The 70700-nt window shown below is 33.8% G+C and overlaps 8 protein-coding genes and 1 non-coding gene across 10 annotated transcripts in view; 5 read left to right on the plus strand and 4 right to left on the minus strand.

The window, feature by feature from the left end:
* Positions 1 to 4575: 4575 nt before the first annotated feature.
* LOC126672698 (uncharacterized) lies at positions 4576 to 12654 on the minus strand. The gene is made up of 6 exons (XM_050366655.1): positions 9780 to 12654; positions 7321 to 9305; positions 7147 to 7164; positions 6854 to 7082; positions 6347 to 6502; positions 4576 to 5819 (listed from the first exon to the last, which is right to left on the minus strand). The coding sequence occupies exons 1-6, from the start codon at positions 12652 to 12654 to the stop codon at positions 4576 to 4578; spliced, it is 6507 nt and encodes a 2168-aa protein (XP_050222612.1).
* LOC126676018 (small nucleolar RNA R71) lies at positions 12047 to 12152 on the plus strand. Its single transcript, XR_007640196.1, has one exon. It is a non-coding gene; the product is annotated as a small nucleolar RNA R71 (small nucleolar RNA).
* A 5217-nt stretch (positions 12655 to 17871) lies between the features above and the next one.
* On the minus strand, positions 17872 to 20859 carry LOC126673455 (pentatricopeptide repeat-containing protein At4g20770). Its single transcript, XM_050367607.1, has 2 exons — positions 18188 to 20859; positions 17872 to 18085 (listed from the first exon to the last, which is right to left on the minus strand). Exon 1 carries the CDS (start codon positions 20857 to 20859, stop codon positions 18490 to 18492), a length of 2370 nt encoding a protein of 789 aa, XP_050223564.1. The 3' UTR covers positions 17872 to 18085; positions 18188 to 18489.
* A 72-nt stretch (positions 20860 to 20931) lies between these two features.
* On the plus strand, positions 20932 to 25857 carry LOC126673459 (alpha N-terminal protein methyltransferase 1). Its single transcript, XM_050367612.1, has 8 exons — positions 20932 to 21180; positions 21491 to 21635; positions 22129 to 22187; positions 22515 to 22634; positions 23945 to 24046; positions 24146 to 24200; positions 24521 to 24618; positions 25510 to 25857. The coding sequence occupies exons 1-8, from the start codon at positions 20932 to 20934 to the stop codon at positions 25633 to 25635; spliced, it is 954 nt and encodes a 317-aa protein (XP_050223569.1). The 3' UTR covers positions 25636 to 25857.
* Positions 25625 to 27837, minus strand: LOC126673457 (LRR receptor-like serine/threonine-protein kinase FLS2). Its single transcript, XM_050367610.2, has 2 exons — positions 26324 to 27837; positions 25625 to 26230 (listed from the first exon to the last, which is right to left on the minus strand). Exons 1-2 carry the CDS (start codon positions 27570 to 27572, stop codon positions 25872 to 25874), a joined length of 1608 nt encoding a protein of 535 aa, XP_050223567.1. The 5' UTR covers positions 27573 to 27837; the 3' UTR covers positions 25625 to 25871.
* Positions 27838 to 30017: 2180 nt separating this feature from the next.
* Positions 30018 to 31764, minus strand: LOC126673460 (transcription factor bHLH52-like). 2 transcript variants are annotated; one of them, XM_050367614.2, is made up of 3 exons: positions 31423 to 31507; positions 30605 to 31328; positions 30018 to 30407 (listed from the first exon to the last, which is right to left on the minus strand). In XM_050367614.2, the coding sequence occupies exons 2-3, from the start codon at positions 31310 to 31312 to the stop codon at positions 30207 to 30209; spliced, it is 909 nt and encodes a 302-aa protein (XP_050223571.1). In that variant the 5' UTR covers positions 31313 to 31328; positions 31423 to 31507; the 3' UTR covers positions 30018 to 30206. The 2 variants fall into 2 exon arrangements, with proteins under 2 accessions (XP_050223571.1, XP_050223570.1); XM_050367613.2 differs by lacking the exon at positions 31423 to 31507 and adding an exon at positions 31607 to 31764 and having other exon boundaries at positions 30019 to 30407.
* A 12941-nt stretch (positions 31765 to 44705) lies between these two features.
* Positions 44706 to 51434, plus strand: LOC126673458 (primase homolog protein). The gene is made up of 13 exons (XM_050367611.2): positions 44706 to 44888; positions 44972 to 45093; positions 45748 to 45803; positions 45906 to 45957; positions 46040 to 46150; positions 46419 to 46499; positions 48243 to 48323; positions 49372 to 49437; positions 49532 to 49648; positions 49960 to 50007; positions 50091 to 50176; positions 50891 to 50951; positions 51138 to 51434. The coding sequence occupies exons 1-13, from the start codon at positions 44744 to 44746 to the stop codon at positions 51225 to 51227; spliced, it is 1116 nt and encodes a 371-aa protein (XP_050223568.1). The 5' UTR covers positions 44706 to 44743; the 3' UTR covers positions 51228 to 51434.
* Positions 51435 to 56792: 5358 nt separating this feature from the next.
* Positions 56793 to 59084, plus strand: LOC126672699 (pyruvate decarboxylase 1-like). The gene is made up of 5 exons (XM_050366656.2): positions 56793 to 57375; positions 57685 to 57848; positions 57929 to 58582; positions 58663 to 58780; positions 58861 to 59084. Exons 1-5 carry the CDS (start codon positions 56800 to 56802, stop codon positions 59077 to 59079), a joined length of 1731 nt encoding a protein of 576 aa, XP_050222613.2. The 5' UTR covers positions 56793 to 56799; the 3' UTR covers positions 59080 to 59084.
* A 4660-nt stretch (positions 59085 to 63744) lies between these two features.
* LOC126673456 (twinkle homolog protein, chloroplastic/mitochondrial) overlaps positions 63745 to 70700 on the plus strand; it is a 15713-nt gene continuing 8757 nt past the window's right edge. The window contains exons 1-9 of the mRNA XM_050367609.2: positions 63745 to 64097; positions 64169 to 64287; positions 64854 to 64909; positions 64999 to 65056; positions 65142 to 65252; positions 66372 to 66455; positions 66911 to 66991; positions 69504 to 69578; positions 69678 to 69794. Of these exons, the coding sequence (XP_050223566.1) occupies positions 63833 to 64097; positions 64169 to 64287; positions 64854 to 64909; positions 64999 to 65056; positions 65142 to 65252; positions 66372 to 66455; positions 66911 to 66991; positions 69504 to 69578; positions 69678 to 69794 (966 nt within the window). The 5' untranslated portion in view covers positions 63745 to 63832. The remainder of the gene's footprint in view (positions 64098 to 64168; positions 64288 to 64853; positions 64910 to 64998; positions 65057 to 65141; positions 65253 to 66371; positions 66456 to 66910; positions 66992 to 69503; positions 69579 to 69677; positions 69795 to 70700) is intronic.

Here is a 70700-nt window from a genome sequence, read left to right on the forward strand (position 1 = left end):
ATTCTTGCATGTGAATAAGTCGACTCGTAGATTTAACAGTAAAAGAAGCCATAATCCCTGGACAACCTCGCACTCTTTTTAATGTATGAAGTTGTGTTTCATCAACAACACCACACCTAAGACACAACTTCGACACAGATGAAATTCTCATAGATATACATTGCCAGAATCATGACTTATCTTCCATAAAAAAATGACAAACCTTATGCTGAATTGGAAATCTCCAGATCTTAGTCCACAACCCATTTCTTGCAGTATTTGACGACGAAGAAGCGTGATTTCTCTCCATCATTTTGCGCACTTGATAATATCTAGTCTCAACTGAGTAGAAACAACTCCTGTTGGGATACCATAAACACTTATCCAGAGGTAATCTTCTACTAATATGGATTCAAAGAATATTTATAACGTCATCCGAAAGAAAACCCAAATTGAGTTTATCCACATCTCATTTGCCTTGGTTATCAATAAAATAACTAACCTTTCAGCCCTCTAGAACATTTAAATTCCTAGCAGGTTTCATATAATTGGCATAAATGATTTAATTATCTTCCAACTCATCTTTTTCCCGTTGCCAGTCCTCCATGAAAGACAGAGTCAAGAACCCTTTTCCCATCCATGATTCTTTGCAAAATGAAGCTAGAACCACGCTGTAGTCTAGCCTGCAAGAAATCAGTTCTCGTATAATACCTAACACATAAAGAACTCGAAGTTTTAAGCAGCTTCCACGCTTGTTTCACAAGCATTGTGAGATTGAAGGCACGAAGGTTCCAAATGCCTAAGCCACCCTCCTTTTTTGACGTGCACATAGAACTCTAGCTCACCTAAGGAATTTTCTTTCTATCATCAGTGCCGCTCCACCAGAATTTAGAAATAATGCTTCGCATTGAAAGCTCGTAGCGGATAGTGCAGGTTTAGGATCGTATTTTTCAATTCAAAATCAAAATACACAATCTAAGTGTTGATCACATCAACACGATCATGTAGGATCAGCGTACCATCTACTTTTAATAACAAGCATATAGGAATCAAAGAAGAATACCTATGTCGACTTTCCAATAATTCTTCTAGTCCCGAAAGTACGGAGACGACCTCAAACTCGTCCACACGAGTATGCTCCTGATTGAATCCTCACTCGAATTTATCCGCTCAAGTACTATATTGAGAGACCTGATCGCAACTCTCGCTACGATCACCTCTTTGCTCGAATGCTTGAACACTTCTCCAAGTTTTTAGTGATTGATGAACTTTTTGCTTGAACACCTTAAGCAACCTTAAACTTTCTCAAAACTTCCACTTGAACTCCTTTAAGTGAATACTCTCAATATCTACCAAATTTTTTTAGCAACTCTTGCATTTAGCTCTAGTTAAACTACTTAACTTCTTTCAAGTATAAGCTTATGTTAAGAGAAATTTTTGAAATGAATTGTACTGATGAAAGTAAATTTATCTTTTTTATATAGGCAAGAGCTCTTGCTCTCATTAAGATATTTTTAGGTTAAGTGTCACACAATTAGCCAGAATTATGCCACCATAAGACATATATCATGTATATGTGTAGCCATATAAAAAAACATATGTACATAAACTAACATTTAGTCCAAGTTAATTTGTATAATGCACTTAGCCTAATCCTACATGGATTATTCCACTAACTTTTAATTAGTGATAAAAGTGATTAATTTCACTAATTAATCACTCTTAAGCCACTAACCAATTAAACTTGGTTAAAGTACAATTACGTTCCTACTAATTTATAACTCTTACAAATTAGTCCCTAATTGAACTCCGAGATTAGCTAATATCTATTTCTTTTTCGATCTCTCGCAAAACAATCGGTTGCACACCTTATTATGTATAACTAACTAGGTTCACTTTTATATGACAACAAAAGATATAAGAAACGACTTTCTCATCTTTGATAATTAAAATCTCATTGAATTATTAACCCTTTGATAGCTAAAAATGCAACTCCTGCAAGTATACAGAATGTAATCGTAGCAAACAAGGTCGTATCCACAGAGACAACGGATTAACTATTATTTGTATTAATTATAGCTAAAACAATTATAAATTTGAATTGAATTTGTTTAACTAATTAACTAAAGTAAATAGAACGACAAATATTAAGATGTAAATATAAATTAATGGCGAAGAACACTAGAGTTTCGGGGTTCACTTAATTATAAGATACATTGTTAACTATGGAATGAATGTGATTCAATGACGGTATTCAAAATTACTTTAATATTCTCTCGAATCAAGAAAGCCTATTCAATTAAAGTGAGTTTAATTTCTCAATCCAAACCCTAATTTAATCGAATGATGAAAGATTACAACCTATATGTCATACACAAATCCGTAGGTATATCTCTATCCTACGGTAGTTATGTGAATTAATTCTAGATCAGAATTTATGTTTCATCTCTCAATACTTCACATAAATTCTAGATAAAGTTCAATTGATGGCCAAACAATCAAACAACGATAAACACAAGAATTAATTACTGAAAACACGATATTAAACAATCTCTTGCTAATATAAAACTTCAATCCATAAAATAACAATGAATCTCATAATTAAACTACATCCCCAGCTCTAATGTAAAAGTTTAGCTACACATAATCTGAGATTGGAAAGCAAAAACAGAATTAAAAGAGTTCATTGAGTAGAGAATAAGGAAAAACTCTTTGATTCCAGGTTAGATCAATCGTCAGTTGATTCCCTCCTTCGATCGTTAAGAATCCTTGATCCAATCGCCAATTCGGTCTTTTTCCTCCTTGTGGTTGCTTACAAAGTCTCTGAGTTGTGTAAAAATCGAACCCTAACTCAGCTCCTCTTTTTGCCTTTTATAGTCTCCAAGTCTCAATAGAAAACCTTCAAAAACGGACTAAAACACGCTGACAACCGGACCTGCTGACCGGATCTACTGGGCAGGTCAGGCTACAGGTCCGGCTGAGTTTCTGTCCCGGCAGTAAGTTGACCGGACCTCCAGCCGGTTCTACTGGGCAGGTCCGGCTGGTAGGTCCGGCTGGGTCCTCAAAATTGCCTCCTTGGCCGGTTCTGCAAGTCAGGTCCGGCCGGTAGGTAAAGTCGACTCTGAAATGACGAATTCTACTGCAATTTCGATTCATTCGGCTCTCCATTATTCAATTGCTTGTTCCTAAAGAAAGTTAATAAACTCAACGAATCAAGGTATAATTAAACCATAATTTACGTAATCGCATAACAATTAAATCAAAATATTCTTAACAAACACGTAAAATCATGGTTTATCAAATTCCCCCACACTTGAGCTTTTGCTTGTCCTCAAGCAAACTGAATTCAGCCCGTGCTATAATGCATCAATACACCCATGAATCATATCAAGAGATTTAGTAACCAAAATACACTAAAAGAAAAGTTAACAACACCAACCAAATTACAAAATTCATTCACTACATACGATGATTAGATGACCTACAAAAACAGTATAGAAAATATCTCAAGCCTTTATTTATACGAATAATTAAACTAAGCAAATCTAGTAAACTGAAATATGAACCAAAATCGAAAATTCATGAGTAAAAGTATGAAGAAAGTTGCTTGCTCTATTTTTTTTCTTTGAGTGCGTTTTACGCTCCATCTCTTTAGTGGGTGCGTTTTACGCTCCATCCCACTCTTATTTTCTTTTGAATTGAACACTCTATCTACTTGAAACGTCATCTAGCTTCTCCACCAAAAATACATCAACTAGAAAACATCAACGGTGTACTTTGCCAAATCACAATTTCAAGTGGCTTTAAGCCCTATTCATAATCTTGACCACTAAAAATATAAACATTCATGTTCATAGAGTCAAAATTAGCGGAATAGTAATTTCTTTTAGTTCCGAGTGATCAAAAAGAATTTTTTTTTTCTTTCTCTGGTGAGTGCGTTTTACGCTCTATCTCACCTCTTTGAAGCAACTATAATTCATACCAACACTCATTCTCATCTACTTCCGGTTCACATTAAAGTTTAAAAGATTTACAAAGGTTAATTAAATAAATAAACTTTTAGCTTTCAATACGCACTAAAAATGTCATTAAATCATCGCACAAGCTATAATCATAAAAAAAATAACCTAAGTTGATGAATGTCAAACAATTCAGTAAGTGCTATTTGGTCACTTGACTCTAGTGATAATTCAAAGGTAATCAACTCATCACAGAACTTACAGCTAAAACGGCTCGAAGGACAAGCTAAAAACTAACTAAAAAGATTAAACAAAAGAATAATGCCAAAATTACTCTTCCCCCACACTTAATTGCAGATTGCCCTCAAAATGCCCATACGAAAAATTAAATTCAAGCAACTAGAAAACAGAAAACTCCCCTGACTTGGCGTCTTAACGGCGAGAGTTTCTGAATGCGGCAACTAAATAAAGGAAGAAGAAGTCCACCAATGTCATAAACAAAAATCGCACAAACAGAGTGAATACGTCAGACTATTACAGACCACAGGATAGAAGTCAAAAACAAAATAAAATAAAAACTAACTAATGAACCAAAAATAAAAATAAAGAAGGAAAAGAAAAACAAACAGTAGCCGAATCAAGTAGAGGTAGAGGGCTGCTCCTGAGTTGGGCGGGCATCTTGTGCCTCAAGTCGAGCTCGAATTAGTGCAACATCGGAATTGGTCTTCTCGATGGTTTCAGTGTTCCGCTGAAGCTGTTCCTTGATGGACGCTACATCCTTTTCGACATTCCTACAAATCCGCAAAATCTTCTGTAGTAAGGATCGCTTAGGACGAGAAGAAGTGGCTGCGGGCGCTGGAATATTAGATGGTGGAAGCACAGTGTGAGCCGCTTCATCTTGATTTCCCGGGGCAGCCGGTTCATCGCCTTCCAAACAACTAACTCTTTTGGGGTCTGGCTGCGCTCCTTGTGGAAGCGGGTTGAGCTGTAAATTCCTCCAAACGCCTTCATGTCTTCGAAAGCCCATGTAGTACAAGGATTCACAATTTAGCTGTGGTACCGCGATGAATTGCACTCCCGCAGGAAAAACTTCCATGTAATAAGCAATAATCATGCTAATGATAACAGGAAACACAAAGGCCTTATCTTGCTTATCAGAGCGGAGAACATCACGGATGCCTTGAATTATCAATTGTCCAAGCTGAACTCCCGATAAATTTCCTAACCCATTGATCATTTTATCCATAAAATAGACATCAGTGTGTCTAACCTCATTGTACCCTCCAGCTCGCGGCATGACATTGAAACTCAGTAAGTAGGCGATCAATCGCTGCCGAATGGTCAAATACTTAGCATAAAGTAGTGATTTCCCTCTCGCGGATTTCCATTGCAAACCTAGCCGATCCACGGCCTCATTAACTGACCAAGCTGTCTCACATTCCACAGTGTGATGAAGAACAGAAAATACCTCTCCATGCTCAGGAATGCCCAAAATCTCAGAAATGTGAGCAGCTTCTATGTCGATTTCCACTCCGCGAACCTCAGTAAAGATCCTAGTATTGCTACTTGACTCTTTATCCGTGGTGTTGGCATAAAACTCTTTAACCAAAGCCGGGCAGCAAGGATGTTGCAACTGAACCAATTTCTCCCAACCAAGAACTCCGAAAGCGTCAGATATGTGGAATAATCTATCCACGTGCGGTGATATGGCTTTCTCCATCACGAGATTGTTCTCCTTCCTCTGATCATACCACTTTGCGTTGTCAGCTAAAGTGAACTTTGACTGATCGTAAGATGCGGTAGCTGCTGTACGGACACGGCGTTTTGTAGCTCCGGCGCGTGAGACCGCTGCACTACGCTTGCTTCTAGCACCGCTCATAGCTGCCAACATAAAGTAAAACAATACTCTAAAATTAGCATCTATATGAAACAAACAGACACCAAAAATTCAGCAGCCCTTAAGTTCAAAATTAACCGTATAAGCAACTAAAAATAAGCCAACACAATTAGGTACAACACAACTTACACTACCATCACAACTTCTCAACTAAATGAATTTTAAATGGTAATTACTCAAATGCAATAAAGCTCCTGCAATTGTTTAAGCTGAAAAACAAATGTCTCATGGAAAAGTCTTAAACAAATGCACCAAATTAGGTAGTTAACCAAAATCATTCAATAGTTACTCCTAGAGGTTAAAACATAATTGAGCAAAATTATATTATTCTAATTAACAACAACAATTGCAATTGAATAAAATAGATTAAAACAACCAATTCCAACATCTCTAATTACCCATTAATCATGCAATTTAATTAAATTGATACATTACTTAATACTAAGAAATAAGTAAAATAAACAAATTTCATACTCAAGGCACAACAATTTCAAGATTAATCCTAACCAACAATCATTCAATCTATAAATCATCAAAAATAGCCTAAGCATCCAAAATAATTCATTAATTGCATGAACAACCAAGTTATAGAAGCAATATACACAATTAAGAGCAATAATCACCAACCCATGAAAAGCAACATACCTTAAAAGAAAAAGAACTCCACCTAAACCAAGATACAAGAACAATAAAGCTCCAAATTTGAGAAAAAATTCTCAAATTTTCGGATTTATGTGGCTAGGGTTTAGGGTTTGCAATTTGGGGAAAGGTAGAGATAGGATGAATGGAGGTGATTGTAGGTAAAATTGGTAAGTGTATTGGTGTTCTTTAGGGAATTTGGATAGATTAAGAGCTATTATGTGAAAATGAATGGAGGTTAGAGGGTGAGGGAAGAAGATGAGTGTTTATGGAAGAAAAGAGGAAAAGTTTAGGAGGAAAATTGAAGGAATTTTCGGGCTGCTCTTGTTTTAAACAATTAACTCGTTTTTTTTTCTTTTCTTTACATGACCGGATCTACCGGCTGGACCTACTGGGTAGGTCCGGCTGGAGATCCGGCCGACCTGCTGGGCAGGCAGAAGCTGGGCCGGACCTATGGCCGGATCTGCTGGGCAGGTCCGGTCACAGGTCCGGTTTTCTCCCTGGACCCTTCTGCGAACCAGCCGGTCCTGTGGCCTGATCTGCTGGGCAGGTCCGGTCACAGGTCCGGTCAAAGGGGGGAAAAAATCAGAATAATAAAAAAAAACGAGCTAAATTCCCCCACACTTACAGTTAACTGAATTAAAACACAAAGGGGAGCAATACGCTACTTACCTGTGGTCGGCTACGACACTGCAAAAGAAAAACAACTAAACAAAAGAAATTTATTAAACAAAATAAAAAAAAATCAAAACATAAAACAAAAGCAATTGTAAATTTTCTGGGTTGCCTCCCAATTAGCGCTATGTTTAACGTCTTTAGCTAGACTCAGTGAGATGTCTATCAAACATCAAAAAGCACAGAAAACGCTTTTTCAATTTGCCCACTTTCAAGATAAGGTTTAAGTCGTTGACCATTTACCTTAATGAGCTGGTTATCCTTACCTTCAATCTCGATTGCACCATGAGGGAATACTCGAGTGACAATGAACGGTCCGGACCATCTTGATTTCAACTTTCCTGGAAAAAACTTAAAGCGAGAGTTAAATAAAAGAACCTTTTGCCCGCTTTTAAATTCTTTCCGAATGATATGCTTGTCATGCCACGCTTTAGTTCGCTCTTTATAAATTCGTGCATTCTCAAAAGAATCACGTCTAATCTCATCAAGCTCACTAAGTTGCAGCAAACGCTTTTCTCCGGCAGTTTTCAAGTCATATATAAGCTTTTTTACAGCCCAATAAGCACGGTGCTCTAACTCTACCGGGAGATGACAAGGTTTACCGAACAGTAGCCTATATGGTGACATTCCTAGAGGTGTCTTAAACGCTGTTCGGTACGCCCATAGTGCATCGTCAAGCTTAAGAGACCAATCTTTCCTAGAAGCACTAACAGTTTTCTCAAGAATTAACTTAAGTTCCCTATTAGATATTTCTACTTGCCCACTAGTTTGTGGGTGATAAGGGGTACTAGTCTTGTGTTGGCATCCATATTTATTCATAAGACTTCTGAATTGATGATTCTGAAAATGGACACCGTTATCGCTAATCATGACTCTAGGAACCCCATAATTGGAAAAGATGTGTTTCTTAATGAACTTGACTACACTACTAGCAGTATTATCTTTTAGTGCAACAGCTACAACCCATTTTGAAACATAATCGACTGCGACGAGAATGTATTGATTTCCAAAAGATGGTGGGAAGGGACCCATAAAATCAATACCCCATACATCAAAAATTTCTACCTCAAGGATGCCTGTCTGAGGCATCTCGTTTCTCCGGCCAATGTTTCCAGTCCTCTGACATTTATCACACGCCAATACGAAGCTCCTTCCATCCTTAAAGAGTGTTGGCCAATAAAATCCACTTTGTAGCACTTTCGCCGACGTTTTAAGTCCGCTATGATGTCCGCCATCAGGAGAAGAATGACATTCCTGCAGAATTGGGATCATCTCTTCCTCTGGTATACATCGTCGTATGATTCCGTCAGCACATCTTCGAAAAAGTAACGGTTCCTCCCATATGTAGTATTTCACCTCAGATAGAAACCGTTTCTTTTGATGGTAGGAGAACTCCTGTGGAACAATGTTAGATACCAAATAATTCACAATATCAGCAAACCATGGTACCTCAAGTTCCTGGGCTGCCCATAACTGTTCATCCGGAAAGTCATCATTAACCGTTTCCTCCTTACTAAGCTTCCCATTTTCCAATCTAGAGAGATGGTCAGCTACAACATTCTCGGAGCCCTTCTTATCCCGGATTTTGAAATTAAATTCCTGCAAAAGAAGAACCCATCGAATCAATCGTGGCTTAGCATCTTGTTTATAAATGAGATACTTAATTGCGGAGTGATCCGTGTACACTATCACCTTTGAACCTACAAGATAAGAACGAAACTTGTCAAATGCATAAACCACAGCTAAAAATTCCTTCTCAGTAGTGGCATAATTTATCTGAGCACTATCGAGAACCTTGCTCGCATAGTATATTACATGTGACTTTTTATCCTTCCTCTGACCTAAAACAGCGCCAATAGCAAAGTCACTTGCATCACACATTAGTTCAAAAGGGAGTGACCAGTCAGGGGAAACAATAATGGGGGCAGAAATAAGAGCTTTCTTTAATGTGTTATAAGCAATAAGACAACTTTTATTAAAGTGAAAAGTAACATCTTTGATCAGCAAATCACAAAGAGGTTTAGCAATTTTTGAAAAGTCTTTAATGAACCGTCTGTAAAAACCTGCATGACCCAGAAAACTCCTTACTGCCTTCACTGAGTTTGGAGGTGGCAACTTCTCTATTACCTCCACTTTCGCTTGGTCGACCTCAATACCTGCAGCTGAAATTTTATGCCCAAGGACGATTCCATTTTGTACCATAAAATGGCATTTTTCCCAATTCAGAACTAAATTGGTCTCTTCACAACGCTCTAATACCCTGTCTAAATTGGATAAACAAACGTCAAAGGAAGAGCCAAATACAGAAAAATCGTCCATAAAGACCTCAATGATCTTCTCTACCATGTCAGAGAATATAGCCATCATGCATCTCTGAAAAGTACCTGGAGCATTACATAAACCAAATGGCATTCGGCGATACGCAAAAGTGCCATACGGACATGTGAATGTCGTATATTCCTGATGTTCAGGATCGATAGGCACTTGATAGTAACCCGAATAGCCATCTAGAAAGCAATAAAATTGATTCCCAACTAAACGCTCTAACATCTGATCAATGAAAGGTAAGGGAAAGTGGTCCTTACATGTGGTCGCGTTCAGTTTGCGATAATCGATACATACCCTCCAACCGGTGACCATCCTCGTCGGAATCAGCTCATTGTTGTCATTCTTGACCACGGTTGTGCCTCCTTTCTTTGGTACAACTTGCACAGGACTCACCCAGGCGCTATCAGAGATAGGGTAGATGATTCCTGCGTCAAGAAGCTTAATCACTTCAGCCCGCACAACCTCCTTCATGTTCGGGTTGAGTCTTCTTTGTCCTTGGACACTAGGGCGATGTTCCTTCTCCAATCGAATCTTATGCATGCAGATCGATGGATTAATCCCTTTAATGTCATGAATCGACCATCCTATCGGCTTGCTTCGATTCCTCAAAACCCGCATTGTCTTCTCTTCCTGCACATCAGATAGACCAGAAGAAATAATAACAGGATATGTGTCGTTAGGCCCAATGAAAGCATATTTCAAATGAGATGGTAGCTGTTTTAGCTCTAGCTTTGGTGGTTCTACAACTGTTGGTTTTGGTTTTGGTTCCCATTTAAGCTCATCATATTGAGGCTTGTATCTATAGGTCCTGAAACCTTCACCTTCTAATCGCATAGCACACTCAGCTATTTCAGGATTTTCATCCTTCTCATGCGAACTCAAAATTAAACATGCTTCTAATGGTTCCTTGAATGATTCATGTTCAGCAACATGGGAAATAGCATGGTCAATAACATCAACACTAAAACAAGAATCATCACGTGATGGGTGTTTCACCGCCTTAAGAATATTAAATTCTTCTTTCTCACTCCCCATCCTAAAGGTAAGTTTACCTTGAACAACATCAATCAACACACCTCCTGTAGCTAAAAACGGTCTACCTAAAATCATAGATAAATCATTTTCATCTTCTGTTTCTAGAATAAGAAAATCTGCAGGAAAATAAAACTTGCCCACTCGCACAAATAAGTCTTCTACAATGCCCAAAGGATATTTGATCGATCGATCAGCCAATTGTAGAGACACAGTTGTGGGCTTCATCTCTTTCATACCAAGCCTCTGATACAGGGATGCAGGCATAATATTCACACTAGCACCAAGATCACACAAACATTTAGAGATAGTAGTATCACCAATAACACAAGGAATCGAAAAACTTCCTGGGTCCTTAAGCTTAGGTGGTAGCTTCTTTTGAAGTATGGCACTACATTCTTCAGTTAAAGCTACGGTGGCGTACTCCTCTAGCTTGCTCTTGTTGGAAACTAGTTCTTTTAAGAACTTGGCATAGGAAGGCGTCTTAGCAAGGGCCTGCAAAATAGGAATATTAAGCTCAATCTTTTTAAAGGCATTAAGAAAGTGCTGAAAATTGTTGTCAGTAGTTTTCTTCTTCAGCCTTTGTGGATATGGAATAGGTGGAACATAAGGTTTGACTGAAGGATCAGCCACCACTTCCTTATCAAGATTATTCCCTTGCTTTACATCGTGTTCACTCTCTTCCTTGTCGTCTCCATCGTCGACAATCTCAATTACTTTCTTGCCCTTGCTTCCAGTCTCCACCCGAGTCCCGCTCCTGAGACTGATGGCCATAACTCCCTCCTTCGGATTATTTTCAGTATTACTAGGGAGTTTGCCTTGTTCACGTTCAGCAACAGTTCTTGCCAACTGACCCAGCTGCAACTCTAATTTGTGAATTGATGCTTGACTTGACTGTGCCAACTGGTCAATTTTTGCATCCATCTTCTTAACAGTGGTATCTTGAGTTGCTAAAAACTGAGATATCATCTCTTCCACAGAAGGCTTCCTGTCCGGATTATTCTGTTGTTGAGGCGGAGGAACTTGTCTTTGTTGCTGAAATCCCGGAGGTGGTGCTTGCCTATTCGCTCCTTGATCCCGCCAAGAGAAATTTGGGTGATTGCGCCATCCAGGGTTATAAGTGTTTGAGAAAGGGTCATCCTTGACTTGTCTACCCTGGAAGGCTCCCATGAAATTGGCTTCCTCACAGTTTGGTGGTGCCGATTCAACGTTTGCGCACACATTTGCATTGTGTCCAAACATCCCACAAAAGGCACACGACTCTTGATTGGAAGTATCTCTGTCTACAAGCATCTTGACTTGCTTGGTTAAATCAGCCATTTGTGCTGAGAGATCAGAATGAGAATTGAATTCATATACTCCTGCTCTTTTCCCTTTGATTGCCTTCTGTCTCGAATTCATCGCTAACTTTTCATAAGTTTTCATGAGTTCTGCAGCTGTTGTATCTCCATAATAACCTCCAGAAGCTGTGTCAACCAGTGTTTGACAATTAACATTCAGGCCATCATAGAAAAACTGAGTCAGTAAATTTTCTGGCACTTGGTGATGAGGGCATTGAGTCAAGAGCAGCTTAAACCTTTCCCATGCTTCATGAAAAGATTCTGGATCTCGTTGCACAAAGTTGCAAATTTTTGCCCTGAGATCCATGGTCTTTTGTGGTGAGTAGAACCTCAGCATGAATTCATTGTAGACATCCTCCCATGTGAGAAAAGCACCTTCTGGCTGGTTCAGTAGCCACTGTCTCGCGTCTCCTTTCAGACAATGAGGATAACACCTCGTCCTTAGCTCATCCTCATTGAGATTGTTCAGCGGTAAAGTCTGCACAATACCATAGAAATCTCTGATAAAGGCTAGTGAGTCTTCAGTAGCTGTTCCATTAAACTGAGGCAGCATATTGAGATGGAAAGTTTTGAGCTCATAGTTCCTTGCTGCTTCACTCAAACGGATACATGACGGGTTTGCAGTAACCGTTGGCCTTTGAATATCACGTAGCCTTTGCTCTTGATTGGGATTAACTAATCCGTTCATGTTTTCAGCTGTGTTTTGTCTTCTTCTTGCTCTATTTGCACGGCACGTTCGTTCAATCTCTGGGTTCAGCTCAAGTATTTCTTCGTTATTAAGACTTTTTGATCGTCTCAATAGCATTCAAATCCTGAAGTTGACAAAGAGAATTGAAAGAATAAGACTAAAAGTAAAGACTAGAATTAATAAAATAATAATTAAAAACAACGTTGTCCCCGGCAACGGCGCCAAAAACTTGATAGCTAAAAATGCAACTCCTGCAAGTATACAGAATGTAATCGTAGCAAATAAGGTCGTATCCACAGAGACAACGGATTAACTATTATTTGTATTAATTATAGCTAAAACAATTATAAATTTGAATTGAATTTGTTTAACTAATTAACTAAAGTAAATAGAACGACAAATATTAAGATGTAAATATAAATTAATGGCGAAGAACACTAGAGTTTCGGGGTTCACTTAATTATAAGATACATTGTCAACTATGGAATGAATGTGATTCAATGACGGTATTCAAAATTACTTTAATATTCTCTCGAATCAAGAAAGCCTATTCAATTAAAGTGAGTTTAATTTCTCAATCCAAACCCTAATTTAATCAAATGATGAAAGATTACAACCTATATGTCATACACAAATCCGTAGGTATATCTCTATCCTACGGTAGTTATGCGAATTAATTCTAGATCAGAATTTAAGTTTCATCTCTCAATACTTCACATAAATTCTAGATAAAGTTCAATTGATGGCCAAACAATCAAACAACGATAAACACAAGAATTAATTACTGAAAACACGATATTAAACAATCTCTTGCTAATATAAAACTTCAATCCATAAAATAACAATGAATCTCATAATTAAACTACATCCCTAGCTCTAATATAAAAGTTTAGCTACATATAATCTGAGATTGGAAAGCAAAAACAGAATTAAAAGAGTTCATTGAGTAGAGAATAAGGAAAAACTCTTTGATTCCAGGTTAGATCAATCGTCAGTTGATTCCCTCCTTCGATCGTTAAGAATCCTTGATCCAATCGCCAATTCGGTCTTTTTCCTCCTTGTGGTTGCTTACAAAGTCTCTGAGTTGTGTAAAAATCGAACCCTAACTCAGCTCCTCTTTTTGCCTTTTATAGTCTCCAAGTCTCAATAGAAAACCTTCAAAAACGGACTAAAACACGCTGACAACCGGACCTGCTGACCGGATCTACTGGGCAGGTCAGGCTACAGGTCCGGCTGAGTTTCTGTCCCGGCAGTAAGTTGACCGGACCTCCAACCGGTTCTACTGGGCAGGTCTGGCTGGGTCCTCAAAATTGCCTCCTTGGCCGGTTCTGCAAGTCAGGTCCGGCCGGTAGGTAAAGTCGACTCTGAAATGACGAATTCTACTGCAATTTCGATTCATTCGGCTCTCCATTATTCAATTGCTTGTTCCTAAAGAAAGTTAATAAACTCAACGAATCAGGGTATAATTAAACCATAATTTACGTAATCGCATAACAATTAAATCAAAATATTCTTAACAAAACACGTAAAATCATGGTTTATCACCCTTGTAAATCGTGAGAGATGTCTTACAACATATCGCGACTCCCAAATGAAAATGAATGTGTCGACGCATTATAATGAACCAATGTTCATGATTTGCATACAGTCAAATTATTTAAGATTTCAATCTCGACTAGTGTCATGGGTAGTCAAACAATAAATATCTCGATCGTATGACTTCATCTCTCAATTCTAATTCTTGATAAATATGACATACTAGAAATGACTTTCTAGTATTAGAACTCTTCTAATAAAGTTATATTCTCCTGGACAGGAATTTATCCATCAAGAACAACTTGAGATAGTGTCACGACCTGAAATTTTCAGATTGCAACCGGCGCTAGGGAATGGGAGTGGTAGCTTCGAAACCCATAGCAAGTCTAAACCACTAAACCAAACCACATGAAAATTTATATAAAATCTATAAAACAGAGTCAACTACAAATCAACATAACATAAACCAAACCACATGAAAAGTTATAGAAAAGCTGTAAACAGAGGTTAATTTCATTACAAACATAGCAATACAAATGTAAGTTCCAAAAACCCAAAAAAAACATAGTAATTGTCACTGCAAGCAAACAACATACAAATCAACAGAAGTGGACCCTAAAAAAAATTTAAGTTACTATAAATACGTTTTTCTAATCAAAATCAAACAAAAGTAAACCCTAATTAAGTAATAAAATGACATACCTCAAAGAAAATTATAACAATATAAAATAAAACAATCAAAAACACAAAAAATAATAATAATATCACTAAACCTTTGTAAATGCTGCAGTTCTTCAACTGAATCTCCTTTTTTCCTCTTTGAATCATGGCCTGGTTCAGTTGTCTTCCGTTTCCTTAATGATCTAGCCACTAGTCTCGTTTTAGTTGACACGTTTTCTTTTATTTCAGATCTAGATGAACTGGTTTTTGCAGTGACACGAGTAGAAACCGTCTTCTTTCTTATTTTAGGAGGTTTATGTTTTTCAGCAACCTCTGAAGCTCGAGTTTGGACCATTAATGGAGAGAACAAGACTCGAATGCAGGAATCAAAATAAAAAAAAAAGAAGAATTATATATATATATATATATATAAAAGATTAATGGCAGTTATTCAGTTTTTGAAATTTCAAAATTAGAGAGAGGTTGAAGAAACGTGTGCGAATATGGAGAAGAAAGCGTGACGTAGTGAATCGGAAGTTAAAAGAATAAACAAGTTAGTTTGTTAGTGGATAGTTAGGGGTAAAATGGTAATGAAAATTAAATGATGTATAAATGAAAAGTAATAAAGACAAATTAGAAAATTCTGCACTTTTGTATTTTTTGAGTCACTAATGTATATATTTAGGAAAATTGAGACATAGGATGTAATTTCCTCTAACAAAACTGAGAAAAATAGAAAAAAATATTTTCTTTTTAAAAATAATATTATTTTCTACCTCAACAAAGAAAATATAGAGAAAATACCTCACTATTTTAATGTTTTTATTTCTTTACTCTAACACCTATTTATATTATAATTATACCTACCTTTTATTATTATTTTACTCTAACCATATTTTTCTACTCTTAAGTGACAACTGTCACTTTTTTTCCTCTCCTTTTCTTCTCCTTCTCTGTTCTTTTTTTTCCGCCATTCTTTTTCTTCATTTTCTTCTTCTTCTTTATTCCTTTTTCATATTTATTCTATTCTTCTTCATCGTTAATTCATCATTCCGCCGTCGCTCCGCCATCATTCCGCCGCTGCTCAACCGTTTTCCAGATTCAATTTTAGCATTTTTTTCCTCGACTCGTGATGATTAATACGATTTTTTTAACTTTCAAATCTAAATAAATTACTCTTGAATTTTCTCAATTTTAGATCTAAAAATCTGCATTAAAAACGTTTTTATACACAAAAAATGATTTTTTGAAGAAAAAAAAAACTGCTTCTGATTATCATATGAGTATCATCACTGCATTATCATGCAAGTATCATAACACTGCAGAAAAAATCAATTTTTTATTAAAAAATAGAGTCTGATTATCATGTCGTTATCATAACATTAATTATACGATTATGATAAGGTTATGATTATACAAATGTACGATAATGATAATAGTATGTTAATGTTTTTATGATAATATAATGATAACCTTATAACAGTATGATAATATGATACTTATATGGAAATTTTTTTACAGAAATAGTGTCATACGATAATGTTTTATCATATGATAACGAGATGATAATATTTATGGTACATATATGATAATATCTATGATAATGTATGATAAAATAGTGTCTGATTATCATGTCGTTATCATAACACTGGAGTATGATAATTAGATGATAATGAATTATGATAAGGTTATGATAACTGGATGATAACGTAAGTAAATTAGAATTACAAAAAGATTCATGACACCAGTATGATAATAAAATAATAAAATTATGATAATAGTATGATAATATGATACCTATATGTAAAAAAATTACAGAACAACTATGATAATGAGATGATAATGTAAAGATAATATGATACCTGTATGAAAAAAAAATTACAAAAAAATTATGATAACGAGATGATAATGTGAAGATAATAGTATGATAATATGATACATGTATGAAAAAAACAATTACAAAAAAATTATGATAATAAGATGATAAGATGAATATAATAGTATGATAATATGACCTTATTATACTTCATTCTCGTACAATTTCCTTCACATTATCATCTCGTTATCATAATTTTTATGTAATTTTTTTCATATAGGTATCATATTATCATACTGTTATCATAATTTTATTATTATGTCGTTGTCATAACATTATCATTTAGGTACAATAATACATTATCATCTCGGTATCATATGATTATATTATGATAACGAGATGATAATACAGTGATAACAACATGATAATCAATTTTTTTTGTAGAAAATCTTTCTTTATACAGTGTTATGATAACAACATGATAATACAGTGATACTCATATGATAATCAGAGACTGTTTTTTTTTATATATAACAAATCATTTTTTTCTGCAGTGTTATGATAATCAGATGCTGTTTTTTTGCAGAAAATCGTTTTTTTCATCATAACATCGTTTTTCATGCAGATTTTTAGATCTAAAATTGAAAAATATTCAAGAGTAATTTATTTAGATCTGAATGTTATAAAAATCGCAATAATCTAAATGAATTAAAGAAAAGTTTACTAAAATAAAATATGAAAGAACAATGCAGTGACGGTGGAGCGATGGAGAAACAGCGGCGGAGCGATGAAGGAACGAAGAAGAAAGAAAGAAAATGGAAAAGAAATAAAGAAATAAAGAAGAAGAAGAAAATTGACGAAGAAAAAAAGAAACAAGGAGAGACAGAGAAAGAGAAAGAGAGAGAGACATATAAAAATATGACAGCTGTAATATGATAAGTAATAAAATATAATTAGAGTAAAAAATTAAAAAAAAGTAGGTATAATTATAATATAAATATGCTTTAGAGTAAAAAAAATAAAAGCATTAAAATGATGATGTATTTTCTCTATCTTTTCCTTATTGAGGTAGAAAATCAAATTATTTTATAAAATAGAGTATTATCCTAATCTTCCCAACAGCTAAAAATGCAGAGTTAGGAACTGTTTGCACAGGCTGGTGGGCTCATATATAATAAAGCCCAAGAGATGGTGAAAAAGGGTTAATAGGTTCAGTCGGGAATTTTAGCCCAATAAAAGCTATATTTATCTTTAGTTATTATTTGTTTTTCTTTAAATAAGAGATTGAATTTCATTAAAACCACCATGCAAGAATATCAATATATGAACAACATAAATATTAATATATTAACTCATTGACACTGATAACATTATCAATGAAAACCACCATGCAAGAATATCAATATATGAACTGAATGTCAAATATATTAATTATGATGAACTGAAGCATATCATAAGAAACCACCCTGCAGGGAGAAATGCTATCAATTCAGCTCATTCCTGAAGCTGGCTCTGATTTTTATGATCAATTTCATCCTGCACATACAAACCAAGACATTACCATAATATCCAACTCATAAACACATTTTTAATGCTTCACAAATCACCATATAGATTAAAAGAGGGAGAGATGTGCACCTAATACCACTGTCATCAAAATATCACGCGTAAACGAGATTCTGATACCCGTGATGAACACTCATGGAGAGTAGGACATACTCTGTAAAACTCCCATATATGTTGCATGAAAACTTCTCAATTTCTATGTTTCAACGTGTCGCCTGAAACTCCATATTGTACGGCGTTGCCATTGTTCCCATACTATTCGGCTTATATCCTTCGAATTCGAGCCACATAAGTAAGACTAATATTCTTTCGAGTCTGCAACACCTATCAGCCTTTGAATTCCTGGTTTAAGTGCATCTCTGAAGGTTGAAGTGTTAACCTGACTCCAAAGCAAGATCAACCATTTTCAGATCATCCTCCATTATATATGATTCCATTCCCTTTTTATGTTCAATCCAGCTATAACCTGCTTCTTTCACAACTTGTTTATCACTCATCTGCTCTCTAATAGCCCTAACATCATCCCATCTTCCTAAAGAAGTGTAAATATTTGCAAGAAGCACGTAAGGAGAAGAGTTTTGGGGATCGAGACGGATCAGTTCCTCTGCCACCTTTTTTGCTAACCTCACATTACCATGGAGTCTACAGGAACTAAGCAAAACCTCCCATACAATTGGATCATCTTTACATGGCATCTTATCCATCAGAACTTCCGCTTCATCAAATCGGCCAGCTCGAGCCAAAGCATCAATCATGCAAGTATAGTGATCCAAAATTGGATCCACTCCGTGGGCTTGGTGCATTGACTCGAATATTTCGACTCCTGTATCAACTAATCCTGAATGGCTACAAGCAGTCAAAACAGCAACAAAGGTTATTTCATCCGGTTTCTCGCCTAATTCAATCATGTTTTTGTATAGATCAATAGCTTCACATCCACGGCCATTTTGAGCATACCCATGAATCATCTCATTCCATGTAACAGAATTTTTCTTAGGCATCAAATCAAAAAATTGTCTGGCCTCATCTACCTCACCGCATTTACAATACATGTCCACGAGAGACGTGCCTACATAGACATCGTTTGAGAACCCTTCTTTTTCGAGCTGAGCATGAATTAGTTTCCCATGAAACAACGAAGATAATTTTGCACAACAGCTCAAAATAGTAGCATAAGAGAAATGAGTGGGTGACATGCCATTTTCTCGCATCTGCTTAAAGCATGTCAAAGCTTCCTTGTCTAAAGAATTAAGGGTAAAACCCGCAATTATAGAATTCCAACAGACACTATCCAATTCGGGCATTTTCTGGAATACAAATTCTGCTATATCCATCTTCCTACACTTTGAATACATACCAATGAGCCCACTAGCAACATATATGTCGTTATGAAAGGAAGCTTTTAGCGAGACAGCATGAACCTGTTTCCCGGCCTCCAAAAGCTCCATCCCTGCACATGAACTCAGTATAATAGCTATAGTAGTTCGATCAGGTTTTACATTTCGGAACTGCATTTCTTGGAACAATTCTATTGCTTCCTTGTGATTTCCAACCTGTATGTAGCCGGATAATATAGCATTCCACGAACTCACATTCGGCAGTGCCATGCTATCAAATATCTGACGCCCAATCTCCATATCTCCAGACTTGATACATGCTGCAAGCATATTAATATGAGTGACCTCATCCGGGTCAAACCCGGAAGACTGCATCCTATGCCAATACTCTATGGCTTTATCAATTTTGCATTTCTGACCATAGCCAGCTATCATTACATTCCAAGACACGACACTTACTTCAGGCAAATTAGAAAATACCTCTTCAGCACTGTCCATATCACCACTCTTTGCATACATATCCAGCAATGAATTGAAAAAGTGAAGATCATTGTCAGACCCAAGTTTGATAGCAAGTCCATGTACTAGTCTCCCAAGCGCATTACGCAAAAAGCCATCACTTTGATCGTAAAAACCAGATTCTCTACATCCTCCCCTGGTGCAAACACTCAAAACACTAGACAACGATACGCTATCAATACAAATCCCTCTCCTAGACATCAACCTAAACATTTCCAATGCATCCAAAACCCTATCCGTCTGCATAAACCCACCCATCAATGCCGTAAAGGTAACTTCATTAGGCTCCTCCATTTCCTCAAACAACCCAACCGCATACCTTAGAAGGCCACACTTAGCATACACACTCAACAAAGCATTACTAACATAAACATTCATATCAAGTCCAATTTTAACACTAACACTATGACATCTCTTCCCACACTCCGCATCCAACAGCGCCCCGCACGCACTCAAAACACTAGCCAGCGTGAAACGGGTAGGCATCAAACCTTCCAATATCATTTCATCATAAACAACCAACGTCTCTCCATACAGCCCACCCCGCGATAACGCGCTGATCAAATTGTTCCACGACACAGTGTTCCTCTCAGGCATTTCAGCAAACAGTTTATGCGCATCTCCTAAACTTCCTGATTTGCAATACTCAGTTAAGACTGCATTCCAAGAGAAAATATTTCTTTGCGGCATTTTATCGAACACCTTGTGAGCATATCCAAAGTTCTTGGCTTTGAAGTAAAGCTCAATTAAGCGGTTCATAAGGAACGTCTCGGCCGAGAGACCGACACGGAGGATATGGGCATGGAGTAATTTTCCAAATGAATGAGCTTTCTTGTCAATGCAAGATTGCAATAGAGTTGCTACATATTGACTGGCTTTTCTTTCCATAGCGCCGGTGAATGAGTTAGCTGGGCCGAGAACGGTGCCGTTTTATTGCATGAAAAGCTTTTTTTCAGGGTGATGGATCTTTTATTATTAAATTATTCGTCTTGGGTAGGCTCAAAGTTTTTATTATTTCCCTCAAAGCTCACTCCTTTGCCCTCCAAACTACGGCGGCGACGGCAAAAACTAGCGTCGGGAAAAATGGAGGTGACGGGGACTGACTCTGAGGGGCGGCAGTTCAAAAACCCAGAAGAGATGTGGAGAGAACACACCGGCGACCATACCAAGAAAACTCAGTGGTACCGTGATGGTGTTTCTTACTGGCAAGTAAGTTTTCTGAAACCCAGTTGAAAATGTTACTGTCTTTGTGAGTTAATATTTGTTAGTGGTTGCCCGCACGGGTTCGGTCTAGTGCTCTAAGCCTCAGCCTGGGCGCCAATGGTGGCAGGTTTAAACTCCAGCTACGCCCTTTGGGGTGTTTGGGACTGAACTGCTGACCATTAAGCCCGGAATTATCAGGTATGTGGGCTTGCGGGCGGTTCACAAACCGGAATTTGATGGCTTGGGGGAGTGAGTCTTTGTGTCAAAATAAATAAATTTGTTAATGGTTGATTTATTTTTTTTTTTGTGTGAGAAGGATGTGGAGGCATCGGTAGATGGAGTGTTGGGTGGATATGGACAAGTGAATGATGTGGATGTTAAGGGTAGTGAAGCTTTTCTTCAGAGTCTTTTCTCTGAACTGTTTGTTGATGGTGGAATTGGCCGTCATCTTGTTGCTCTAGGTAATCTTTTCTTTCAGCACAAGGATATTGTAAAAGTTCGTATCTTCGCTGCATCTAACTCGGTCTCCGAGTATGAAATGTTTTTCTTTGCAACATGAACAAGCTAGTGGTTTGCTCTTGGGTTTTGTATTGGGGTTTCGTTCTTGTGTTGAATCTGTGAATGAAAGGCTGTCCAGAGTGTTGCCCATAGTAACTGTCATTTCTAGACTATGTTGATGAATGATTTTTCATCCCTTTTGATTGTGTCCTGGTATGATTTATGATGAGACCACGCATTACTTAAAGTGGATTATGATAAAAAATGGCACTTGATGTTTGGAGATAGTTGATTGATTAGCTCTGTGGTGTCCGCTTTAGACGAGTTTTCTGATGTACATCCCATAGGAAATTTCAGCTGAATAAGAGTCCATTTGCTAAGGTTTTTTTGGAACTCAGCCAATTGAATTGGCATTTTGCATTTCTTGTTTTTAACTTAAAGTCAAAATTGATGCAGATTGCGGTTCTGGTATTGGAAGAGTTACCAAGAATCTTCTCATACGATACTTTAATGAGGTAATTCCATTAGATCCATGTCCTATAGCAATGTGTTCTTCATCTTATGGCACTACTAACTATATTGTAGATTTGTTTTAGGCAAGATCTGTTAGAAAGAATCTACATTTTTAGTTTTATGCGATTGAGTCTTCTGATTAATCATGTGATATGATAAACCATTAAACTATTAGATTTGTTGCTATTGGTAATCTAGTCATAGAAAATGTAGTATTGCCTTGGTACCAAATTTTTCTTTCTTTTTAAATCCTTTGTCATATACTGTCTTACAAATGCCACACCTATTAACTGTATGCATTGATTCTTTGTTGTTCACCTTTCTCTTAGGTTGATCTTCTTGAGCCAGTGTCACATTTCCTGGATGCTGCTCGTAATAGTTTAGTTAATGAAAATCCTATGGCTTCGGATACACACAAGGCCACTAATTTCTTTTGTACACCACTTCAGGTAATATACTTGACAACAATGTATGTGAAGAAAACAAACTTCTGAACTCATTGTGTATTTAGAATTAATATTTTTGCATTTGCACTTAATTATTAGTAGGCATAATATCACAATTCATTTTGCAATTTGCTATCCTTTTGTAAGTTAGAACTATATAGGTTTCTCGGGAAGAACTCATGATGATAACTGGAATTGAAATGAAGTTAAAAAACAAATTATATAGAGTGTCTTATAGTTCTATTTTATTCTTTTTATGTGTATTGTATGAAAAATCATCCATCAAACAGTTTGATACAAAAAACTATTATTGAGCATGCGTGACAATAGATAAAAGGAAAGAGGGATATAGAAGAGAGTCTGGTGATCCATAAATAACGGAACCAGACAAAAATCCGGATTTTACAATTAGAAATTATTACATTTACTTTTGTTAATCCTTTTAATGAAGTGCACAAGTAGCTCTACTTTTTCACTTTGGAAGAGAGTTTTGGCATTCAATTTTCTAAATATACTGAAAGTCGACAATTTACTTATTTACCAGAAAAGGTGCACTTGCAGGCTATATGAAGTTGGATATGAGTAGAAGGTGTGGCGGCAGTCATTAGTTAGACTTAATTATATCTAGTGTTCTTTTTAAATTTTTCAGATTTTTCCTTTAATAATTTGAAGTGTCAAGGTCATGTTCCATAAATACATACCTGATAACAATTTGCATTATCAAGGCTCTGTCTTTCTATGTGAATTGCCAAGGTTCTGTCTTAGGATACTTGGGGCGTAGAAGATTTTTAAGGGCGTTTAACTGCAGTTACACAAATGTAGAAGCTTTAGATTTGTTTTCTTTGTCTGCTGGCAGGGCTTTACGGCTTTACCTTTTTCTGTCATTTGTTTTACTGATTTTCATTTTTTTTAACAATAGTAATAAGTGTCTTGGTTCTGATACTAGTGATATCGAAGGGCTAGAATAAGAATTGAAACGCTAAACCCAGTTCCATCCTCCAACTCTGACTCTTATTCCATAAAAACTGCTATGAATGGCCTCACATATGGCCACTTCTTTTTATGGTTGTTTTTTTACTTCTTATTTGGATTGAATGCAAGTGGAATAAACATAGTTAAGTCTGTCAGGCATTAAACTGATGGTTTGATCTCTGAAGTAATATTAGTTCCTAGCTCTATCGCTTTTGATTAGATACATTCAATTTATTTATCAAGCTGAAATATCATATGGCACCCATTTCTTCATTTCGTACTTGTTTTGTGCTACATTTAGGCTTTAAGGCCACAAAATAAAGTTTAGCTTTTGCCTTCAGGAATTCATGCCAGAAGCAGGACGATATGATGTTATTTGGGTTCAATGGTGTATAGGGCATCTCACTGATGATGACTTTGTGTCGTTTTTCAAGAGAGCAAAGGTATATGCTTGTTCTTGCATTAGTAGACTGCATAAGTTCTTGCTGTTTTCTTCTATACAATGTATCAGGTTTCATTAATTTGTGAAATTGGAATTGCAGATTGGCCTTAAACCTGGTGGTTTCTTTGTCCTCAAGGAGAATATTGCTCAAAGTGGTATAATGCTTTCCTCAGAAACTACCATATGCATGCTTAAGTTTTAATTCATGACACGAATGATTTGATTATCTTTATTTTAAACCTGAGCCGTGCATTCTGAAGATTACTTTCCCAAGCACAAAATTTCTCAGCATAGAAATTATAACTAATGAACTCATACATATAATTTGAAGTCGCAATTCATTTATCAAATGGCAAATTTTATCAGCTTTGAATCTAGCATGTAGGTAACTTGGTATTTGGCTAAGCAAAAATCCACTTGTAACTAGTACAAGATGAAATGATTACTCCTATGCTAAAAGAGATCATGTTTGCAGGATTTGTGTTGGATAATGAAGATCACAGCATTACCAGATCTGATTTATACTTCAAGGAGCTTTTTAGTCGGTGTGGATTGCATCTCTATAAATCAAAGGTATGATAGTTTTTTCTGATAATATCAAAGGTATGATAGTTTCTCGAACATTTCCCTCAAATATATGACAAACTGCTTTTACTCGCAAATTATTTTGGGTTACTAGGTCTGATTTATACCGAACTGTACTGACGTGTTATTTTGGATTAAAATCAAAAACAATTATTTTATAACAATTTAATTTTGTTAAGTAAAATTATTTAAATAAAAAAGTAAAATTGAAACTTTAATTATTCAAAACTACGTAATTTTGTGTTTAAACTCTAATATCAACTCTAGAAAGCTTATAGTATTTTGATGTGATTAACTACTGTAAAAATATTTAATTTTCGGTTGATTTACTATTATTTAGCATTGCAAGTTGAAGCTTTTGCATTGTAAATCAATTTATGCACGTTTCAACATTTAGGATGAGACTTATTATTTCATTTGGTTTTTGAACATAATGACTGATATTGAGTATTGATAGATTTGATGACCCATATACCCGTCTTGTCACTTATTGTTTTGAAATAAATGTCTATGAAAACTAAAACCCCAACCATTACCATATTGACTTGAAATTTCAAAACAATACAGGATGGGGATTTCATATTTCAGCTCAGTTCTAGTTCTTTAAATTTTGAATTCTGATTTTCGATTCATTTCCAAAACTTTTTAAATCCCTGAATTACTCGAACCATGCTCAGCCCTATTTCAAATTAATAGCAGCTGTGTATATATATATGCATGTCCCTTCTGAAAAAGTTAATAGTTGAGGCAAGTATGGGTCACGTTATCAATAATGAGAGCATCGTTTGTAATGTATTATCAAGTACTGGTTTCGCTGCAGGGATTGCACCAGAGTAATGTTTTTGCATGATCATTTCTATTGCTGTATTTCATAAACAGGAACAAAAAGGAATGCCCAAGGAACTATTTGCAGTAAAGATCTATGCTCTAGTGACGGAAATGCCTCAAAAGTTAATCAAGACAAGATCCAAAACACAAGGCAACAGGCCTGGCATAATCAGATGAAGAACAGTCGTGCATTAAGTTTATAAGATTTATGCAACGGGAGCTCTACTTTCCCGTTGAAACCAGATGTACATTACAAGGCAGCCATGTCGGTGTTTGCTCAATTGCATTTTACTTTTGAATGGAGAAAAACAAAATGAACTGCCTGTTATTAGTTGTTGCCAATAAAATATGTCTACTCATTTCTAATTAATCTGCAATATAATCAGTGTTACAGGTGCATATGAATTGTCAGTTCATTTGGATAGAGCACTGTTATGCCGTCTGTCTCCATTTCCATGAGCTCTTCTATGACCTTGTGATGCTAAGACCAAACAACACTGGTACGTTCTAGTTAGCATGCTGTATATCTGATTGAAGCTCGGATATTTACTTGTCGATTGATCAGTGCACATCAACCCTAGTCCTATTCCATGTTTTGCCTGATCAAACATATCTTCTGATAATTTCATTCTCACATCTATCACGCCACGCAAATTTCCAGGATAGTTCATTCTAATGTACTCTATAAATCCAGCTTCACCCTTCTCGAATTCCTCTTGTGGTCGCCTGTTTGTTATTATCTCCAACATAAATACTCCGAACTTGTAAATGCCTGTAATTGCAAAAAAAAATTATTGAGAACATTAGTGATGAAAACATCAAGCATGAATAGAATGCATTGTATAGCTTTAAAGATTAGACATACTTTTTGTGTTACTGTTATGAACTCCAACCTTAAACCTTGAAATGAGTGGCTCCAATTTGTTAGATAGCAGTACACTGCTAGTCCTGAGGTCAACCCCTACATCAGGCCATTGTTCCTGAAGGTAACATATCCCTTCCACAACTCCCATCAGAATTTTTAACCGGTGCTTCCAGGGAGGAGTGGATCCTGACAGCCATATCTCGACATTATCTCCGTCTATCCATTCTGCAACAACTGCTCTCATTTTTCTATCATTGCACCAACCAACCACTTGCACTAGGTTCTTGTGGCTTAGTTGAACAAGAACCTTACACTCCTCGATAAATCTTCGACTATTTTCCCTAGAAATGTTATCCATATAAATTTCCATCCGGACCTTGCTTCTGTCACGAAGAGATCCTCTGTATATCTCCATTCCATCACCCTTCACCACCAAATTCTTCCTTGAAAACTGATTGGTTGCTGCCTTGATCATTGCCGGTGTGAACCTATGCTTTTTCCGAAGCATTCTCGGTAAGTAATCTGGCCTTCGCAAACACAGCCATCCAAAACAGACAACCATCAGAATCACAAATGCTGGGAAACCAATTAACAGAAACACAGCCTTCAGTCTATAGTTTCTATGACTCGGAACGAGTCCAGAATGTATAAAACTCGAAGCATTAAACCGCTGAAAGAACTCCGAATTCGAAATTCTACTCTCAGAAAAAGAATTATAAGACAGATTCAGAAATGTAAGATTGGCAAGATGACTAAAACTCTCAACAGGAACATCACCAGCAAGAGAATTAACACTCAAATCGAGAGCCTGAATTTGCGTACACAGCAGAACATCCACCGGAAAACCACCCGTTAAAGAATTATTCGACAAATCAACCGACAATACACTCAAAGGACAATATTTCCAAAAGAAACTGAAAGACAAATACAGCGGAGCAATCTTGGGACGGTTTCTGAGATCAATTTTCGGGAAAGAATCAACACAATGCGGGTTCTTCGACTCATTACAGAGATGAGAAGCAACTATGGTGGACTTGAAAATGTCATTAAGGTCTATAAGTGAGAAATTACAGTATCTAAGAGAAGGGTTATGGAGACAGTTATTGTTGAGTGTGGTGTTGAAATCTGGAGGCGGTTTTAAGGTGGCAAGATCTTCAACAACGGTTGCACAAAGTGTTGCAGAAACTAATAAGAGTGGGAGTATTATGAAAATGAGTGAAGAACTTGTTCCTGAAACATTGGGAGCCATTTTTGTAGTTGTTTTTAGTTATTTTTGTGAGTGGAGACATGAAAGAAAATGTGTTGAAGTTCAGAGTAGCGGTTGGTTTGGGGGATTACTTGTTTTACACGTCTTGTTTTGTTGTGGTTGGCGGTTACTTGATAGCGGAACAGGCGCTTAATTTGCTTGCTCATTACAAAAGGATTTTAAATTGTCACCCTTTTTAAATTGAGTCCTTCCACTTTTATTCGTCAAAATTGAGTCCCAACACTTTTAATTTTATCAAAATCTCTTTTACTATTGTTCAAATTAAGTTCTTCAGTCGGTTTTTTCGCTCTGTCTTGACACCGTTAACACTCTTTCTGACGATTAATGTTTACAAAATTATGGATGTAAGGACTTGATACATACAAATTATAGTAGAAGGACCCAATTTTAAAAGTGTAATAGTACAGGAACTAAAAATATGCGTTATACCAATTTTATAATGCCTTCAATTTCAAATCAGTATTCTTTTTTTTGAGCCGAATCAAATGAACCATCAATTTACATTTCAAACTGTCATAGAGGAAAATGAGTATGAGCATCTATGAAACTTTAAAACACAAAACCAAATATAAAGAACAAATTTGTTCCTAGTAAATTTAAGTGATTAAAATATTTGGCGTGAAGTCACACACACATATAATCCTCAATTCATATGGAAATAAAAACAATTTTTTTTTTTTTGCCAAAGATAACAATATATAATAATAAGAAAAGAATAATAATAAGAAAAGAATGGCCACCTCCTGAAGATGATGAACCATTCTTAAATAAGAGAAAGTAAAGTGGACTTCGCGGCTACTAATTGAGTCATCCAAATACACATTCGTTTAACAAATTAAAAAGCAAACTTGCATAATTTGCTAAACGAACGGTAGCAACAAAAATAAATAAATTACTTATAGAAAAACCAACTTACCGTTGACATATAATGACATAATATAAATATCACCTTAATTTTGTAGAAACGCATGATTGAAACTGTCGGATCATTCAGAAAACAAATTCACCAATATAGGCCACCTGATAGTAGAAGTGTCCCAGCAATTGCCGATAGAAGAGTAAGTGGTTGAGAGGCTCCTCTCTCAGAAACATATGTTTCAAGAAAAACAAAAAACACAAACAAAGAAACTATTAGCAATTAATTTATAGATTAATATTTATTTATAATACTTAGACTGATTCAGATACACCCATAAAGGGGAACTGAAGATGGAAAAGTTTCAGGGAATATCGTCTTCATTCGCATTTTATAATTTTATAATATTCATAAAAATAAGTATTTATGTGAAAGTAAAAAATACAAACTTAAAACTATGAAATACTAAATAATATATTCTATAATTACCATCATACAAAACTCCAAAATTTAGCGCACAATATGCAAAAAAAATTGAATCACAAAATTCATAGTTTTATGTAATAATTTATATTCAAAATCTACAAGTCAGATTATATAAATTTGAAATTATGTTAATTTTATGAACATAAAGAAAAAAGCAATTAATAATAAATTTAATTACAAATTTAGAATTTTAGCAGTACCCATTTGAAAAATATGGAGATGAAAAATGAATTAATAGTTAAACTTTTAGGTGCGTAATAAATTTCAGTAAGGACACCGTTTGATAAGAAAAACAATTTTTAGTGAACATTTTTATAATCATATGCAAATTTATCCAAATAATTGAACACTATTAAAATGTAGAACAAAAACATAAACAACATATTGCACCATTGTTTTAAAGCTTTTGTGTTACTTAAATAAGAATAGTTTGGTGAATAGGAAAAGTATGTATAGAGATTGTGTTGCTATTCTTACGAAAGAAGAAAAAACCTACAAATTATAATACTTTTTTAACTCATTCACAAACAGTAACAAAAATAAGGACAAAAAAATAGAGTAAAAGGTTTCAATCTTAAAAACAAATTTGATAGTCATGATAGAAAAAAGTACATAAGTCATTTAATCATTCTAAAATTAATAATAAAAGGAGTATAGAAATAATGATAAAATCATACAATGATTGTTTTTTTTTGTCAGTACAATTATTGTTAAAATCTAGAATTAATGATAAAAGGAATATATTAAAATTAAGCCAACTGTTTCTACTCAAAAAAATTAAGCCAACAATCAGTCTTGTAAAAACTAGCAGTTATCAATTTTGGAAAACCATCAGTTTTTTTCTCCCAACAATCGATTCGAATTTTCACTTTTGGGTCAGAAAATATATATCAATCATCTGAAGCAAGTAAAAAAAAACTAACGTTTTCTGGTTTCGATTGATTGACTCAAAATTATGAAAAAGAAGATAGACAAACCGTTTGGCGGCCACTGAAGCAGAGGTGGGGCAATCAAAGAAGCAATTGAATACTAGAATAAAATTACATCCAATACCTTCTTGAAATCAGAAATTTACAAGAAATTGATTAGATTAGAACCTAAAACTAAGGAACAACATGATTAGCTCCTATCTAAGATTAGCAAAAACTACAAACAACAAATGATCATAATTAGCACCTAATACATGATTAGATAACAACAACAGAGCCTAATTAACCATAGTAGAAACAAATTAATGCAAACAAAAAATGCACTAATTTGTTCAAAAAAATTAATTAAGAAGCTCTATCATACTGCAGCAAACGATCAATCTCATCAGTGATAAACGGTGTTGATTGAATCTCTTGATCATTCACTATGGTTTCAAGAAATTCTTTTGGAACCAAACATTTCTCTTGAGAATACAACTTTTCTTGAATTGTTGAAGATGCTAGAAGAACTTGGATTTCATTTTTATGCAAATCTAACTTCTTTTCCTGCATAACATAATAAATTGATCAAAACCATCAACTTTGCTCTTTAAAACATAAACAAGAAATAAAATTAAGCTACTCATAGGCTTTTTGTGAACTTAAATTGACATTTTGTGGACTATTTTGGTGTCCGAAACTCCACGAAACTCATACGAAACATTACGGAATCATTTCGGTAACTAACAAATTAGTATTTATACCTGAGAAGTAAATTGCACGAGTTGAAGAAGCCGAGTTTGAGCCTGCAAGAACTTGACATAATTGGAAGCAGATTGAAGCATTTCAGCAGTATTCATTTTATTACCACCAGGAATCAGTTTTCCAAGCTCTTGAGTCTTGTCAGTTATTTTCCTCCTCCTCTCTCTAGCAGCAATACTCTGAGCGGACAAGCTTTCACCATTAGCCTTCTTCACATTACTACTCTGCTGATCACTCCTCCCTACACTAAAACCCGACGCCGGAGCCTCAAACTTCGGCAACGAGGCAGGAATTTCCGGGTAGAAACCCGGGACAGGATCAGAATTCGAAACATATCCATCAAAGAAAGTTGGTACAAGAGTAGACTGGCAGTCATCAGAATAGATTTTTTGGCGTTTCGGGTAATCATAAGACTCCAATTGTGGTTCTTGAAGAGGAAAAATGTCAGGTGTGAGTGAGACTAAATCATCATCAGAAGATGAGAAATACGGAAGGAGATTAGTGTATGAATCCGAATAGAAAAACTCATCATATTCGAATAAAGGGTTGACAAAACTCGAATCCGAAACAGCATTAAAGCAATCATTATCCTGCCAATCGAAGAGCTGATCAGTGGTAACATCTGCTTGAGATTGAGGATAAATGTTGAAGTAGTCTTGCTGATGATCATTATGGTACCCGAAACTCGAACAGTAACTCAAAGCCGCCATGGATTAAAACCCGAATCTGAAACACAAAAACAAACAATACCCTATTAGAATCAGCAGATAATAAGCTGGATTTAACTCATAAACGAGTGAAATTAATCAATAATTAATACCCATTTAAGCATTGTAGAAGCTAGAGAGACAAAAACTAGAGAAACTCCCATGAAAGTGGAAGTGAAGTGAAGTAAGAAAGACTTATAACAATAACAAGACATAACTAAATGTTTAAAAACAGAACTAAAAAAAATCAAACGTAAGACAAGATTTATAACTAAAAAGAAAGAGAAAAATCTGTACCTGTATTAGAGAGAAGAAGAAGGATGAGATATTTGATTATAGATATGTTTTTTTTTTAGTTTGTTGAATCAAAGTAGACTTAACAGGTCAAATCATAACAAACCTTATCAAACTAACAACATTAAAACAAAACAAAAATGAGTGGTAATATATTAGAGAGAGAGAAGAGTGGGAGAGGTGGGCAGTTAGGGTTTGTGATGAGAAAATTAAGGATTAATGGGACTTACACTACGTAACAACTCTCCTATTATATTGGAGCACTAAATAAATTGTTTTTTTTTTTAGTTTAAGAAATAAAAAATTAATTAAAAACCTTGTTTATGTTATGCTAGGGTTTCCTTTTTATTCTCAGAAACGGTTGCTCATCATTGCATGGCTGCGAGCTGCCATTTTGTTTTTAATTTTTACGTTTTTTATTTAATTACACCACTTTAATTGCCTATTTTGGATTAATTGTAGTGTTTAATTTTTCTCATTAATGATTTGCTTAATTAATAAGTATTGTCTCATAATTTTATCGTGGTTATTATAAAATTAACTTCCCAAAAAAAACCAACGAGCTGTAGCTCAAATGGTATAAGCGCTCAGCAGAAAACTGCTAAGGTCGTGGGTTCAATTCCTCCCACAAGCGCTCCCCCTCCCCTAATTATCAAAAAAAAAAAAAAACTTCCCAAAAAAAAATTAGGAACTTAATTTCATGTAAAATGATTTAATATTGAGACTAATTACAGTGTAATAAGTCAATGTAATAAATAAATAAAAATGTAACGAGATATGTTTTTTTTTTTAATTTGAGAAAAATAAATCAAAGAAAAAATTTAAAATTAAATTAGAAAAAGAATAGTATCAATGAAAAAATTTATTTAGACTCATTCTTGGTTGATTTCTTTCACTAGAATAGAACGAGTTATGAAGTTTCACTTCATGTGAGTGGTTCATGCCATAAATAAAATGACGGTTTGCCTGATTTATAATAAAAAGGATCGAATTTAAGTGAAAAATAATTGCTAGAATTAATCACATGAACTCTATTACCATTGACTTATGAAATGTCACTCATGTGAGTGTTCCGCACCATAAATTATGTTTAGACAAAAAAATCTAGAATTAATATTTATTTTTTCAGAAAAGTGAAATATCTTGTATTAATTCTAAAGTGAGCTTAAGATTGTACTAGGATATAGGCATTTTTATCAGAAAGAAATTGGATTGAAATTTAAATGAAGGATTTGAAGTAAATGAAATCTTTTTATTTGAAGAGTAAGTAAGCTGAAAAAACTATAATTTTTTTCCCAACAAATTTACATAATTGAAGTGTAAATTTCTCTTTCTAATGTACATGGTTTCTTACAATCACTCTCTCAAGTACTTCCAATATCATTCACATTTTTTGCTTCACTTCAGTTTATATACAACAACAAAATAACTCATTAGCCAAATTTCTATTTATATCTTCGATAAAGTGAGCTAATTAATAACGCTTATAAATCTCATTTAATTGTGTATGTAATAGTTTTAAAGTGTTATGAGTAAACAAAAAACAACTAGTTCTTGAAAGGCTTTTAAACAAAATAAAAAAAGAATTAGCCAACTAAAATTTGAAGAATGAGTTTAGAAATTATACAAAAAAAATATAATTTTTTATCCTTTATTAAAATTTATAATCGGGAAGAGGGGATTTTGGCGCTTTTAAGAAGAGTCGATTCTAAATTTTTTAAAAAATTTACCTATTATATATACCAATTGAGCTAAAGTTCACTAACAATAAAACATCATTTTCACTAAGATATATAATGTTGTTCAAAATGCATTATTAGAAAACAACGCATTATTGATGGATTTTAGCGACGGATGTCAGTCGTTAAATCTATATTTTTCTGAAGGATTCGTTCGTCGCTAATTTTATACCCAGATTGTTTTACATTTAAGTGCATGTACTTTGTATAATCCATACCTATGTGTGTTGGCAGAAAAGGAAAAGGTGAATGAGAGTGAGAATTTGACCCTTGAAAATACTTTTTATTTTATTTTAACTACATTTTCTTAATAATATAATATAGTTTAATTTAATCTGTGATTTTTAATTACAGGTGACAATGCTCAAGGAAATTCATTCAACAAGTATTGCTTTTTGATATAGGCCTAACGCATTCTTATTGGATACAATACGGTGGGAATATGACTATAGGCTAATAGTAATAAATGATACATTTTAAATGAGGGCAATATGAAATAAACACTGTAAATTGTAATTTATAAAAAAAGTGAACTATTGTTTTGGAACAAAAAATAAAGAAAGTTTACTATTATTTTGGGACGGAGGGAGTATAATATAAGGCTACTATCAGTGGTGGAACCAGGATTTGTTTTCAGCCCGGGCTAAAACGATAGGTAATAATTAATATATAAATATTATTTAATTAAATTAATTATAATAAAAAATTAAAAAAACACTACAATTGCTTAAAGTAAATCTAAAGTAAAGGGTTTTTAACTTCAAAAATACATAGCCAATTTAATATTTCAATTAACCAATCAATATTCTATATAATTTATTTTACCAACGTGAGATATTATTTTAATATTCTAATAATAAATATATTCATAATTTAAATTGATTCATTTGTGATTAGTTTTCATCAATTTATTAAATAATTATAAAAGAATTCATCAATTTTAAACAACTGAAAAACAATAAATAAAAAATTATATATTGTGATCTTATCAATTTTATTATATTTTAGGACTAAATCAATTGAAATAAACTAAAAAGATAATTTAATATGATTGTCGCAAAATATATAACCTAAATCAATATGTAGAAATAAAAAAAGAGAAATAATTTTTGCAATTTGAGGGCGTTTGGTTTTAAAATTAAAATTATTAAAATTTGTAATTTTTAATTGAAATTATAATTTAATTTTAAGAGATAAAAAAATTAGAGAAATTTAGATTAATTTTTTGAGTAAATAATAAAATTACCAAAAATTAGGCTTCAAATACATCAATTGCCATTGAGCTCACATATTTAACATTCCTACCACAAAAAACAAAAACTTTACATTAATACCATCCCAATAGGATGAGGACCCGCGCACCATGACATCATCAATAAGAAAGAATTTGCCCCACATGATCCACGCTACCTTCTCTCAATTATATAAGCTTGAACCAATTATATTTTGACACGTGGCTGCTGTTGGCGAAAACCGCAAGTGTACAGTGTCGCAACTAGTAATACTCGGTAAGACCGAGGTCGAATCCCACAAGGATGAGAGGTTTAAAGTGAGTGAAATATGATTTTGAAATCCAATTCGTTTAGCAATAGCAAGGTAGCTTATTTGGACTTTAAACAATTATATCATTAACTAAAGCAAACACAATTACTAAACAATTTAACTAGAAAAATACAATAAACAAGTGATTGAATGATTAAGATAAACTATGGATAACGAGCTTGAGGGGTGATACTACGATTAACCAATTACTATCAAGGGGTCGGACTATGGCTTCTAAACGCGAACCGAGTTTTTTCTAAATCGCAACTCCCGCTCTCTCGAGCCTCAAAGAGTTACAAAACCACAACTAATTAAGCTCAACCTACTCTCGTAGCACTAAACACAATTAGAGGCAATTAGCAATTAAACACAACTCATAGGCCACCTAATTACAAACCCACTCTCATGGTGTTACTAATTAAGCATCTAATTAATTAATTCCAATTAATAAACCCTCTCTCAAGGTGAAAATTAATCTAGCAACAAATATTAGGAGATCAATCTAGCATAGGCATTAAGCAATTAATTAGAACACACAAGCCAAACCCTAACCAAATCTAGCAATTATTCAACCATCATATCAACCTCCTGGAGGTTTTAGCTACTCATGGCAAAGTTAAAATCAACAAACAACCAAAAATAATTAATAAACATAAAGAAAGAATTAAGTACCTCTTGAAGACAATAAATGAGTAGAGACATTAGTTAGAAAAGATAAAACTTCATTAAATTGCAATATCCATATAATAAAAGCTTGAAATGTTCATCAATGGGAGATACTAAAAATGCTGGAAATGATGAAGAAGATGGTGGCTCAAAACCCTAAAATTAATCTACTCCTAAAAATGACTAAAAATGTGTAGAGAATAAGTGATGTATGTATTTACATGATAAGTGATACCCTAAAGGTGAGAGATAATGAGCCTTATATAGGTAAAAACAAAAGAGGAAATATAAAAGACATTCTAGTCCACGTTTTGTTGGGCTAAATAAGGAAAATGTACAAAGCAAAGCTCTAAACTCGAATTTTGGTCTTTTCTGAGTTTTCTTCATGTCTCTATCGAGAAGCTTGTTGAGAAGTGCTTCTTGATCGAGACCCAATTTTGGCTTGCTCTCTGTTTCTTTTTGTAACACTGGTCTCTATCGAGAAGCTCATCTGAACATGCTTCTCGATCGAGACATGCACAAAAGTTTGTCTTGAAAGAGACACTATTTCTGCTGCGCAACGACGGACTTCAAAAGTTCATAACTCTTTGTAGACACCTCCAAATGAGCTGATTCTTGAACCGTTGGAAAGATTAGGATGTCTACTTCAACGTTCATGAAGAACACAAATTCATTTGAAGCTTCTAACTAGTCCATATTCGTCAATTAGTGCAGCGGGGTCAGATTTTCAGGTTTGCAAATGTGCTTTCGGCATCTCTTTACTTCGGAAACCTTCGGAATGCTCAAATTAAACCCAAAACTCATTGATTTTCATGTATTTAACCTGAAATACTAAAACACACAATAAGACCTATAATAGCTCAATTATAACAATAAAAGCATATTAAAAAGACCAAAACCGATATAGAAAATAGGAGTATTTCTACTCCTATCAAACCTCCTCACACTTTGCTTGTCCCCAAGCAAGAAATGAAACTTACTTAAGAATACATGCTAACTAATGAACTAATACTTGAACATGTATCCAACAACCATTCCAACCAATGAATACTCGAACAAATGCTTCAAGAACCAACAACTAAGAGTGATGCAAACAAATGAGGAATGCAATTTCAATGACATGATCCAATGACATTAAGACTACAATCACGCAAGCACTTTATCAAACAAGTTACATCACGAGGTTGCTATCATATGCGGGACATGTAACTATCACAAGCTAACTTGGCCAAAGCATGGCATAGTTCTTTAAGTTTCAAGCAATGGCATAATCCTCTCTGGATTTCACTCGCTCAAAAGATCAAGGTGTAAAAGAACGCATGTAAAGTCACCATAAGCTTGCTCATAGTCCGGACTCCACTACTTAGTTCGGTTTCCGACAATTATCATATGGACTTTATTGGGTTGTAATGGGGCTAAGGGTTAGGGTAGGTAGAAAGGTAAAATGTTGCTTAACAAATAACTTGATGACTAACTCACAAAATATATCAAATTGATCTACAATGTGAACATTTTCTTCTTTTTCATGCCTCTATTTATTCTTTTGCATTCAACTTCTTGTTCTTTCTTTTTCTTTTTCTTTTTCTAAACTTTCTTTATTCTTTCTTTGTTTTGATTTTCTTTCTCTTCTACTAAGACATTTTGTTCACTTTTCTTTTTCTTTTCATCAAGTTAGGATCAAGTGTTTCTATATTAAAGTCAATCAAGTCAAATGTGGTGTTCAAAGAGGTAAATTTTGAAAGGTTAAATGTGTGAAAATGTGGTTTAAAAACAAGAAAGATCTTAGGCTCAAGTTTGTGTTATCTAGGGGTAAAAGGGTAGGCTTTTTAAGTGGTTTAAGGAAATGTGTAATCCTAATTGCCATACTCATCTAATTGTCAAAAACTCAACAATGCAATCTTAAACGGACACCGAGCAAGTTCTAGGACTAAGTATGTAAAACATAACAAAATTTTGGCTCAAATTGTACGAACAACAAGAATGTGTGTTTTTGCCATATGCTAGAAACTATATCAACTATGCCAAGCATGCCAAAAAAAAATTAAAAATTGCATAGTTTTATGACATACATATCATGAATCCGCATCAAGCTAAATCGAGCATGCATCGAGGGTTAAAATTGCTCACTAGTGAGTTCACCCTAATCCTATCGAATCATGTCATACAATTGTCATTTCATTAGGCAAGCATCACTCAAAATTGTTAACTCGAGAAGCATCATTCTAAGCATTCATTAACCGGAAAATCGACAATTAATACGGTTCAAACATTTCATTCAACTTAGATAATATGCTTACAAAATTAAGCAAAGGTTGCATGCACTAAAGGCACCAAAATCCCAACCTAAAATAACACAAACATCCTAAAACATTTAAACTAAATAAACACATAAAAGCATAAAAGCATAAACACATAAAAACAACCTAAAACAATCTAAACACAAACGAGATTCAATTTTCCAACCCTCCTCACACTATTTCTAAGCAATGCCCTCAATGCTAAAAAATAAAACATATATGAAAATTGCATGAGTTTGGGTTAGAGAATCAAATCTTTTTCAATTAAACGCAAAATAACATAAATGAAATACTAAAAATAAATAACAAAAGATAAATGACAAGAAAAGAAATCGAACCTCTCGGGATTGCCTCCCGAGTGCGCTTTAGTTGGAGTTCAAAACTAGACTCTTTGCGTAAAATTGTTAAAAACACAATCTAACATGCGGAAGCCGTCTTGGTAGCATCTTCTCCCTCTTGTTTCTTGTTGGCTCCTTCAAATACAAATCCAATAATATAGGGTATGCTTGTACTCTATAATAAAGAACATGAGGAGTATGAAGCATCTTCATATATTTGATATTATTTCCGTCATACTCGGAATCAAACCCCTTCAAGAATGGATCTTTATAATCAAAGGATTTGTAGATTTCCTCGTAGAGTACCGTAATATCAAATTTCTCCCCACTTTTATCATTTACACTCTTGGTACAAGTAATTGGCTTGGGAATTGGAGCTTTAAGTTCAACATCCTCACACCTTTCTCTTTCGATCTCTATGTGAACCCTTGTGGGAGGATGTTCTACTAAAACACCATCATCTTTCAAATCTATGGCCATAGCATGTTGTGTTGGAGGAGCTTCAATTGCGGCTGATAATCCTTCTTGGTTTGTCTCTTGCAAATCACTAGCTAACCGAGCAACTTGTATCTCTAGGTTATGAAGATGTGTAGATTGAATTTCATGATGTACCTCCATTCTATCTAACAACTCCATGATCTTGTCGATTTTTCTAGATTCATCAAACATTTCATCTTGTTGAAAACCATGTGATTGTTGTGGTTCATTGCTAAAATTGGAATTGAGGTCCCATTGGTTTTGATGTGGGTGATAGCTTGAATCGAAGTTCAAGTTTTCATTGAAGTTCTCCCAATTGTTGCTCCAACCATAGTTCGGAGGGTTGTGACACCCCGGATCATACATGTCAGAATAAGGGTCACTAGCTTGCCATTGATCACCCATATAATTGACATGGTCATTCCAATTTGAATAGAGTGCAGGACACTCGGCTCCGGTATGACTAAAATCCCCACAAATATCACAATTGTACTTAATGTTTTGGTACGGAAAATAACTTTGATTCCAAGCCATTACTCCTTTCCCACCATAATTTCCATCAAAAAGAATATTTGTAGATAAACCAATGAAGTCCAAGATTTCCTACGCAACAACAAACAAGAACACCAAACGTAATTCACGAAAACACAAGCTAACAAAACAAAAGTAAAAACAGAAAATAAGGCTAACTCGACCGAATTTCAAAATACTTTCAATCAATTAAACGCGACCTCATCCCCGGTAACGGCGCCAAAAACTTGTTGGCGAAAACCGCAAGTGTACGGTGTCGCAACTAGTAATACTCGGTAATACCGAGGTCGAATCCCACAAGGATGAGAGGTTTAAAGTGAGTGAAATATGATTTTGAAATCCAATTCGTTTAGCAATAGCAAGGTAGTTTATTTGGACTTTGAACAATTAAAACATTAACTAAAGCAAACACAATTACTAAACAATTTAACTAGAAAAATGCAATAAACAAGTGATTGAATGATTAAGATAAACTATGGATAACGAGCTTGAGGGGTGATACTACGATTAACCAATTACTATCAAGGGGTCGGACTATGGCTTCTAAACGCGAACCGAGTTTTTTCTAAATCGCAACTCCCGCTCTCTCGAGCCTCAAAGAGTTACAAAACCACAACTAATTAAGCTCAACCTACTCTCGTAGCACTAAACACAATTAGAGGCAATTAGCAATTAAACACAACTCATAGGCCACCTAATTACTAATCCACTCTCATGGAGTTACTAATTAAGCATCTAATTAATTAATTCCAATTAATAAACCCTCTCTCAAGGTGAAAATTAATCTAGCAAAAAATATTAGGAGATCAATCTAGCATAGGCATTAAGCAATTAATTAGAACACACAAGCCAAACCCTAACCAAATCTAGCAATTATTCAACCATCATATCAACCCCCAAACATGGAGGTTTTAGATACTCATGGCAAAGTTAAAATCAACAAACAACCAAAAATAATTAATAAACATAAAGAAAGAATTAAATACCTCTTGAAGACAATAAATGAGTAGAGACATTAGTTAGAAAAGATAAAACTTCATTAAATTGCAATATCCATATAATAAAAGCTTGAAATGTTCATCAATGGGAGATACTAAAAATGCTGGAAATGATGAAGAAGATGGTGGCTCAAAACCCTAAAATTAATCTACTCCTAAAAATGACTAAAAGTGTGTAGAGAATAAGTGATGTATGTATTTACATGATAAGTGATACCCTAAAGGTGAGAGATAATGAGCCTTATATAGGTAAAAACAAAAGAGGAAATATAAAAGACATTCTAGTCCACGTTTTGTTGGGCTAAATAAGGAAAATGTACAAAGCAAAGCTCTAAACTCGAATTTTAGTCTTTTCTGAGTTTTCTTCATGTCTCTATCGAGAAGCTTGTTGAGAAGTGCTTCTTGATCGAGACCCAATTTTGGCTTGCTCTCTGTTTCTTTTTGTAACACTGGTCTCTATCGAGAAGCTCATCTGAACATGCTTCTCGATCGAGACATGCACAAAAGTTTGTCTTGAAAGAGACATTATTTCTGCTGCGCAACGACTGACTTCAAAAGTTCATAACTCTTTGTAGACACCTCCAAATGAGCTGATTCTTGAACCGTTGGAAAGATTAGGATGTCTACTTCAACGTTCATGAAGAACACAAATTCATTTGAAGCTTCTAACTAGTCCATATTCGTCAATTAGTGCAGCGGGGTCAGATTTTCAGGTTTGCAAATGTGCTTTCGGCATCTCTTTACTTCGGAAACCTTCGGAATGCTCAAATTAAACCCAAAACTCATTGATTTCCATGTATTTAACCTGAAATACTAAAACACACAATAAGACCTATAATAGCTCAATTATAACAATAAAAGCATATTAAAAAAACCAAAACCGATATAGAAAATAGGAGTATTTCTACTCCTATCAGCTGCCACATTTAGTTAATCCAGTAGTTTTCTCTCAGATTATTGTTTCATAATGTGGCAAAATCCATGTGCACCTGTTTCACTTGTGTCCTTTTTTTCTGTTATATATAAATTTGTCCTAAACATAGATACTACTCCACTTATATTTATTATTTATATATATAATCTAATATTAATTTTAATTTATCTGTTATATATAAACTTTAAAAATATTAATTTAAAAATTATGAATATATTAAATTAAAAAAAAACATAATGATACAATATAAAAATATAATTTTATAAATTATTCATCAGATACATTATAGATACATACCGAACATGGATCTGATGCATATATAATATATCTAGCATGTATAATTATATATTAGTGATGTATCTATTGAATATATTTAAAAATATATATCATGTATAAATTATATGGTAAAAACTATACCTATCATGTATAAATTATGTATCGACGATATGTCTATTTAATACATTAATAATCATATCTATCATGTATTGATTTATCTATTAAGTACATTTTTTAAAATTTATCTATCGTGTATAAATTTAGAAAAAAATATCTATCATGTATGTATCAAATATGTATAAAAATCATACATGTAATACGTGTAATAAAAATTTTGTTTTTATATTTATACATCTCTGATACATAAATTATACATGATAGATACATTTTTTTAATATAATTTATATATACATCCTGATACATAATTTATACATGATAGATACATTTTTTACTACATAATTTTTACAAATAGATACATTTTTGTTTTGTGAGTTGTATATAATATGTATCAAAGATGTATATTTACTATTTAAATGTAAATTTTTAAATGTACGTATTGGATACATCGATGATACATAATTTATACATGATAGATATATTTTTAAATGTACTTTATAAATACATCTTCAATATATATAATTTATATATGAAACTTGTGTTCGGTATGCATTAATGTATTTTTATATTTTAAAATTATATTTTAAATGTATTTGATAAATACATCACTGATACATAATTTATACATGATAAATATATTATTTATGCTTTAGAGCAGATTCGATATGTATCAACAATGTATCTGATAAGTAATTTATAAAATTATATCATTTGTGTATCATGTACTTTTATATTTTAAAAATTTAATATATTTATATTTAAAAATTAAAATTAATATTAGTATTATTGTTTTTGAAATTTATATAATAGATAAATTTTTGATATATTTTGAATACATAAATATATAATTACATCATTTGTGTTTCAAAAAAAAATGACAAAAAAATATAGAAAAAATCATTTGGGTTTTTGTTTTGAATGATTTTACTGTTTTTAGGCTTCAGTATGATGTATATTTCAAAGTTATTTTCATTATTTTGAGCTATAATTAAATGTCTTTGATTATAGTATCAAAATAGGAAAATCACAAAAAAGTAGACTAATCCGCGCGTGTATAGCTGCAATTAAATGTCTTCTATAGAAAAGGCAAGAAAAGGGATACAGTATGTCAAATGGAGAATTAGTGATCAGTTAAAAAAATAAAAAAAAAATAAAAAAAAATTGCCATAAAACACATGTAGAGATGTGGGTGTGAGGAATAAATAAGAAAGTGGTTGAAGTAGAGATGTGAGTGTAAGGAATTAATAGACACGTGCAGATATAACAAAAAAATGGTAGTGATGAAAACTAAAGTGGTTTTGTGGTATTTAATGATATAATAATGGTAATAAAAAAATAACTACAACTAAGATGGTAATTGATGAAAAAGAATTGTGTATTATGACTTTTTTTATTATTTTCTCTAATTTTTTTGAGGAATTAGATTATAAAATTGAAAAAGAATTTATATTGAAAAATTAATACTCTCAAAAGTGATATAATTGGAAAGCTTTTAAATATTGAGCATTAATTTGAACATATAGAAGGACAAACGAAGCGTTTTAATTAATAAAATGCTGTTTGGCCAACTTAAAGAACAAAATGGACCCCACAAAAGGAAATTAAAACGTCGTCTTATTCATCTTACATCCGTTTCAGCCAGGGCTAAATGTAAACTGCTGCGTTTTACTGAAGAAAAGCGACGTAGCAGCAGCAATTGAACCGCCATTAATTTTTGCATTTTCGACCGGCAGCCAGGGCTAAAGCCTATCCAGGCGGTCACCGGTAGGCTGTTACAAGGTAAGTGCCCTGTCTCTATCACACCCTATTCTGAGCCTCTAGCTTACATGCAGTTCCGCCACTGGCTACTATAAACAATGGGTATTTTTGTAAATAAGTTATAAAAATAGGCAGCGTAAGAAATAAAGGAAAAATGATTAAAAATGGTGTAAATACTTTGAAAAAAACACATATTTCGTAAATAATTTCAAAAAAAAATCCCATTTAAATATGGAGTAAATACTTAAAAATGATGACGTGGAGGCATAATAAGCCCGCTGTTTTAGAATTACACATCGTGCATGCACTTCATTGAACTATAGATTTTCTCAACTGAAAGTTTGGTGACTGACACGTGCAAGTTATCTCTCCCACAAAAACCGGGTTCCATCCCGACAAGTCAGCTTGACTGTTAACTCCGACTTCGAATCGGTAAAATCTCAGCTCCGGCGAGAAAAAGTATTTCAAACTAACGGTGCAGTTACCAAAACTTCTCTCAATGTACTGCCACGTGTTTGGACACGTCGCACTTTTCATTTGTATGCTAGATTGCATTTGTAGGTTATTTTCGTTAGCTTCATTTGGTAACTGCACTGTCAGCTGAGCTGACCACTTATGTCTCCACTCACCCTTTGAACGGCTTAATTAATGACTCTGTAATGAGTTATATAAATTATCGAACAAAGAGTCGATCTGGTTCCTAAACTTATAACTCTACATTAAATAACTCACTTTTTAACTATATTGATCAATTAAAAATAATAGGAGTATTCTCTATTTAGATTAATTAAGACTAATACTCTTTATTTTCATGTCAATTAAACACATAATCGGGTTATTCTAATGGCTTAACCATCTTTTAAATCTAAATCTTTATATATTTTTATCAATTACGATAAAAAAATTATTTTTATAATCATGTTCAATTTAAAAGCTTATCTTACAATTGTAAATAAAATTTTGAGTTTTATCTTTTTAAATCCAAACCTCTACATCTTCTCAATTACGATCAAATCTCAAAAAATTGTCTAACTTCTAAGAAAAGTTAATATAAATTTTTGGTCTTAATTGATAAAAATTAAAAGGTTTGAATTTTAAGAAATAAAATTTAAAAATTTGACCATCATTGCAAAAAACGTTTTCAAATTGACCATAATTATAAAAATTAAAAAATTTAATTGTAATTGATAAAAAAAACATAAAAATTTAGATTTAAAAAATAGTTAGACCTATACTAATTTCTAAACTTCTTTGATAAAAAATATTTCTAAATTTATTCGTATCATATAATTTTATATTTTATTAAAATAGATTCGTCCTTGATAAAAATGAGTTATTTGGTACGGAATCATAAGTTTATGGACTAGAATGACCCTTTACTCACAATATCTGAAAGCAGAAACAGAGATAAGTTTATCTGTTGAAAGAGTGTGCCCACTAGAGAACTTACTGCCAATTGTTGTCCTAATGAATCATTGCCATCGTCTCCCTAAACAATTTCTTACCACCGTTAAATGGGCACACCCCATTTTTTCCAACAGAAAATTGGTTCTTCTTGGGTCTCGCTCTCTATCTAACCATGCCAACTTCAAGCCCCCAGTTCTAGTTTCAGGTACTTATATCAAATTCCTTTGCTTCACTTAGTTTGTTAATTTGATTTTCATTTGTTTTAAAGCTTTTGGGTAATTGTTGAAGCTGATGGGAATGCGTTAGAAGTGGATAAAGTTAGTGTCTTGAAGCAGAAAATGGAGCATCATGGAATTAACTATGACTTCTCTTGTGTGCCTGGAAAATTCAGTCTCTTGCTTTGTCCTCAGGTAAGACTATCTCTACTTTTTTAGTTAAATTGTTAAATTCACTGTGTCATGGACATTTGGATTGGCCTCTAAAGGGTGTTTCTTGAATTGACTGCTAGCTAACTTTTTGTCTTTGTTGCATTGGGATTTAGTAGAAGTAGGGGTGAGCAGAAACCGAACCAGGCCGAAAAACCAAACCGAACAGAACCGAAGTTTGTTGTTTGGTTTGGTTTGGTGGGTAATTTAGAAAAGTTGGAGTTTGGTTGATGGTTCAGTTTGGGGGTTTGTAAAACCGAAATAACTGAAACACCAATACAAACTTTTCAAAATTAATAAGGATTTTTTTTATTTTATATCTAAATTTCGGGGCTTTTTTGTTATTTTACCTAAGATTTTAAGGTTTTTAGTTGATTTTGGAAATAAGTCCAAACCGAATTTTAAAACCGAAACCGAACCGACTAAAAATTTTGGTGGTTGGTAAAAAAACTATGGTTCAGTCAACCACTGATATTTTCGGCACTCTCGGTTTCGGTGGATTCGGAACTGAACCAAACTGAACCGAGCAATGCTCACCCCTAAGTAGAAGTGTCATTAGCTAATTCATCTCATGTCCCATTGTTTGGAAAACTGTTTTAGAAATTGTTTGTAATTCATTCTGTTGTTTTGGTAATGTAGTGCAAAGGTGGAAAATCAATGGAAAGGAGTTTGTCTTTACATATTATCCAAGACGCGTAAGCTGTTCGTACTAGTTTTTGTCATATGCTTGATCGTGGATGGATTTGGTTGTTCACTAGCTTGCTGGACTGTATTTCAAGTTTGTGATATGTTTGTAGGGAATTTGCCATGTGGAGGTGTTACCGTACTTCTTGTGGATGGGCAGGACAGGTGAGGATTGTGTGTGTTATGTACCTATTTCAGATTTCGGGAAAATTGCAAACTACAACAATTACTAAGTTCTGTTATAAAGGCATTTGCAGATGACAGATTGACTATTGAAGGGATGAATATAATTTTCAAAGTCAGGTCTTCTGGACCAATGACACCAGAGGGCATAGTACTAGAACCACTGTGTGAGAAGGTATTGAGATTGTTTTAAATCGTAATATTACGAGTGTTTTTTATCTTCTCTTTTATATCTTTTGTTTGTACATCTTTACCGGTGATTCCTACACTTTGTTGGAAGATATGTTTTAAATGAATTTACGATAAGTCATTTTATCACCCCAACATAAACTATTGCCAAAATTATGATACAGATAAATAGAACTGCTTACCTTTCTTTCTAATTCATTTTTAAATTTCTAGTCTCAATAGAAAGTTATTGACGTTTAGTAATTCTTTTCCAGCTAATTGCATATTTCAGCGACAGAAGAATATCTAAGGAAACCCTTCAGAGAAATTATGTCATGCAGATGGCTGGTGATCAGGTTAGATCGCTCAATTTCATCGCTTTTTGTGTGGTTATGACTTATGAGATAAATGAATTTCTGTCTTGATGGTTTCTTGAATTAATGGGTTAGAACCCTTTGGAGAGTTCATGTTGATGTGGTAGATGAGAAAAAGCATGCAAAAATGTCATCAGGTGTACTGTTTTTTCTTCCTTCACACCAACATGCACCAAATATGGTATCGAAAATGCATATTTTTCCCATCTGAGGGAGTAGAGATCTGTGTTGTGTTTTTGCTAAAATTGAGTCATTTGATTTTGTGTGAATGTTCAGGAGCATGGGTTCTCTGGATTGATTCCTCCATATGATTCTGATCTTTTAACAACTCTTTCAAATCTTTCACCATAATATCCTAGGTTCCTCTTCGCTTCTCCAAGTTGATACATTTTTCTGTTGTCTCTTTATGGATCCCTCAAAATGAAGACCTCACTTTGGCGCCGACTTCACTAGTCATATCCCATGTTTCTGCTACATCTTCCCATGCTCTTGCTAAATCTCCCTTTCTGGCCTTTCTCCTAAAACTCATTAGGATAACTTTAAGCATGAGTCTAATTGAACTTCATGACTTGCCTCGCCTATTCTCTTAACTCTAAATGATCTAGGGGTATCACATATTTACGGGTAATTGATTTTGGAGGTCACTGTACTTTTCAAAAATTGCAAAATGGTGACCAAACTTCAAAACGTAACATTTTAGTTATTATACTATTTGGTTATGTTAAGATAGAAGGATTTTTGGTCACCGAAAAAAATTATTTCGAGTCGATTTTTTGTTGATTGTGTGTATATACGAAATATAAGATATTATTTGTTATAAATAATCAAAATTTGATTACTACATATGTATAGTTTGACCGTAAAACACTTAAAAACCTTACAAAATCTCATATTTGAAAGTTTAGTAACCATTTTGTTACGTTTTTAAGTCGGTCACCATTTTGCAATTCTTGAAAAGTACAATGACCCCTAGAATCAATTATCCCATATTTACAGTTAAACATGTTATAGTTTTAGCAGTTCAGAAAATTACGACAAATATATATACCTGTGAACATTTTGTACAATCACGAGAAAGGAAGACTGATTTCACTAGCTTTGCAATTACAAAGTAATCTTGTTGGAACATAGTTCTGATATACTCCATCCAAACTTCTGCTCTTTTAGTTTAGAAATTAGATGCATTTATTTTTGGAAAGTTAAATATAGAACCAAATTGCTGTGATGTCTAAGATAATAGAGATAACTCAAGCCTCTAAATGGTCTTTAAAAGGAATGATCAATGGAATCTAGACTTAGATGGTTGTTATGATCTATATATTTATATGCAGCTTAATTATGAATACTTTTTTTTATCCCACAATCTTTACTGTTCTCCTTGATTGTTCTGATCTATGAATCAAGATGGCTGCTTATTTAATTGCTTTAATGTTCTGGATGTAATCATTTATCTTTATAGGTCTTTTCGACTCTTGCTTTGAAGCTAATCGTGATATTATTGTTTATAGAGCATTTAATATATGAGCTAATTCTGATTATTTGGACTTGAGTTATAACTTATAATTGAGTTGAACACATACAGACGTACTTGTACCCGAAATAAATTTGCCTAGTTAGAACAAAGCTGTGTTACAAATATGTTCTGATATCATCTTAAGGATCTGTGTTGATCAATTGAATACTGAGATCTGATCTTTTCTAACTAGTAATGACTAATGGTTTCAGGACATCATTGCTTTTACTTACAGACGAAATGGAGTTCTTGTTGGGTGCAAGTTCCGGACCACAGAGAAAAGATTTTGGCAGGTAGTTCCGTAGTTGTGCTATTTGTACTCTGCAATTTTATGATGTGTGATGATTTTGTTTATATTCAAGTAAAAAGGAAAAATGCTGGAAAGAATAAACACACAGAACCATGGAAAATTTTATGTTTCGTGAGCTGAATATTCATTCAAAGGATGATCTATAGAGAAACATGACCGGGTAATGGCCTATAAAGCTCTTAATGACGTAAACAGAAGATGCACTCACTTACCAAACAATGAGTTTTACATGCACATAGTCACATACTAACAATGAATGTTCAGACTCAAAATATTGTACTAAGATTTAAAACTTAACCTGAAGCAGTCAAAATCAAACCTTATAATATGTTTTTATTTCTCAAGCTCCTGATTAGGCTAATTTCTTTAGTCCTTAAATGTGTGGCAGTCGAGTGCTAAGGGGAACATGTATAATTCTTTTACAGATACATTCAGATAACAATAAGTGAAAATAGTGACTTTACATCTCATTAGACAACTAAATTATTTTTAAAATTATAATTTTAGTAAATTAATACTTGTAATATTTTCGCTAAAGTATAAGCTAGGAAAAATTTCCCAGTTAATTACTGGTGAATGAGTGTCCTGAATAGTGAGATTTTGACATTGTTAACAAAGCAGGGCATGTTACAAGTATGTTTGCGAAATTGCACTCGAATAAATCAAGCACGACTCTCTGAGATTCAACCAATGGATAGTTCGACTAATTGGCTATCGTTGTCATCAGCTCCACTTTTAGCGTTTTGCTACTGTTTCTGGCTCTGAGACTCATATTCATAGAGGAAGATTGGAGGTGATGGCCTTTAATAATCAAACTAAAAATATGGTGTAGGAGAGTTGGTAGATGATCTACCAAATGGGCAATTACCAGATTCTTGTATCTAGTTGGAAAAGGAAAGAAAACACTAGTAAGAAAAGAAAACACTCTTTAGGATCCGGCAACTGAATTACATTGTCCTGCTATTATCTTCTATGCAGAGTGACTATGCTCTAACCCGTAACAGATTCTAATTTCTGCTATTTTGTTTCAGGAGAAAGGCACGGCCAAATGGTTATATGGCATTGACGACATTTGTGATGCCTCTGAAATTATAATTGTGAGTGCTGTTACTTTATTTGCATTTTTCATTGGTTTGTTTGAATCTCTTCCTATCCCCCATTATTTATTTTTATTTCCTTGGTGCTGACAAGGTTGAAGGGGAAATAGATAAGCTTTCACTGGAGGAAGCTGGCTTCTGTAATTGTGTAAGCGTTCCTGGCGGTGCACCTCAAGCTGTTTCCACTAAAGAACTGCCACCGTCAGAAAATGTATGAATCGGGTCTAAAAAGCTTTCTGATCATGCCTTTGTAGTTAATATGTTTTTGTTTAACTATTAATATAATTTTTCATTAAAAACTGAAGTTGCTCGTACCATGTCTGATGCATCAGTAATAACTATTATGCACAAGTTTCCCCCTAAATGTCTACGGTTTTGGCGAGTTCTATCTGATAGAAGATGAAAGTTCTCTTTTTCTACATATTAGGCATAGCCAAAAGGCCCAAAACCATAGATGTAATAATCATCTTCCCTATTAATTTCTGTGTTTTCTTTTAATTGTTCATGCAAATGCGAAGCCAGGATAAAGCATATCAGTATCTGTGGAACTGCAAAGATTACTTGGATAAGGTTAGCATCTTTTGAGCAGGGTTGGCAATGCAAAGAGGATTTGAGTTTTTCTTCTTACCTGCTATTTTCTCAACATCTTTAAGGTTTCTCGCATTATTCTGGCAACTGACGGGGATGTGTCTGGGCGAGCCTTGGCTGAAGAATTAGCTCGCCGGCTCGGAAAAGAAAGGTGACAATCATTCTCAAGGTTGAAGAGCTTTTATTTTACTTGAATATTTCTGATACTTGTTCACTTTGGCTATTCTACTAGAAGCTATTTTGTAGGCTGTATCTTTCATAAGTGTCGCAACTGTTTTTATACAGAACTGTCTATTAAGAGGAGAAAATCAGTTAATATCAAATGTTTTTAGCAGAGGAGAAAATCAGTTCATGGTTTTGATAGTAGTAATCTCAAATAAATCTTCCGTGGATTGAGCTATTTGTTGTGTTGCTACTCGTTGTCAGTATTAACAAACTTGTCTCGTCTTCTACTATTGCTGAATTTCATATGAATGTCAGACGCGACACATATTGCTTCTGTCCTCTTAAAAAATATTGATTAACCATCAGATTTTGCTCGAGTCTATAGAGGATGTTTTTGCCATTATTCCAACTTTTTTCCTATGCTTTTGCTGCAACAAATATAGGAAAAATAGGAAATGTTTTATATTGAAAGTGAATGGAATTATGAATACATGAAATTTAGCATGTTTAATATTCTTAGTACTACTGGCCTTGCTTTCTGGTTATATTCTAATTCATTCATACTGACATGCAATTACTCTGAAACTTGATGTTTTTTGTTTCCTTTTCTCCAGAGACCATACTTCTAATATTTTTCCATTCCATTAGTATCAAATTTGTGAAGAAATAACTTAAATATATTTTCCGTATGTTTCCGTAGATGCTGGATTGTACGATGGCCGAAGAAAGATCACTCCCACTACTTCAAAGATGCAAATGAGGTTTGTTTGTTATTTTTGGACATTCAGTTCAGTGACAAGCATGTGAACATTATCTAAGGATGTTATGATGATCACTAAACTAAACTGAAAACTCTAACCTAAGAGTCATGACATAGATTAGGTTTTGTTCGACATGCGATTCAAGCGTTGGTCAGTGTGCTTATTGGTTAAATGGGTCATGTACAGGTTCTGGAGTGTTTAGGACCAACTGCTCTCAAGGAAGTAATTGAAACTGCAGAATTGTACCAATCTCATATAATGAATCAGGCAGTATGAATTTTGTGGTTCAGATGAAAGATTCTAACATAAAAACTGTACACAAATTTTGGTCCAAAACTACAAGTATCTGAAAATTTTGGAGCCCGAGTGTGAGGCTGGCACTGCATGAATCAGCCATTGTAATTTTTCATTAGGAATGTTTGGCTAATTTGTATTATCAACACAATGAAATTATGGCTATTGATGTCTTTTTTTGTTCTTTTACCTAGCATGCATGATTCAACCTTGTCAGCTGGTAAAATGTCATACTGTAAATTTTCTTCTGTGAATCAATTCATTAGTCTACTTCTCAAGAATGCAAATAACATAGCCTCATCCCCTTATATTCGACATGAAGATAATACCTTTTCTAGTGAGTGAACTGGAGGACTTTAACTCAAAACCTCTACTCGTAAAAGCCGAGATGCATACAGTAAAGAATTCTATTTTCAAACACATACAGGGAGTGATCTTTCCTCGGCCATCAAATCAAAATTGCTATTTCTCATAAAAGAAACTACATAAAGTCGGAACTCGGAAATGTAGGGCATGGAATTGATCTTACAATTGATCCTATAATAAAAAATGAATATCAGGAATCCCGCTTCTGTGTCACGAACCAGCAACACCAACATCTTTTAAGATTGTTTAATGTCGGAAAAGTTGTGAAGTTGGCCTGTGTGCATATGAAACAGTCAAAACATATAATAAAAAGCTAACTCCATCTACAAACGAAACAAAGAGAGTCATTATTTTTACGTTATATAACTCCTCTGCAGATAATTGCAGTTCCATAGTCTCCAGCTGATACAAAAAGCTTGTGAGTTGGCCGAAAGCATAACTAGCTCTCGATCAATGGATCATCGGATCATCCTTCAAAGTAGGGCTAACAAGGGAAACATCTACGAGTCATGGAGTATCCACAAATTCAAAGCGCATCCTTGAATCAATATATTTGAATGATTGGAGCTTCAACGCGTAAAGATGTCTGCTTTTCAATCAAAAACCAGATTATTTACATGCAGCAAGCTTAGGTTCTCCAGACATAAACAACTCATGTTTGAGACGTGCAGCTTGATGAAGATTGATAATTTTAGTGAGCCATGTAATAAAATGAGAATACATAAGTTAAATTAAATAATAAATAAGAACAAGAGCTGCCCACTTATATTTAACACAGATGAGAATACAACTGTTTATTAAGAGACCAGAAAATTAGTTCATCTCAAATGCTTATATCAGTTGCTTCTCGTAGTGAATATTAACGGAATGTTTCCGAAACGAGGAAATGGACCTTCTTCAAGGTTTCCATACATCATAGCCTAGGAACAATAGAGAATGTTTAATATTCAAATTGAATGAACTGGAACTATGATTGTTTGAAATGTAGCATGTTCTTAGTACTGGCTTCGCTTTCTGGTTCTGTTCCGATCCATTCCTTGAAGTTACTCCGAAACTTAATAGTTTTTTGTTTTTCTTTTTCGAGAGGCCAGAATGCTTACTTATTCTCCAATCTATTGCATAAACTTCTGAAACAATTTCAATATTTTATGTCTGATTCCTCGGATGCTGGATTGTAATGCGAATGCAGCTAAATAAGGAAGATGTAGAAATAAATGAATGTCTGAAATTTAAGCATTTGAAGTATTCATGCATTCCAGTAATACATACTACTAATCATTTCATTTAAGAGCTCTTTTTACCAGAGTGTGCTTATTGGTTCAATGTGTCATGTACATGTTTTGAATGAAATGAACTGATATTATGATGAATCAGACAGTATAAATTTTGTGGTTTAGGTAGAGATTCAACTCTGAAATTTTACATAAATTTTGGACCACAAGGATCTGAAAATTTTGGAGTCATTTGTGTGAGACTTGCATGTGAGCCATTATGATTTGCCAGTACATATTAAGCCAATGATGTACTAACTCAATTAAATTTTGGAGTATTTCTTTTTGAACAAAGGGTCAACGCGCCCCCTGAACTTGTGGCACGGGGTCATCTAGCCCAATTTATACTTTTTTGAGCAACTAACCCCAAAATTCTTCATTTTTGGGTCAAATAACCCCATAATTAATATTTTTATTTTAAAAAACAGACTTAGGATAATTATATTGCAACAATTAGGGAAGTATCTAATTACGTTTTTGCATCCCTCACCTCCGATTTGTATTTTACGCGTTTTAAAAATACAATTATGGGGTTACTTGACCCGAAAATGAAGAGTTTTGGGGTTATTTGCTCAAAAAAGTATAAATTGGGTTAGATGATCCCATGACACAAGTTTAGGGGGCGCGTTGACCCTTTGTTCATTTCTTTTTCTTCCCAAACTTATATATTGTTGCCATCTGTAAATTGTCGTCTCTTAAACATAATCTCTCTCCCAGTGAGTGTAAACTGAAGGGGCCATACACATATTTAGATTCCTGCACTACCATTTATTTTTCAGATTGGATTCCTATATTAAAAAAGGGTAATTTTCTTTCATACACTATTCGGAATGTTTAATGCAAGTCCCGGACACTGCGAGTTAACGGAAGGCAAACGGAATGAGTTTGATGGATACCGAATCATATCATAAGTACAATGGAGTCGAGTCGCAGGAGAACGGATCTCCGAGATGATATCAAGCTCTCGCCCAAAGGGCTAATAGCGACGAAATCAGTAACCGAATCTACGAGATTCGCCATTGATGTAATTACAATATTTAACACATTTTTAATATGTGTGAATATAAAAATTGATAAATAAAATAGAACTTAGGGAGTATTTTATTAATACGATCTCTAATCTAGTTTTGTCAAAACTACTTATAAAAAAATCTAACCTACATTGGATTTGCGGGGTCACCTTTATTGATTTTGCTGACAGCATAATCTGTTTCTTAGATGGATCATTACTACTAAATAATGGTAGCTGCAGGATGGTATTGGAACATTAATTACCATTTAATACTCAAAAGGTTAGAAAAAGTTAAAACTAAACAATTAAAAATAATAATTTTAATCACATTCGCCTAACTCAGAAAATAAATTATATGCAAGGATTGTAAACATTTGTTTAGAAAAAGGAAAAAATGAATTTTGCACAAAAATTAATAAAATAAGATAATATTTTATTTTGTCATGTCTACCCTTATTAATTAGTATAGTTTCTCTTAATAATAGAATAAATGTATAATAAGTTGAGTTGCATTTCATGCATATTAAAATAACCAAAGGGATAAAAATGGAAGTTCAATATAAATTGGCACATATATGACCTTTTTAAATGGACAAATAAAAAGGAATATGTCTCTTCTTAAACGGGACGGAGGGAGTATATGGAATAATTACTTGGAGAATGACAAAAAATTACCTGTTTTAGACTCTATTATGAAGGGTTTGAAGAATTTAAAAAGATATGGTAAAAGAAAAGATTTCATCAAATTTCTTTATATATATATATTTAAAAGGATTAATTTCATTTAAAATCATCACCTTTACACGTTTTTTTTATTTTAATTATGTCCTTTAAAAAATGTCAAATAAAACCAGCACCTTTTATTTTTTACAAATCTATCACGAATGTGAAAATTTGGTGTATTTTTGTTAAAATCAACAACAGAAATCTTTAAAAAAGGCTTAATTACTTAAAAAACCTCCACGTTGTAATATTTTTTCGTTTATACCATGACCTAGGAAAAAGTTCATTTGTACCCTTTTTTTGATTTTTTGTTTTCAACTCTATCCTAAAGCACTAAATTGAACTTTTTTTATCTAGAAAAAACTTAAAATAATCCTTCATTTTTTAACTTATTTATATTTTTTCAAATAGAAAAAAGATGATATAGTCCTTCTATTTAATTATTTTTAATATTTTCATCCTATAATTAATTAAATTAGCAAAAAATAAAATTTTGGGGTACAATTGAAAACGAAAAATCAAAAAAAGGGTACAAATGAACTTTTTCCTAGGTCAGGGTATAAACGAAAAAGTATTTCAAGGTGGGATTTTTTTAAGTAATTAGGCCTAAAAAAAAGTAAGAGTAAGGTATTTTTTTTGTTAATTAGGGCATTTGGATTAGGACATTTATTTGTAAGGAAAAAGACAGTGGATTTTTTCATAGGTGATAGATTTTAAAAAGGCCTAATTACTTAAAAAAACCCAACCTTATAACATTTTTTCGTTTATACCCTCACGTAGGAAAAAGTTCATTTGTACCCTTTTTTATTTATTTTTCGTTTTCATCTCTACCCTAAAATTTAAATTTTTGACAATTAAATTAATTAAAGGATGAAAATATTATAAATGATTAATAATATTAATGTTTAATTAGGATATAAGCTAAATATAAAGGATCATTTAGAATATTTTTTCAAATAAAAAGAGATCAAAATAGCTCTTTAAGGTAAAGACGAAAATGAAAAATCAAAAAAAGGGTACAAATGAACTTTTTCCTATGTCAGGGCATAAACGAATAAATGTTATAAGATAGGTTTTTTTTTTAAGTAATTAAGCTATTTAAAAAAGATGAAAGGTGGTGTTTATTTGACACTTTTTAAACGACGTGATTAAAATGAAAAAACGTGTAGAATTGGTGATTTTCTATGAAATTAATCATTTTTAAAAGAAATTACAACAAAAATAAAATTATAACCTAAGACTTGGTGAGAATTAAGAAAAATTGATAAGAATTTAATAGACTTAAGTAGCAATTTACTCCCTCAACATATTGGTAATAGGCAATTAACATATAAATTAATTTTATGGGCAATATAGTATGAACTTATATATTATAGGCAATTAGCTTCATTTTAAAAAATTAGGTTAAATGTTTATGTGGCAAATTGTCAATTTAGGAACAAATAATTTACAAGTTTAAGGGTAAATTGCCAAAATGGAGCTAATTGCCCATAATATGCAAATAATGACTAATTTACCCATAAAATTAATTTATATGTTAATTGTCTATTACTTATAAATTGAGGGGCAAATTGCTACTTAAATCAAATTTAATATATACCATATTACCATGTATGTCACGAAGTTAAAACTGAACTCTGAATAATACTTGAGTTAACCCCGCATGATATAACATAAACATAGCATTAAATAAATTCAAAACTGCAAATTATGTATCTCAATCTTTATTGAATCATAAAGAGTGTTATAATCTCTTTCAAATTCGAATGGTCATGCGCCACTTATTGATAAAACCAATTGGATGTTAATTCTTTTTGCAGTTACCCAACTATGATCCTTTTATAAAACGATTATTAAATTATTATTTCATTTACAAAACGTTACTAAACCATGAAAATTACTAAAAACGGTTACTGAATTATAAAAATTTGAAAACTGTTATCAAATAATTATTTTATTTACTAAAAGGTTGCTGAACTATAGAAAATTAAAAAACGGTTATCGAACTATAGTTTTATTACAAAATGATTATCGAATTATAGATGTGGACAACAAAAAGTTGTACAACGTTCCATGCAACAAGGCGTTTTGTGATTTTTTACAACTCGGTAACCATAGACTAGTTCTGTAACCGCAAAAATATTTAACCCAACCAATTCTCTCTTTTAATTATATATGTGATATGACATCTCCAACAATTTGGAGCCCATTTATCAATTACAAACTCAGCTTTATTATCTATAACCAACATCATTTAGTATTTGCCACCAAAATCAAAATGGAAAACAACACCAGAAGCAGTTGCTGCAACAATGGCAAGCAATTTACCTGTCCAAAACCCTCATTGTCACCGTTACCGACGCTCGGAAGCCACTTAGCTCGCAGACTAGTTGAAGTTGGCATATCTGATGTGTTCTCAGTTCCTGGAGATTCCACTCTGACCCTATTTGATTATCTTATTTCTGAGCCAGGGCTTAATCTGATAGGTTGCTGTAGTGAGCTAAATGCTGGTTATGCAGCTGATGGATATGCCAGGGCAAGAGGTGTGGCTGCATGTGCTGTTACCTTTACCGTCGGTGGCCTCAGCATTCTGAACGCGATTGCTGGTGCTTATAGTGAAGATCTTCCGGTTATTTGTATTGTTGGCGGTCCGAATTCTAATGATTATTATGGTTGTAAACAAATTCTTCATCATACCATTGGGTTGCCTGATTTTAGCCAAGAATTGCAATGCTTTCGCGCTGTTACTTGCCATCAAGTAATCTCTCTACGTACTTCGTTACATTTGTTTATATATATTCTGTTGCACCGGAACACCATTCTATCAATGTTTCCTGTTTCAGAAATGTTTGAAAACTTTCCATTTCAGAAATGGAACTTTCTGTTAGAATATGAAATGTGCAAAAAAAAAAATAGTTTCACCTTTCAGGAAGCGAGAAGTATTGAATCGGAAACACTGGAATGAGAAACGACGAAACTGATCTTTTACTAGAATAGTTATAAATTTAAAGTTTCGGAATTTCATAAAATGTTAAAACATTAATATTGCTAAGCTACTGATCTTTAGGCCATTGTCAATGACTTGGAGAATGCCCAGGAGCAGATTGATAAAGCAATTATAACATGTTTACAAGAAAGCAAGCCTGTGTACATTAGTATCAGCTGTAACTTGGTGGCGATCCCTCATCCCAGTTTCATTACGAAGCCTATTCCGCTGATCTTCCCCACCAAGTAAGACCAAAAATACAACCAAACGTTTTTAGCCTATTACAAAAATCTTAAATTTCTCTGTTGTGGTTAATTTCTTTCAGAATGAGTAACCGGATGGCCCTGCAAGTAGCAGTGGAAGCAGCTGCAGAAATATTAAACAAGGCAGCGAAGCTTGTTCTCGTGGCTGGACTAAAACTCCGCTCTGATAAAGCCTGCAATACCTTTGTTCAATTAGCAGATTCTTGTGGCTATGCATTTGCAGTCATGCCAGCAGCAAAAGGGCTTGTGCCAGAGAATCTTCCTCATTGTTTTATCGGGACTTATTGGGGCGCATCCAGCACTGCCTGCTGTGCAGAAATAGTAGAAACTGCTGATGCATCTCTGTTTGCAGGACCGGTTTTTGATGATTTGAGCTCTATCGGTAACTCACTTCTCTTCAACAAGAAGAAAGCTGTTATTGCAGAAGCTGAACGCGTCATAATTCCAGGAATGCCTGTCTTCGGAACCATATTGCTAAAGGATTTCCTGGAAAACCTGGCGAAACGGCTTGATTACAATACAAGTGCTTATCAGAATTACAAAAGAATATGCGTTCCTGAAGGACTTCCTTTACAATTGAATCCAAATGAAGAAATGAAAGTCAATGTTCTGTTCAAGCACATACAGAAGATGTTGTCAGGTAACATGGTTGTTATCGCCGAGTCAGGCGACTCTTGGTTCCACTGCCAGAAGCTGAAATTGCCACAGGGTTGTCGGTAGGTAACACATAAGAGCCTTCAGAATTAATTTACATGCTTTTTCCAAACAAACATAAGAATTAATGAACCTCGGGCAGGTTTGAGAGCCAAGTGCTATATGCATCGATCGGTTGTTTAGTTGGTTCGACTCTTGGGTATGCACATGCCGAACCAGATAAGAGAATTGTTGCTTGCATTGGAGATGGAAGCTTCCAGGTATATTTATTTAATCCCCTCATCATAATTAAGTTGATAACTACTTGTAAAAAGTGTTCATTGTCTGTCTTTAATTGCAGATGACCTCTCAAGATGTGTCGACTATGCTTCGATGTGGGCATAAAAGTATAATAATTCTGATAAACAATGGTGGATATACGATCGAAGTTGAGATTCATGACGGACCGTACAATGTCATCAAGAACTGGAACTATACTGAGTTGGTTAATGCAATGGATAATGGTGAAGGCAGATGCTGGACTGCTAAGGTAATTAAGCTGGATATCCGGTTAATTTAACTCATATTTTTAACCGAATAGGTGATTTTCTTTTATTTTTTAATATTTAAATTTAAATAAATAAGTTTATGGTTACCGAGTTGTAATGCGTATTATATAAAAACACAATTTTTAAAAAAAGAGGAGGGCAAATCATGTGATGTAAAAAATTTATGCCCTAATTTTAATAGGGTTAATTACATATAAAATCACCACCTTTACACAAAATTATAAAAATAACACGATCTTTAAAACGTGGCAATTCAGGGCACCACCTTTCATTTCTTTTCAAAAACAACATGGACACATTTTAGTGGCATTTTTGCTGACGTGGCATGACACGTGGCACTCCCATCGGGTGTCCAAGTCAGCAAAATTTTATCTAAAAACGTGTCCATGTTGTTTTTGAAAAGAAATGAAAGGTGATGCCCTGAATTGACACGTTTTAAAGGTCGTGTTATTTTTGAAAATTCGTGTAAAGGTGGTAATTTTATATGTAATTAACCCATTTTAATATGCCCGAATTTTAAGTATTGAATTTGAAAAGTTCATGGCCCTCTCATGCAACATTCTTTCTACCGGCGAGTGTCATCAAAGAACTTAAATTACTTTCTTTTTATGACATACCATGACATATCGAATATGTGGCGTTTTAATTAATTATACTAATATCGCTTTATCTGTTTCACACGTGATTCGTAGTGTGACTCGACAAATTATCAAATTATATTTAAAATAATAATTAATTAGAAATCGTTTATTTTATTTAACATTTTAATAATTTATTAATAGTTTAATATTTTTAATTGATATTTAAATTTTATATTTATAGAAAATTTAAATAGAAAATATCAAATAATAATTAAAATAGTAATTAAAGTAATTCATCTTATTTAAAATTTTATATAATCTAAAAAAATTAAAATATTAATTATTAAATATTTTTAATATATATTTTAATTAATACTATAGACAATTATTTTAACATAATAATTTATTTTAATTTTAATAGTTATCTTTTTTTTTTGTAAGCCCATCCGGTTTCCAAGGCTTCGCCCTGACTAATCCGGATCCGACCCGCATCGCGCACCTGGCATGGTGGGTGAGTCTACCAGTGGGAATTTTTTGCATTCACAAGGACTCGAACCGGAGACCTTATTTAAGCATACCAAGCCGCTTACCACTTCTCATGCATGATATTCTTTCAAACAACCGGAAAAAAACTCTACTTTTACCGGTGATGGGGATAGAATACAAGGACAAACTCACCTTCTTCTTCTTATAGTAATGGTAATGCTAAATTTTTCACCCAGCTTTAAATGCAGTAGAGGACATCTTTAATGACATCAGGGAGCTGGCAAAAGAGTCTAAAGGAATTTCTTGAATGTTTTCTCCAATGAAAATCAACATGTTAGCCCACCAAATTACAGCTAATGCAAATAATCAAATTTGAATAAAAAAGTTATCTGATAAATTGGTCTCATGTTTGGAACATAGACTTGCAAAATAGTGCTGCTGGAAACTATAATGGCTTGAGTGTTTGATTTTTATTTTTCTATTAGAAAAAAAAATTCGGCCTCAGCAAATATATTAGAAAGAGAGATTTGTATTAGTCAACATATCAAATAATTGTTTTGATTAGAACTATAATTATAATTAATTAACTAATCACTATAATACCTTTATTCAGTACTCCCTCTGTTCCATTTTAATTGAGAAAATTCTCATTGCACATTATTTAAGAAAATTCTCATTGCGCGAGAAATTGTTGAAATCGCATATTAGCACCCATTATTCTTTCAACCAGTTCATCTGGTACTGGCACTTCAGTTGCATTTTGAATTGGTGCATTGAGATCTCATTTATCCTTGATTATCATGTTACATTATAATACATGTAGTATGATATCATGTAACATATTTTTTTTTTCAAAACCTTGAAGGTCCTGCAACAATTGCAAAACGCGACTATAGAACTCTAAATGCATGTTCCACATTTTTCATACATGAATCTTGTTTCATTGCAAATAATTTTTTCTTATTTCCTCGTGACTCATGAATTGTTTGAACAAAACCATTTTAGATATATGCCATCTGCTAAGTAATAACTCATATTATATTCTTTTTCTTAAATGACATAACGAGCCAGAGGAGTCATAGATTGAGCAAGATTAGAAATTAAATATAATGACTTCAGTACATTAATATCATTATTGGATCCAGACATCCCGAAACCAGCTGCTCGTTTCCTCGGGTTTATCCCATATTTAACTCTCATTTGAAATATAATTCCCTATTTGCACCCCGGAAATTCATATTTCCGGGTTTGTGTCTTTTTTATGGGTCGTCCGTGGAAGTGTTCTGCAGACGACCCAATTAGGCATGCTGTCCGCATAACAATTCTGCGGACAGTGTTTGTTGTCCATATCTGCTCCTACGTGGAGCAGACGTGGACAATTAAAGGGTGGTCCGCATAAGTGTTCTGCGGACCACCATTAAACAAATGATTGGGATAAATTTCTCCAATTTTTTTTATGAATTGTCCCAATTATTTAGTGTTCTGTGGAATTCCATACATTATTACCGATTAAAAATGTTATGAATATCATATAGTGCTTTAGTATGGATTTTTTGGGTTCTGGGCATTCTACAACATTACCGATTAATTGAATTTTCAAACAGTGATTCAAATCGTGAGAAAAATAAAAATTTGTGTTGCTGATTGTAATTGGAATTATAATACATATTGTTCATGATTTAATTTGCATTTAAGCAATACTATTTTTGAGAATTTAAAAATGATTTTCTCTTGACATATTTAATTTGCATGTGCATTAAAACGAATTTTAATATTTACATAACAAATTGATTCGAGTTAGTCTTAAAGCTAAAACTAGTGAGATAATTAGAGGTTGTTGATGGGTTTATCCCCTATTTAATATACTCCATATTATATTTTAATTAAAAAAATTTGGAGAAATTCTCCCAATCACTGTGTAAATGATTGGGAGAATTTCTCCCAATCATTTGTTTAATGGTGGTCCGCAGAACACTTGTGCGGACCACCCTTCAATTGTCCACGTCTGCTCCACATAGGAGCAGATATGGACAACAAACACTGTCCGCAGAATTGTTATGCGGACAGCATGCCTAATTGGGTCGTCCGCAGAACACTGCCGCGGACGACCCATAAAAAAAGCACAAACCCGGAAATATGAATTTTTGGGGTGCAAATAGAGAATTATATTTCAAATGAGAGTTAAATATGGGATAAGCCCCGTTTCCTCTATTAGTGGAGAAAAGAAGGCCACCACTGCCAAAAACTTTTGTACAATTTTTTTTTTGGAAAAAGTGTTGTTTGGTCCTTAACCACATTACCTTTCTTGTTTTGATTTAACGGAGTTTATTATTTAATGGAGAGTGTGGCACAATATCCACATTCCATGCGTTTAGGGGTATAAAAACAACGAAAATTAGAGTATATGGATTTAAATACGACAAATTGAAGTATAGAGACCTGATGAAAAAAAGGTGAAGAGTAGAAGGATCTGAGGATGGATTTGACCAATATTTTATGATATTGTTACGATAAAGTACATTATGATACTGTTAATGATAAATTATATGAAAAACAGATAATAATAATAATATGATAAGTGATAATAGTACGATAAAGTATACAAAATAATTTTACAGAAAGATTATGATACCGATACTTAATTATATAATAACAGAGGAAAATCAAAATAAGTTTACAAAATGATTATGACATCGATATGATAATGAAAACTATACGCTAACGGGTAAAATCATAATTATTTTAAAATAGCGAGAGTAAAAATATAAATATGAAAAAAACGTATGGTATTTTATATAATTTTTTCGTATTGAGGTAAAGAGTGTAAATATTTTCGTTTTTAGGTAAATACATAAACTTCCCTTTTTGAGCAAATTACTCTAAAGCATCCACATATGTCATAATTTACACTTTGGTACGTTTTGTTTGAAAATTAGACGATTTGATCCTCACGGTTATTTTCATCAACGATTTAGTCCTTCCGTCCATTTTAGTGTTAGTAAACGGAGTCAACAGACTGAATCAAGACAAATTAATTTTAAAAAAATGATATGGTCTTCCAATTTTATTTTTATCTTCTATTACGTCTATCAAGTTTGAAATTAATTTATCCCTAAATCTTTTAACTTGGTTAACCAACACTAAAAATAGATATAGGGAGTAATTGTTGACAAAAAAAGTGAGAGATCAAACTGTTTAATTTCTAAAAAGAAGGGACCAAAGTGTGAATTATGAAAATATAAGATGTTATAAATAATTTGCTTTTTTTTTGGGTGAGAGTAGACTTGTTCATGGGTTTGGGTACCCGGCCCGTCCTCTTAGGGCCGGGCTTGGACACCAATTTTTGGTTCCAAGCCCGGCCTGAGCCCGAGCCCGAAAAAAGTCTGATTTTTTATGGGCGGGCTCGGGCTTCTAACTTTGTAAAAAAACAACGTGAGCCCGTCCAAGTCTGGTCCGAGCCCGAAAAAATAGTGAATTAGGGCCGGGTTTGGGTAGTATATTTAAAGCCCGAACCGGGCTTGGGCGGGCTTGGGCTTGCTTTTAAAAAAGTCAAGCACGCCTAAGCCCGGACCATGAACAGGTCTAGGTGAGAGGGATAGCGTGCTTAAAACCCTTGCAAAAGCCCTTGGCCTCTCTTTCTTCTGTGTCAGACATGGCGCTCTAATACAAAAACAAAACCCGAAAATCTTTTCAAAATATGCTTCGCTGCGCTTATCGTTACAGTCCTCGATTCTACAGTATTGGTTCTCTAAATATGGGTTCCAAATTATTCCCAAAACCCACTACAATAACAGTACCTTCAATTACTCCTTGTTTAAGCAGAAAAAATCAATTCCACACATGTAAACGGATTTTACCTGTAGTTTGTGCAAAACCCATATCAAAATTCCGTCCTTATCACCCTAAAACCAACGGCTTTGCTACTGCTACAGTTCCAGTTCCGGTTCCAGCTCCAGTTCCAGGTAATTTGTTTTTTTTTTTTTTAAATGTAGTTGGATATTTTACCTTGTTCTGATGGAATTTAATTTTGCAGTGAATGAAGAAGTGTTGGAGAAGGAGTATAAGGAAAGAATAGAGGACAAGTTGAAAGAGCTCGGTATCGAAATGGATGAATATTCTACTGGCCAGCACAACAGCTTATTCTGTCCAATGGTAATTTTCTTTTTCTGTAACCCTGTTAATGCTGGTTCAGTGCGAATAAAATTGTCCGACTTTCAAGCTTAATCATGCGTGGTATCATGTCGAAAGTGTTTGATGGCTCTATTGAATTATAAGGGGGAAACAAACATCTTGAGGTTGTAGTTTAGTTTGTAATCTATCAATAACTGCCTAGATGATATAGGGTGTGTTTGGCATTGCGGTTGCGGAAAAGCGCTGAAGATTTTTTTATTCACTTTTTTAGGCTTTGAAAATTGCTGAGGAAAGCAGGTAAATAATATTTTTTTTACATATGTAATTGGAAAAATAATATAAAAAGCACATTTTGGTCCCTAAAACAGGCCATGAGAAGATAACAATTAAAAGCAGATGTTATCGCTTTTTTTTGAAATATGGTGCATGCTCATGTAAAACTTTTGGTCATTTGTAGTAATTATGTCTGCAATAAAATTATGAGCAATGAGGTAGTATTTGTTTGTTACACTTCGGTAAAAATTCCAAACCTTTACTTAACTTTGAAGCCTAATGATTATTGTTATGGAATTTGATTTTTGTGTCAGTGCAATGGTGGTGACTCAGAGGAGAAATCACTGTCTCTTTTTATCAACCCAGATTGGTATTGTTTTATTTTGTTTTCTTGTCAATTTATTATTTTAGCTTCCACAATATAACAGATTGATAAATTTGCTCCTCTTTGATGTATAGGTCTAATGCAACCTGGAATTGCTTTCGAGCTAAGTGTGGCTGGACAGGCGGAACAAGGGTAAACTGGTTGCTTTTCTGAGATGTCTAACTATGGTTATATGTTTCACTAGAAGTTTTTTTATTTAACGCTCTCGTTTTTCCAGCCCTTTGCAGGAAAAAGCTCTACATTTGAGCACTCAGCCCAATCTAAAAGAGTTAAGCAGATTAGAAAAATTACTGTACAGAGCCTTGGATTGGAACCACTATGTGGCGAGGTTATTAACTTATTTCTCTTATTCTTCCTTCTCTTCAGTTTAATATCTTGGTTAGTTGAATGATCTACGACATTCATATCCTCTTCCCGTTGCCTGTGATGGCTCAAGCCTCGTAGCTGCTATTAGGTTTTCATCCATATAGGCAATTTATGTGTTTCTTTTAAATATCATTGTGGTCTGTGTTACCTCTACCGGGAGGAACTTTGTGGGTGCAACCATATTTGAAGCAGGGAACACCTTTGTTACTCTTTTGAGGACCTGTTCTGCTGTTATGTTGAGTCTCGTTGCTGAGTCTGGAAACCATTAAGGGCAGACTGGTTGAAGTGTGTTTTAATGCCCATGGCTATCCGGTATTGGCGGCAAGTTATTCACAGAAGCACTTTTGCGTCATGTTTTTAATCAGTTGATGTGACACCTTCTGACAATTGTAGATTTTAGAGGAGGGATATATTGTGCATAAAATCTTTATAACTCTCTGTGCTTCACTATAAGGGTTTACTTGTGTCTGAAGGGCTATAGATCAGTTTTTACAATCATAGGCATAGTATATAGAGATGGTTGTGCCAACTGAAGGTTGTACTGAGTGTCTGGCAAAGCCATTTTCCACATTTCCTATGAGATGAGCATTGTTCATAATCGTCTTCCAGCCTATGTAAAACCATAACTCAAGCTTGATTTTTGTTTCTTTTTTCATTTCACAATAACAGATAAACAATTCAAGTAAAATGTCAATAAGATCTCTCATGTAGTGTACTCTGGTGTTGCACCTCTTTCAATCAAATGGAATATAAGCTAGTGTGAACATGTTTTATTTTGATTATTTCTCCCTAGGTTTTGTTTGCAGATTCTGAACATCTTTTTCAAGAATTTCTTATGTTTATTGCACTTGAAAAAGAGGGGGATGTGCTACAGACTGAATTTCCATTACAATAATTATCTTCACCTGATTTACGAATTGTTATGTGAATATTGCATAAATATCCGCATGTACACTTGCATCTCTTTTACGGTCCTTGCTTTATCTTTTATGAAGTTTTCTTCATATTGTATTGGTGTGCATCATGTTTTCTAGCTTCATTTTCTCAAATTTTTTTATGACTTTTTTTTGCCTTATTGCAGCTTCTTGGTTTTTTTGCTGAGCGGTTAATATCAGCAGAAACATTGCAGAGAAATCTTCTTATGCAAAAAAACTATGGCGACCAGGTGTGTGGTATTTTCTTATTCAGTAATACGACTTGTCACTTGTGATCTTTATTCAATAATCATGGACCAGATTCCATTTGAACTTTAAGTGATTGTGATAAATTAGTTTAATGACTCTAGAATTCTGTTTTCTCATTATAGTTTACTATCAATCGGGCCTATGGATGCTCTTATGTCTCATATATAGTTGCTGTAATACCTCAATATTATAATTTACATGATGTTATCGAGTGATTTGCAAAGTCAGCAATTTAGGTTTCCGGCATATAATGCTTTTGTTTATTGTCTTTTCTTTTTTCTGTTTTAAAATTATGCTTTTTGATTCTATTCAATAAGTTGCCTCTGCAATACCGTAGTCTTGAGATCTTACCGGAAGCAGATATATGATGTTAGTTATTTCAATCTAACAGGTGGTGCTCTTCCTTGTCTAATAACTATTTGCATCATACTGGCAGATTGTTATAGCATTTACATATTGGCGAAATGGAGAACTCATCAGCTGCAAGTATCGAGATATCAACAAGAATTTTTGGCAGGTAATATTTAAGTGCTTATGTTGGTGTCAAAAATCTGAAAGAATTTTTTCTTGTTATTTTGAACTTGAAGCAATGATTGAGTTGAGAGCATAAGGAGCGTCCTTAAAATCGTGAACCTTCACAAGTATATGAAATTTCTTTCAATTGAATTATGCATGTGTGTATCTTGGGCTGATATCTATAGTCTAAGAAAGTAATTTATGTATTTTTTTTTGAATAACCAGCAATCTATGTATAGTAGTTTGTAGGAGATATAATTAGCAAAAAGATCATTTGAGCTCCTGCCTCCTGAACATATTGGCAAATTCGGTTGTATATTTGTTATTTGGTGCTGTTTAATTGAGTCTTTTCTTTTTCATATTTGATCATCAAATCCTTAATGCAGACAACGTGAGCAAATAATCTACTTGTGCCTGTAAAATCACTTAAGGAGATTAAATAGAAATAAAAAACTAGTTGGCCCGCCATGTCAGCTGTATTTTCCGTTTCTTTCTCTTCTGCTCTATTCTCACAGTTTCCCTGCCTCTCTCTCCCTTTATTGTGCTTTTCTTCTTTCTCTAGTGATTGCTTGTGCAATTTTTAGTTCTTTTTGTTGTTTAACGTCCTTTCTTGTAGATCTAATCTTTCCTTGAAGCTTACCCTGGAGTCTGAACCAAAATTTCATTCAGACCAGTCGAACAGTCGTTTCATGGTTAATAAGTAATATAGAAATATTAATATAAACTTGTGTTTCATATAAAAAATGATGACAAAATCAATTTAACAAATGTGCAGAGAATTTAAACTTATTAGAGTAGATATTAAGTGAATTAAAGTGATAAAAAGAGGCTGTTAGGCTTATAAGTAGACACTAATGGAAATGAAAAGAAATAAATGAAAAAGTGCCAAAAAATGAATAGTTCACTTGGTGTATTTTTAGACCTAAATAGCAGTGAAACTTTTGAACTTCAATGGCGGAATTGCTCAGGTGTTATATATACTACGATTGTCCTCTAGTTAGCTGCTTAAGAAATTCTCAAAACTTTAACTAATAATTTTTTAAAGGAAAGTGGCTTTCAATACCTTGCGAATTGAATACGAGCGGATAACAAGAGAGTGCTGGAGGTAGGTCTAGAAAAAGAAGGGATACAAAATTTAAAAGAACAATTGGTGCAGGAAGTGGGTGAATAACACGGAAAAATTAGGCATTGAACTTTCTATTAGATATTGTATCGGGGGGCATAAATGGTAGAGATATAAGCTCATTCTCTATTTTCCTATATCTCGAAATTGTAGATACGTTTATCTCGAAAATATAGATGTATTTCCTATATCTTGAAAATGCGGATGCATTTCTACTTCTCTCTGTGTCAAATAGATTGAAAATCCAAAGCATAGATATATACCTAAAATTCTAGAATAAAGTTAAAGAGCTACCCTAAAATTCTCCATTTGTCAACCTTAATTTGGTTTAATTTAAAGAATTAGACTTTGATAGTAAGATGGCCATTAATTAATTCTATGAAAGTGAAGACAACGGATATTGGAGGAAAAACTGAGATATGGTGGAAATTCTTGAAAGTGGTCATGGATTTTATATTTGAGCTGAATCTTGGGCTTGAAGAAAGGAATGTATTTATTATTTTAAAGGCAAGGGCTTCTTATTGACAAACCATTTCTTAATCCGTGTCTACTTTCCTTTAGATTATGTTTGTGACTTCTTATTCTAGAATTGTTTTTCTCATAGTGCATGTAAATCCTTAGCTCAATGCTGTAAGCAAGTAGGCTTTGATTCTGACATTCTGTAAGGAACCGTCCCTTACTAACAAAACATGAGTACCTGTTAATGTTATCAAGGGTTTCGAAGCTGGTATTGAGGGCTTAGATGAGTTTATATATAACTTGAAGGGTCTAAATGAGCTTTTGGCTGTACATAGTAACTCCTTCAAACTTTTTAGCTGATACCTTTTTCTAAGATGCGTTTACTTTTCTCTTAATGCGATGTATAGATCATAGATTAGTTCTTTTAATTGCAATTCAGGCCTGTCTTGGTCGGAGGCCCTATTTGCAAGTTTCCTATTTTTATAAGGCTGTAGATAGTTTAGCTATTTACTCATTCTCTCTTTAGCTTATCATTATGATACTAGACTAGACGTTTTTTACTCATTACCAATTCTCTTGACAACTATCAAAAGTTGTCAACTTAAAACAAACTTTGCCTTAACCGCATAATGCTTATTAAGAGTTAAAGATCAACGGAATCATGTGATATGTGAATTTTGCATGTATGATTGAGCCAAAAATCAATCTTTCTAACAATGATTGGTGGTTCCTTTATCATTTTCAACCTACTATATGGCTTCCTAACATCCGTAATTAGCTTTTACATAACACAGATATCAAATTCTGAATAGCAATAGGAGTTTTATGTTCAGCGATTAGTATTCATATCATTCTAGACGAAGAATGAATTTTTGCTTTCCCTGATAAAATCAGGCAAATACAATTGATCCTTTGTCTGCGTTTATTGCAGGAAAGTGATACAGAAAAGATATTTTATGGGCTGGATGATATCAATGATATCAAGGAAGGTGATGATATAATTATTGTATGTCTTTTCTTCCATCTGTTTCTTCTTCTTTGCTTATTAGTCATTAACTCAGATCAGATGCTTAACTGAAGACCTGAAATTTGTTTGTCATTATAGGTTGAAGGTGAAATGGACAAGCTTGCAATGGAAGAAGCTGGGTTTCGTAATTGTATTAGTGTTCCTGATGGTGCTCCTCCACAAGTTTCTGAAAAGGAATTGCCATCTCATGATAAGGTCTGTATCAACCTTTAAATAGTGATTGATGCTGATATTATTTTTTTACCATGATCATTGTTCTTATCTTGTTTCTTTTTATATTTTTGCTGCTGTTCTACTTCTTGAATGCTGTCAAGAATGAATGAGTATCACCTTGTCAACACAAGCTGTCAAGTCCTAATTGGGGATTTATTTGATAAATGAAGAAAATAAAATAGTCATATCGAGTCAAAACAAGTTGATTAGGTCAATAGTGGAGGTGCTACTCTCATGTGAGTTTTGCATGTTTGCTTTATGTCTACTTTTTAAGTTGGCCTGATATCAGTGCGAAGGAGTTGCCCATCTCTGCTTTAACAAAAGAGATATTCACAAATAAAAAGAAAGAGAAAATTTTTTGAAATTTTTGGCATCTTCCCTGTTCTCGAAGTATTGCAAAAACTCAATATTTAAGCTACCTATCTTGGAATAATAAGGCAGAGAAGAACATTTCCCTTGAAAGCATCTTATCACTTTATTTCAAAGAAACCAAAAGATAGTGAGAAGGCTTAGATGTCTCTTATGGAGCCTTTTTTGTAAGTTATTGTAGATGAAAAAAAGAGAGCCAAAAATGTCCACATGAATTTGAAGCAGAACTTCATTTGCAAATAAGACATCTTGCAACATTTTTCAGCTTCAAACCCATATATATACATCTCTACAGAATTTTATTGTCCGAATATAGAATAGAATCCCAGCTTGGTAACAATTTTGTTTGATGTAATGGGAGATTTTCTTGCCTATGCACCCTACTTGACTTTTCATGCTGTGTACTCTGATAAAACTCTTGTTTTTATGCCAAATTTTTGGTTAAAGTTTAGTTCTTCAGTAGTTTTTGGGTTAATGAATTAACAGTTTATTGATTAACAATATAGCCTTGGCAGAATT

The sequence above is a fragment of the Mercurialis annua genome, linkage group LG3 (genome assembly GCF_937616625.2).
Source record: "Mercurialis annua linkage group LG3, ddMerAnnu1.2, whole genome shotgun sequence".
NCBI lineage: Eukaryota > Viridiplantae > Streptophyta > Magnoliopsida > Malpighiales > Euphorbiaceae > Mercurialis > Mercurialis annua.

Bases quoted from the DNA above. Each gene is read 5' to 3' on its own strand.
- LOC126673455 (XM_050367607.1), bottom strand. From the start codon at position 20,859: ATGGAAAGAAAAGCCAGTCAATATGTAGCAACTCTATTGCAATCTTGC.
- LOC126673459 (XM_050367612.1), top strand. From the start codon at position 20,932: ATGGATCTTTTATTATTAAATTATTCGTCTTGGGTAGGCTCAAAGTTT. The intron at 21,181-21,490 runs GTAAGTTTTCTG...TTGTGTGAGAAG, and splicing joins ATGGTGTTTCTTACTGGCAA to GATGTGGAGGCATCGGTAGA. The intron at 21,636-22,128 runs GTAATCTTTTCT...AAATTGATGCAG, and splicing joins CCGTCATCTTGTTGCTCTAG to ATTGCGGTTCTGGTATTGGA.
- LOC126673457 (XM_050367610.2), bottom strand. From the start codon at position 27,572: ATGGCTCCCAATGTTTCAGGAACAAGTTCTTCACTCATTTTCATAATA. The intron at 26,231-26,323 runs GTATGTCTAATC...TTGCAATTACAG, and splicing joins TCATAACAGTAACACAAAAA to GCATTTACAAGTTCGGAGTA.
- LOC126672699 (XM_050366656.2), top strand. From the start codon at position 56,800: ATGACATCTCCAACAATTTGGAGCCCATTTATCAATTACAAACTCAGC. The intron at 57,376-57,684 runs GTAATCTCTCTA...ACTGATCTTTAG, and splicing joins GCGCTGTTACTTGCCATCAA to GCCATTGTCAATGACTTGGA. The intron at 58,781-58,860 runs GTATATTTATTT...CTTTAATTGCAG, and splicing joins TTGGAGATGGAAGCTTCCAG to ATGACCTCTCAAGATGTGTC.
- LOC126672698 (XM_050366655.1), bottom strand. From the start codon at position 12,654: ATGCTATTGAGACGATCAAAAAGTCTTAATAACGAAGAAATACTTGAG. The intron at 9,306-9,779 runs GTTGGAGGGTAT...TTTCAGCTGCAG, and splicing joins TCCGACGAGGATGGTCACCG to GTATTGAGGTCGACCAAGCG. The intron at 5,820-6,346 runs GTTGGTTAGGAT...TTATGTTGGCAG, and splicing joins GATTTATAGATTGAATGATT to CTATGAGCGGTGCTAGAAGC.
- LOC126673458 (XM_050367611.2), top strand. From the start codon at position 44,744: ATGAATCATTGCCATCGTCTCCCTAAACAATTTCTTACCACCGTTAAA. The intron at 49,438-49,531 runs GTGAGTGCTGTT...GGTGCTGACAAG, and splicing joins ATGCCTCTGAAATTATAATT to GTTGAAGGGGAAATAGATAA. The intron at 50,177-50,890 runs GTGACAATCATT...ATGTTTCCGTAG, and splicing joins CGCCGGCTCGGAAAAGAAAG to ATGCTGGATTGTACGATGGC.
- LOC126673460 (XM_050367614.2), bottom strand. From the start codon at position 31,312: ATGGCGGCTTTGAGTTACTGTTCGAGTTTCGGGTACCATAATGATCAT. The intron at 30,408-30,604 runs GTATAAATACTA...TATGTTATGCAG, and splicing joins TCGTGCAATTTACTTCTCAG to GAAAAGAAGTTAGATTTGCA.